The sequence below is a fragment of the Melanostigma gelatinosum genome, assembly GCF_949748355.1.
Source record: "Melanostigma gelatinosum genome assembly, chromosome: 21".
NCBI lineage: Eukaryota > Metazoa > Chordata > Actinopteri > Perciformes > Zoarcidae > Melanostigma > Melanostigma gelatinosum.
Window position 1 is genome coordinate 19,567,295 of NC_136654.1, and position 60,948 is coordinate 19,628,242.

Consider the following 60,948-nt stretch of genomic DNA (forward strand, 5'->3'; position numbering starts at 1 on the left):
GATTTTCCTTTCAATACATTTCTGATATTGCATAATCACGTGCTTCTGTTTTTTTTGCAGGGAGATTGTGTATTTTCAGAGCAATGGCCGTTTGTTTACGTGATAACGGGCTGAACAATGACGCGGCCCTGCTGTCCTGCTGACAGGGCCGTCAGATCAGAAAACACATTTGTAGATCGCATCGACAATTGATGTATTTTGTTGTGTAATTTGGAGAACTTGTTGCTATGGCAGCAGGATGGCGCATGTAGGATTGACTCAAAGTAAACTACATTGCCAATTTTGCAGTGAAGGAACATGTTTTCCAGGGCAGTGTTGTGGCCCATTCATGTGTTTTTGGACAACAATGTCGCTCGATGGCAAGGAGGAATAAGCTATAATAAAAATCAATTCATGTCAGTCTATAAGAGGAAAACATCACACGACTCATCCTTCAACTACATGATGAAGATAGAAAAGCACAGCGGCGGTCCCGGCAGCCACGTTTCAACAGTGACATGGTTTGAAAAATGAAACCCAGTCAGCGAATGGGCAGCCATCACAGTAAAACATCAGAACGAATGAGGAAGTGCATCAGCATCCACCAGGACGAATAAATCAACACGTTCCCCTGAATTAATCTCTCTCAAATTGGAATTTTACTACAGATGAGCTTGGACATCTCCATGGTAACAGGAATTCCACCGCCATTCCCAAGTGGATTCACAACCGGCATGTAAGGACTGACAGTGTGACACGCTGTGCATGCTGCATACACCTGCACAGACATGCATAAGGTACACACACACACACACACACACTCACGAATATAGACACACACATATTCCATCTTACGCCAAACCATACCGGACATTTTAGTCATTTTTAACGCTGGAAAATAAAATGTTAGATTTTCTTCTCTTCTGTTCTACATTAAAAAAAAAACAGTTACAAAGACTGACAGCTCAAGTTTTGCAGAGTCGTGCCTCTTCAGGTACACACAGACACACACTTCCAGACACACAAAGAAACAGTCCACTTTGAGTCTGCCGTTTTCTTGGTCTTTCCAGTTGGCGGCGGCCAGACGCGGCAGAGTTGGCACAGCCAGAGTCGAAGTGCCAGGGGGAATGGAGCGCCACATGGCACGTTCATGGCAGGGCCAGCTGGGGGGGAGGGAGACAGTGAGGGTTTGTGTGTGTGTGTGTGTGTGTGTGTGTATATATATATAAATATATATGTGTGTGTGTGTTGGATAGGGGGGTGGTGGAGGGGTGCGTTTGCATCTTAAATTCCACAACATCTGTTCGATAGGCAGCACCATATATACCACCGAAGCTGGTATGTTTACAGGCAGCCACTGTAATTGGGGGTTGGTGTGTGCGTTTATGTGCACGTGTGTGAGCATGTGTGCCGTCTGTGCATGTATAGGTGTTGTAGAAGAGAGGAGACAAGGGTGAAGGGGGTGGAGTTCACCGGAACAACTGGGTTACGAGTAATTTCAGCATCATCCTCATACAATCTTGATGGTTGTGAACTAGCTGTGTACTGGTGCGTGGGGAGTCATCACTCTGTTCTCCAATGCTGGAAGTCCACAGACTGACACTGAGTGGGCATGAAGCACTCGGGCACAAGCGTCTCACCTCAACTCGATGAGAAACTCAAGTCTGAATCAGGCTCTTCCTTGACACATGGAGACGCAGGCACGCTCATACAAACACGCAAACACACGCTCATGCAGCTATAGTCCCCCTCCTCGTCATCCCTGCTGGCACTTTGGGGAAAAGTACCCCCCTCCCATCCCCATTTATCTGCCCCCACTCCACCTCCCCCCACCCGTGGCAGCCGACGTCCCTCGCAGCGTGGCATACCATCTGTTGCCCCCCCCCCCAACCACTCCATTCCACCCTTCTCCCCCAAACCTCCTCCGCCTTCCTGCGCCATCCTTCCATCCTGCACATCTCTAGGCCGACTCTGGGCACCAACAAACAGGAGGATTTTAAGATTCATATGCAGACTTTTAATGAAATTAGGCATGCTTAAACAACACTTCAATGCACTATGTTCTACAGGCAATCAGTTTAAGAGGAGACAAGAGGATGTCAAATGTGTACATATTGTAAAGCCCTCTGAGGCAAATTTGTAATTTCTGATTTTGGGCTATACAAAAATAAATTGAATTGAATTGAATCAGTTCATGATTGCATCAGGACAGGAAAGTGCCAATAAAAATAAAGTGTGCATACTACATAAGTGCACCATTCAACAACATAAACCTACACGAACGTGACGCTACATGCAAACTACAGATGAAGTTGTGCAGCGGGAGAGGACACATAAGGTCTGCTGATAGCTCTCATGAATGTTTAATCTGCGAAGCTCTAAAAGGGATGAAGTCTGTAAAACCTCCTCCAACACCTCCAGGCTAAAAGTGAGGCCATGCCAAAAGCCTAATTAAATGTTTTTTAAACCTTCCCCCTTGGAGAGGACAGAGAGTAGTTTCACCCCAAAGTGTAGCTGTGCCACAGAGAGGTTGGTGAATACGGACTCTGTATCTAACCTGCTTCATAAAGGGCAGTTTGTGGTATTCTTGTGTACCTGTGTATGCTAAGTGCGTTAACGCTATTTGAAAACTCCCCTTGCTTGCAACATGCACAGGCATGTTCCTTATGGCAATTTTAAATTAGGAGCAAAATAAAAGCTAGTATTTCCTTTTTTTTTCTTTGCTGGATGCAAAACATCCAAACTCCTTATTATTAACATCTTATAATAACGAGTTATTTTTTAATGGAATGTAATGAACACAATATGTTGAAAGCATGAACTTCAAACTTCTTAATGATTTGTTATGTCATAATCCATATAAAAGATCAAATTGAGGAAAAACTTTTCCAGGATTTTAGCAGTTAATTCACCACAGTAAAACTTCAAAACAGGAAATCCATTTCTGAATATTGAGTGCTGCCACTTGGTGGTAATTTCCATAGACCCATGGCCTGTACAATATGCCAACAAAAATTGAAGTCTGCGGAAAGATGCTGGCAATCAGGCTCAGGGTCATTCCAGTTGATTCAACTGATTAAAGCAACAAATTAAAATTGATATGCTGCATTTGCCAAATTAAAAAGTGGAGGGACTCCTGACCTTAGTTAACAATCTTCCCTATTTCCGACACATGGTTTGAAAAGACACGTGGGAGCTTGAAATATGGACTGGATGCGTTGACTTTCAAATGTGCATGTTTGGGAGTAAAATTTATTTTGCCACTGAGCTGATATTGGCCTTTCAACAGATGTTGCCCGGTCAGTGCAATCCACCTGCATTATAATGCAGATTATTTGATATTCACAGCTTAATAATTAAAAATTGTACAAATCAATTCAACTTTTGAAGTCACTTTTAATAAGTGAAGTTGGTTATTCACTGCCAATCTACATCTCATTGGTTTTCAATGCAGTGCAGTTTGTTTTTTGAATCTTTCCAGCAACAATATAAATCCTGGGAAACATTAAATCCTTGCCAGGTTTTTAGCATAAAATGGTCAAATAAAAAACACAGATAATGCCGGCACAACATTTTGGCTACTGGCAATTTGTGTCTAAAAATAATGGTGTTGGTCTTCAAAAACTCATATCGGATGAGCCCCTTGTGTGTTTGGGTGGGGGACAAGTGTGGACAACAGAATGTATCTAAACAGAGGAAGATGGATAGACAGTGAAAGGGCCACTGCTGTTTGTCCATCCATCTCAGGTGTACGTGGAAGAGCTCAACAATGACAGCTCATCCATCAGCCACAGGGGTACTACTGAGCCTCCTGGAACAGAACCAAAAACCCTCTTTATCCATCATGCATCTCTTCCCTTCTCTTCCATTCTCTCCTCTTCTCTCCTCTTCTCTAGTTTCGTATTTGTGTCTACATGTTTAGCAGAATATTTGATTTGCCTGGGTATAGTTTTGGTTTTGCTTGCGTGTCTGAGCGTGTGTTCGGTTGCTGACAAGTGGCCAAAGCTCAGCTCTCACGTGTGTGGGCGGGGGGGGAAAAGATTGGATATGGAAATAGAGGAGAGGCCCAGGAAATAGTGCTGGTACGGGGAAACAAAAAGGCGACAACCCAAGGGAACGAAAAAGACAAAAGTGAAGGGTCAAGGAGTGAAACCGCAAAGGAGAATGAGAGTGTATGAGGAAGTGAGAGAGCGTGAGCAAGGTAAGCAGCGACACAGCAGCTGTCGACCTAATTCCTTCTTAACGCAGTGCTTGTGCTCTGATTAAGAAAGCGATCTGGCCTTTAATTTCCTCCCGACACCGGCTAATGCTCTGTATCTCAATCGCCTTTCCAAGCTCTTCCTCTCACAACTGCTACACATCAGCCCGCAGCCTGCGTTTAGCCAATCAGCATGGTCTACTAAGATGTGTCAGAGACACATCACAAAATAAGAACTTCACGTGAAACAAAAATGATCGTATACGCCTATTTCCAAAATTGTATTCGGCGAGAGCAGAAAATACTTCTAAATGAATGAGCGTGGACTGAAGTCAAAACTGCCGTCTTGCGTCAAAGCTCAGGGAAATGCAAATGGTGCTTCAGCCCCAAGAATGATGTTGTCACGGTGAGGAAAATAATAGAGGAAATGAGAACCAAATTAAAGGGCAAAATATTGTTACACCACGACAAATTTTAACACAAAAAGTGTCAAAGCCACAGCCGTGTTGGCATGACAGATAACATCTCAACCGTCTCATGGAGGGAGGACTTTTAATGTGCTCCATGCAAAACACAATAAGTGAGTGAGTATCATTTTTCACTTTGGCATTAATGAAACAAAGCATAACGTAAGAAAGACCTTTGAATTTTAAAGTCATCACTTGGTTAACATGTGAAACCGTTAGCTGGTACCCTCTGAAAGTCCCTGTAGAGTTACACAGTCACACTGAATCATAGTGTGGGTGGGCACTGAGAAAATAATTAAGACTGGACTCTGGACTCCAGGACCTTGAGATTTTCAAATGCTTGCAAAATGTATGCCGTGATACAACATGCTTGCACCACATTTTACTTTTTGACCCCATGTGTACATCTACAGGACATGACACCACACATTCCCCCGACAAACTCAGCAAGGTTAACGTTGTGCATTAAGTAACCAACTAAGTATACAACGTTCTTAGAGGGGCCAGCATGTGACATCAAACTCAAACAGACTTGACATGCCACAGCAGAAGAGGAAACGCTCAACACACGACAGAAGGTCACTCAGCTTGGTGAGCCAAAATCCAAAGAGGTGTTAAACTTGTGTTTCGCACCACTGGAACGTTGTTTCAAATGCAGGAAAACCGATTTACGGCTGGAAACAAGTTGGTTTGTATGGGCGGCCCTAATAAACAAATATGACAATTACATAACAATAGGAGTTTCAATGCTACTTCAATAATGCATTGTATTGCTTCATCACAGGGAGGTCTGTTAATACAGAAGAAGAAACTTGTAGTCCAGCAAGCCAATCGCTAATGCGAAACAGTACTTTCTCAATTCATGTTCCTGCACATTTTTGCGTCCTCAGATGAATGCTGAGGACAGAAGACAGAAAAGACGCCCCCAAGGAAGCATCAGATCATGACTTGGCCAACAACGAAAAATTGAAAGCCTGCAAATTAACCTGGAGAAATAACACATCATGTCCAAGTCTACAGCATGGGCTTGATTTTGGAATGTTGAATTTTTGTAGTATGTCTTTTGTGGTGCACGTTTCTTTTCGTCTGTACAGCATATTATGTGATATCACAGATTCATTTCTCCCATGTGTTAATATGTGAACTCAGCTGTTTTAGATTGGTTTGGAATAAAAAAAGACCTGTAGACATGATAATGATAAATGTCTGAAATATCTGATGCTGTAAGGATCAACATGAACAAGTCATTTTAAGAAGTAGCCTACTTTTTGTGTGTATGAAGCATCCTTTCAGTACAATATTTTAAGACGTACACAAAGAGTTCAATTGTAAAGAAATTGTAGAAAGTCATTTGAAATACACATGTTTAATTCACAAAGCAACATTGGAAACATTTGTAATGCATCTTTTGATAAACAAGGTAAAATTGTTGTGATTATGGAGTAGCCTAATAAAGGGAATAAAGTGTAATATAATTGTCTCACTAGTAATGATTTCTATCTACATAAAACAAAAGTTGGTTTATTGTACTAAGACTCATATTGCAAACTGGAACAGAAGAGGTATTGACAGCTTACAGGTTATTGATTCTGACATTTTCCTTTTGTTTTCCTTTTTGGCAGAATAAACATCCGGCTATATATATATATAGACCGAGGATTTATCTGAGTCCAGAGACAAATATAAGAGTGTAAACGGTAAACATGACGTGTGTGTGTGTGTGTGTGTTTAGTACACACTCACGCAAACACACGTGGCATTCGGACCGCCATGTGGAGTGTATGCGAGAGGTGGCGTTGCTAGGAGCACCAGGTTGTGTGCAGACAGTGGTAACAGAGTAGAGACGGCAGCAGCCTGGCGGTGGAGAAGAAAGGAGTGGAGCAATGCCAAGAAGATTCCCCCTGAGAGACTGTAGGAAGGGGAGAAAGAGACAGACAGACAGAGAGGGAGAGAAACATGGAGAGGGCACGCTGATATGATCGGGGGTTCTGCACGGAAACAATTTACCAAGACAAACATCTGATGGGGGATATTTCTGTATTCTGACTTGGATTCAACTCTAAAATGGTCTTTCAAAAAAGCCCACTTATTTCAGCTGGTAGGAATGAGAATATGGTGACATGGATGCAAGGAAATGGTGATGGTTGAACAGCAGGAGGGAGGAAACGGCTTACAAGGTTGACTGGAGGGATGAGAGAGAGAAAGAGAGAGATGGAGTCAATCTGTTGGGGCTCGTGTTTGCCGTCCCTCCTCATGTCACCCATCCGTCAGATTGTTAGCCTATTTCCAACCATCCCACGTCACTTCCTCACCTCTGCGTGTTACCCCGCTGCGCCTCTCCCTTGTTTTCTATTTGTTGTCTTCTTTTCCAATTTCCCTCTTCCTTCTTCCTCCTGTGCTCTTCCTTCCCTTATTCTGTCTTTAAATGGGAAGTCGTGTGAACAGGCTATGCAAATGAGATGGTTATTACCCCACTGCTCATCAAGCCGCGCAGAGGAGACATTAATAGGCTGATGAATATGCATGTGAATTTGTTAATTAAGTTAATTATTCTGCTGAAAATGCATTCGTCTTCCAAGGACATCTTCCCCAGGATTTCAACCTGCTCCACTCATTAGTCATGCGATATTTCATACACAGAGTGAGAAAAGAGAGAGGGAGGTAGACAATGGGAGGGAGAATGAAGGGGAGAGGAGACAATGCTGTTTTTGTAAAGTGGGTGGCATGAACAGTTGGCGTTGTAAAAGTATGGGGTAAAAATAATGTATCTTAATGGCATCAGTGCTCACAATGGGATGTGCAATAACTACCCATATTAGCACACCACATCCTGGTTTCCAGATATGGCACATTATTCCCTAAGAGCTGGAGTTTATACTTTCAGAGTTTTCAGCATCTTTTTTTGTGGTTCCTTACCTCACTGGTTACTTCTCCCTAATTGCTTATTAAAACCCTCTTAAATGAACTTTTTGTGCCAACTTTCCAACACATTAATTAATTGTTGTAGCCAATTAAGTGCCGTTGTGCAAATGAGCCTCATCACAAATGGTCCTATAGGGCCGACCCCTCCTTTTTCTCTCGCTCTGTCTCTTGCACTTCCCTCCCTCTATCACCCTCCCAGCTAGTCTTCCCAGCTGCCCATGCACGTCAAGGCACTCGGTGCCAAAGAAGCAGAAACTGTGTCCCGGTAATGCTTCACTGTTTTCTGGACCGTTTCCAGCCTTCAGGCTCACTGATCTCAAACTTGTATGAAAGGTGAAAAGAAAAAGGCTCAGTCTATTCCTTTTGTTTGGCACATTTATACAAGAGGCGCCGAAATAAAACCAACCACGAAACCATATCAAATCTGTTATTTACATTGTCTGGTTATTTCCTCTGGTATCCATGAATTCTGAAGGAGGCATGCATGCATCAAATAGCCTGTTCTTATTTATTCACATCAGGTAAAATGTGAGCTCACCTCTAGAGATGGTGGAAAAGGAGGGTAGTCAACTTCAAAGCACTCAATAAGGTTGCCAAGCTGTTCACACGTCTCCATCCCCTTGTGTTAAAACTGGAAACATGCAGAAGGAAATCAAATACATGTGTTTATAGAGATGTTAGACAGCCATCTCCCTCAACACTATTTGATTTTGATAATATAAGGAAGTTAGAAACAAAGGATGATCAGTTTGGTTTGTCGTATACTTGAGTATGTGTGTGTATCTATGCACAGTATGTAGGTGTGTATATGTACATTATCCACCGCATAGTGTTTATATCTAGGAGTAGTTGTACAGCAGGGTTTTTTGTGTTGTGCGGTATCAGCCATATTAGTTTTGCCATTTTTATCAGGATATAATTATGTAAAATATGTGCATTATAGGAAAATCGTAACATGCAAAGGCTCCAAATAACAATCAGCGTAATCACAGAATTCATAGAGCATATGGCGCAAATTTTAAACGACAGATCGGCCTTATTTTGTTGAACTCTTTCCAAAGGAAAGAGAGCACTTAGAAGGTCGAGGTAACAGAGTGGGCAACATACCCTTTTTTTGGTCAATGTCACAATTCCTAAATAGCTGTTTTTATGAGAAGCTGGGGCATTTTTCAGCCTTTAGTTTAAATAATATTAACATTTCTACATCATGATGTTAGCAACATGAAGTGACACCTCTTTCAGAATGGGGGCTGAACTTTCTTTTCTTTCCCCACCATGTCTGGCTCTGCCCACTCCACTGCCATTCGGACGTGGCACTGATACACCCACCAGGAGGATTAGGGAAGGTTTAGCAACTGTGCCAGCCTTGCTCCCTGTGCCACCCCTTCCCTCGGCACAGAGGGGGGTCCCGCTTGGCATGGCAAGGTGAACTAGCCTCTGATTGATGGGCATGGTTTCAGCACACTACTGTGCTCCCCAAGGCCTGTGCCTCCCTTTCCTTTCTCCTACTGCTGTCTTGGCAGCGGTGCCCACCTCCTCTTCCATGCCAGGCAGCCAGCTAAAGCTCCTGGTGGGCACATCAATTACATAGCGGCACCTCCCCTCTTTTCTTATGTCTATCTGCGGGTCTGTCTACTGTCTCAGATGATGCCAATCTGGTCCCTGTCCATCATCACTGCTGTCTATAGCTATCTGCTATGTGTGTGTGTGTGTTTTTTATACTCATGTTCACAAATATATCTTTGCATATGCACAAATGTGCATGTATTCATGAACACACTCCTGCTCCCTCTCTTAGGCAGGTCATAATGGTTGGTGGGAAAATCCTCCCCAGAGAGCACTCATTGCCACAGGCTCAGCTGTACAATAGGCTCAGGTGTGTGCATGTATGTGCATGTGGTTGCCTGTGCATGGCTGCTTTTTGCTGTTTTAAATTTCTTTATCTGCTGATTAATTATCCATTGCTTCGTGTGACTGCCTTATAGATGAGGTTATAAAAAGTAGAAAATGCAGGAAAAAAGCAATCATGTTAAGTCTCTGCATTATTCTGTTTCTGAAGTCGATTAACATGAATATTTCAACCTTCCTTTGGATTTTGGCGGGTAGTTGCTCTTGGCAAATCATGAATCATTTCCTCGTGGCGATCGTACGCCATCTGGAGTCTTCATCAGATCATTGCCTTTTATTTTAAGCGGGCAGTCACGTGAAGGGGATTTGATTTGGTTTTGAAGGAATAAAGGCAAAAGCACGTGTCTTTTTAAATTATATTGATGAATAATCTGAAATAATTGTTGGAACCTTACACTGTATGGCGAAAACACTTAACATTGCCAATTAAGAACTTGCCCCTATGTTTTATTTAAGTGAACATAGGGGCATAGAAAACTATGTTTTCTTTGAGGAAAGACATAGGGGCAAGATAGCAACATAGATAAATAATAAAAAACATATGATTCTGAATCTAACGACAAAGTCAACCGCTGGGACTGAAATTTAAAGTGAAAAAACAAAACAAGAAAGAGAAAAGCCTTTCACACTCACCCGCTTACGAGTGTTGTACTGTACGGAAGCCCGGATGAGGACGCTTAGAAACCGAAGTGAGTAAACTGAAACTGGTAGTGGGGCACAATGGCGGCGGGGCCTGGTGTGTCTATGCAGAGCGGTAGCCCTGCGAGAGAACCTTCTATCTCGGTTCAGCAAGGAGGGAATCAGATCCATGGCGATCGGATCAAATCTGAAGACGTAACAGGTAAGAACGTGACCCGTCCTTTACTTCTACCCGGCGGACTGATTTATGTTATCAGGGTGATCTGGTGACTCAAGCTAACGGAGGCTAACAGCTAACTTAGCCGGCTATTTAACGTTAACGTTGCTTCTTTATATATAGTTTTGGACATAGGGGTGAAGTTACAGCTCTTTGAGAAATTAAAAAAGATATTCATAGTGAAACACTAGTTTATGACACTGGACAAGGTGTCATGTTTGGTAAAGTAACGTTAGCAGTTAGCTTCATGGAGTGAGCAATTAGCTGGCTAACACCAACTTTATACATACACTAACGTTAGGGACTAACAGAGGTCTCATAAAGTAATCTATTGACAAGTCCTTGTTTTGACTCGCAGTGCTGAACGATAATGCAAACGTCACCACACCTAAGCTACCCAATATGAACTATCAAGCTGCAGTAGCCCGTTATGACAGGCAATAACAACAACACATTGGGCTCTTTTTCGTTGACGCCATCATCGTCTTTTTGACCGGACTGACATGCGCAAGTGTCCTGATGGTGTGATCGTTTTTCGGGATGTCATGTGACTCGATTGATATGTTGCGTTTTGTTGTTCGGGTTGTACCAATGACAAGTCCCATTAATGTGAATTGCATCTTTTGTGGCAGGGAAACGCTGGAGCCTTTGTTTTGGTTAGGCCCTCGTGCAAAACAAATTAGCAGTAAAACGATTTATTTGCTTGTCATAGATCGTCTTAATTTACTTTACTTACTACCTAAAAATGTGTAGTTAGAATTAATTTAACAGGCATTCACGCTCACAGTTCCATTGTTACTTTGACCAAATTCTATTATCATGAATTATAATAAATAAACAGCATACACTTAGTTGCCAGTTACAACAAGCTGAAACTAACACAGTCTAATCTAATGCAACAGTCCTGCAATAAATCCTACATTCATGAAGGATTTATTGTTCAACATACCCAATAAACTGGCTACTGAGTGTATTGTTTGCAGTTGAATATACCAACAAAAACAAAGGGCTATGGATGAAGAATGGCGTCACTTAGTTATAATTATGTCGTTAAAGTCTAATTGGATCTTAGATGCTCGCAAGATGTTTGAAACTTGTTATGAATGTCAAATGCAATGATTCATTCTTTCCATGACGTGATGTCTGTGTTGCGTTTTGCTTTGCATTTGTTAAAACGCAAAGTGAAATGAACAGTCAGAGGAATCTGCATTTAGCCCTGCATGCAGATCATCCCCCATATTTAGTTTAATTAGTTTTCTAAAAAAAGGACAGAGGAGATGTAATGAGTGTGATGGGGCTGTGAATACCTTCTAAAATGTAGCACTATCAATGTGTATAACTTGCGATTTTGTTTAACAGCTCTCTTGCATATTTCATCTTTTTCAGAGTCAGAGAAGCAGAGTCGGATGGCTGCTTTGCTGGAGAAGCTTCATGCCAAACACAATGCTTCACGGCCATGGCAGGAGACCTGCAAGGTTGTGCGTCAGGCCATGGTGAGATGGAGGCAGATCTTTTTTCTGAGATAAAATAATTAGCTTGAATTCACAAAGCACCCGTTTAAACTAGGTATCAATGTTGAAGATTATCTTGAGGTCTGGAACCAGTTGTTATACACCCCTCAGATCCTAAGAAAGCTTGCTTCTTGTATTCTTCCATCATGCAAACATGTCATTCCCACACATTTTGATTCAAACATTAGTGAGAGTCATTATCTCTCATGTCAGAGTTCAATCACATTGAAATGAATGGGTTTAACCTGTGTTTTAATAGGGAAAAGGTAGGTCACAAAACGGGTTTTTTTTGTCATTCCTTAAGTGGGGAACACTTTCCCTGCACTAAAAACAGTGAATCATTTATGTTCCTTTTTATGTGATGAATTGCTTTTCAATTAGTATTTTTTTTACACATGCACATATATACCAGTAGTATCCACAAGAGAGACTCACTACCAACCTGCTCAACATACATTTGTAGCAATTAATCACCTAATTGCACAAAAAGGTTTTTCCTTTATTAACTTCCCTACTGGGCCTGTGAAACTACAGTGGCATTTAAATCCCTGACCTATAATGCTGACTAAGCCAGTGAAAAGCCAACTTGAACATCGGATCTTGTTGATGAAGCACCTTTCTCTTTTCTCTGAGCTGTATTATCTAATACCTGTGTTTAACTTCCCGCTGTGTCCCAGGAGAAACGCGGCGTGATGAATGCTACAGGTCACCAGCTGCTGCTCACCTGCTTGGAGACGCTGCAGCAAGCGCTGAAAGGTGAGACTGTCGACTCAAAGGACAGGAAGACGAGGGAGAGCTGGGCAACGTTTTCCATTAGAATGTGTCACTTTCCATCAGTAGTCAAGGAAACGCAGGCGTTTGCAGACTGAAATTAACTGTTGAAAGCATGCGGGCACATTGTGTCTGTAGACAGCAGGGACATAAGGCAACAATTTTATGACATAATCGCTTTTTATGATTTGAAGAGTTCCCTGTTCTTCCTTTCCTTCTTCTTCAGTTTCATCTCTGCCCTCGATGACAGATCGTCTAGAATCCATCGCTCGGCAAAACATGTGAGTTCTTTCCCCTTTTGCCAAGTAAAGGACATTTAGGCTGATTGTAGATTGTTGTTACTGTTTTCCTTATAATTGCCCATTGTAGGCTCAGTCAGCAAGAATGATTACTAAAGCGATTTTAAAAATTTACTTGAGTTAAAACTAGTAACTCCGTCTCTCTCTCTGTTGATTTTGTCTTCTCTGAACAGGCTTGGCTCTCACCTCAGCCCATCAGGGACAGAGTGTTACATCACATCAGACATGTTTTACGTGGAGGTGCAGCTGGACACCAATGGCCAGCTAGTGGATGTCAAGGTGGCTCATCAGGGAGAAAACCCTACGGTCAGTTTACTATAACTTCCATATGGCTCCATGAAGCTCAGCCAAAAAGGAGTCAAGTTTGTCTATGTTTACGGTAGTATAAAATCTATACTTGGGTGTTACAATTTAATTCCATTCATGCACCTTAGTGAAGACATTATCCTCAAAAGAGTATTATATTTTTCTTGATTTGTCGATCACAGAGTTGTCCTGAGCTGATTCAGCATCTGAGGTGAGTAGAAACCACACACTGCGCTGTCGGGTTTCTTATTTCTGTTTTTCTTGGAGTGATGCAGGCACCTGTGAGAACTACTTGTATTTTTCTGAAAGCTGTCTAAACCACCTCCTCCTCTCCTGCATCTCATCAGGGAGAAGAACTTTGAAGAGTTTTCCAAACATCTGAAGGGACTTGTCGAACTATACAAGCTCCCTGGGGACAAGTAAGTAGACTTTTAGGCTATAAGGATTTCTGGTTGAAGCCAACCTAAACTATAATTAATGGCACTTGTTTTATAAGAGACATATCTTCTATGATTATTATTGTTTTCATGTCGGTTGTATCTAATTCTCTTGATTTATTTCTGTGCCCCAGTAAACTGAAAACCAAGATGTATATAGCGCTGCAGTCTTTGGAGCTAGATCTCACCAAGATGATGCACATGTTTAGGTAAGCACACAAAATGGCTTTTTGTTACCTTGTACATCATCTTCAGCATATTTGGACTTCCGGTGTTTAGCGTATTCAATCTACAGTATATATTCAATATCAATATGTTGTTCAAGCTGCACTGTGATCATTGAAAGAGTCCTGCAGGGGGAGGAGTGTTTAAGGGCACAATTGCTAATTGGCAATAGGCAGTAGAATGTAATCTGTGTAATAAATCACGTATTCACCTGCTTAACGAGTAGTAAAGTAATTTTGAGCAAAAAGATTTGAGCATCTTTTTTTGTAATGCAATAACTTTTGATTGATGCATCTTCTAGGTTAGCTACCAATGCTAATGGGGTGGAGACTGTTCTTCATGGAGGCGTCGGCTTGCTAACAGCCAGGAGTGGTGGCCATCTTGTATCTCTTCAGTGTTACCTTTCCCCTTATGACATATTTGAGGAGGAGCCAAGCCCACAGCTCAACTCACCAGACGGCAATGGTAAGTGCACAGATGTACACAAGACACCAGCCAATAGCCACATGATTTGCTTAAGAGCCATAACTATCCTTGTGGGACCTCTGTTGATTGTCTCCTTGTCTGGACTCTTGGATAATCTTTGTAGTTCCACGCTCTCTGGGTGTCAGTGTTTCTGTGACAATTGAGGGAACCTCAGCTGTCTACAAGCTTCCAATTGCCCCACTCATCACTGGATCCCACCCAGTTGACAACAAGGGGTAAGAATGTGTACCGCCCGTTATCAGGGAACTTGTGAAATCCTGCAACAAGCAACCTCTAAATGTTTATAAGAATGAATGGCATGCAATGTATTAAACATGCATAAATTCACTAATCTTTGACATAATGAGGCAATCATCTTGGGTTTTTTTTAGTGCCCCAATGTAGACCTAGTAGAGAACAGAGCAAGACAGCTGATGCATTTATCTTTGGTGTATTTTAGGACGCCTTCCTTTTCCACTGTGACCAACTCTAACTGTGTGGACCTGCCGGCTTGTTTTTTCCTCAAGATGAACCGCCCCATGCCTTTCTCACTGTCCTTTATTCAGAGGCTTGGAAATGCTACTTGTGCGTATTTTGAAGTCCTAAATATGCACTTTAAGCACAATGCTCGTTTTGGTTGGTAATTTGGACTTCAACCTCCATTTTTTTCACAGCAATCCCAGTGTTTGAGAGCTCCCCCAGCCTCTCGCCTCTCTACCAGTTAGTTGTCCAGAGCCAACGGCAGCTACAGGAGGAGGGCAGCTCCACGCCACCGCCCTCATACAACATGCACTTCTACTCGGTGAGCAGACACGAGCAATACCGCCACACACACACCAGTAATATGATCTCTTTTTCCTTGACAGATAGTTGTTCTGTGGTTACAGAAATATTGTAAGATGCCTCTGCTTGTTGTTTGTGATTATGGTCACCCATGGGAATTGAAGCGGTAAATCTAGTTTGTTCTGATCGACATCATCTCTACTTGTAAGAAAACTGCTTTCTTTGCTTTTTAACAGGTGTTGCCAGACCAGCAGCACTGTTACTTCCTGAATGGTGATGCCCCGGTGCAAGAAGGTCGTGCTCTTCAAGGAGCACTGGTGTCCAAGATCCCTTTCCGCCACCCAGCACAAGTGCCACTCTTGTTGGATATCATCCGGCACCAGGCAGCCTATAACACCTTGGTTGGCAGCTGTGTGAAACGAACTTCCATCAAAGAAGGTAAGTATTTGCCCCCCTGATGTACTGTATTTGGTCAATCAACAACATGTACTGTTTTCTGTGTCTGATGTGTCAAAACACATTTAATGAGTGAAGCATTCTTGCTGTTGTTTCCTCAGACAATGCAGGCCTGCTGCAGTTTGAAGTATGTCCTCTTACCGACTCAAGTTTCAGCGTCTCTTTCCAGCATCCGGTCAATGAGTCATTAGTTTGTGGTGAGCATCACTTTAACAAAATCTCTAATCCAACATAATGTTGATATTACTTTAACAATATCCTTGGTTGAAATGAATCTGTTATGTCAGTTTTTTGCTGATCTGAATCCTGTGTCCTATCTGACCTCCTTCCTCTAGTTGTGATGGAGGTGATTGACTCCAGACAAGTATCCTGCAAGTTGTACAAGGGACTGTCAGATGCTCTGATCTGCACTGATGAATTCATCACCAAAGTGGTCCAGCGGTGAGTTTGTAACTTCCTCCTGAATGCATAAATGTTGATAGTATAAATCTATTTTTCTTATGGTAATTGTTGCCTTCCCTCTTGCAGATGCATGTCCATCCCTGTAACCATGCGGGCCATTCGAAGGAAAGCAGAGACCATCCAGGCAGACACTCCAGCCCTTTCACTAATTGCACAAACTGTCGAGATCATGGTGAAGAATAACCTGCCACCCTCCGGTAGTCCCAGCTACAACATGGCAACAGGCGATGGAACTAACCCTATGGGACTGCCTGGGCTCGCAGGGGACAACACACCCACTGGAGCGGGACCCCCTGGGGGACCTAATTTTGGAGGTCCAATTAATTCTCTTTTTGGGGTTTCCCGAACAGAGAGGCAAGCCCAAGGAGGAGAGTGCCTAACCCAAGGAGGGGGGGCTGGCCAGTCGCAGCAACAACAGCAGCCTGGTCAATGCCATGTAGATGACTTCAACAAAGTCACACAGAATCCCATACTGACAAGTCTATTACAGATAACTGGAAGTGTGGGCTCTAGCCCCAGCTCCCAGAATGCACCACCACCCCACCAAACTCCACCCCAAACATCCTCCCCTGCCAGCAACACCAAGAATCATCCTATGTTGATGAACTTGTTGAAAGACAACCCCACACAAGATTTCGCCGCTTTGTATGGTTCTAGTCCATTAGAGAGGCAGAATTCTTCATCTGGCTCCCCGCGGACTGAAAGCATGAGTGGAACATGCCCTGGAAGTAGCACGAAAGGGAAGAAGAAGCGCCCACGAGGGACAGAAAAGGGTGGCGTGATGCCCGGAACTGCCGCAGGAGGTGGAGTTGGCGGTTTAGGCATGAAATCACAACAGGGATCTTCGATGCCGCAGCATCACCAGCACCATCAAGTCTCGCACGAGGATGACTTCCACCGTGAGCTCCTCTCTATGGATGTGGACGCATCTCAAAACTCTATCTTTGATGTTAACCTGACCGGTGATGGCCTAGACACGCCCCACAGCATCACTCCGGCACCTAGCCAATGTGGAACTCCGCCCTCTGGTCCCAGCATGCCTTATTCGCAGTCTCACGTCCAGTCTCAGCAACAGCAACCACCAGGTGCTGTACCGCCTCGTATGGTCCGCCTCTCTAGCTCTGATAGCATTGGGCCTGATATCACAGAAATCTTGTCAGATTTGCCCGAGCAGACAGGCAAAGGCAGCAGTGGGAGCCATGGGCAGCACCCGATGGGCAATGGTGGGGAGGATGGAGGCCCCCTAGGTACCCCCATCCGTGACTCCTCCAGCTCAGGTCAGGGCAGCGCAGTGTTTGACTCCGCAGACATCTTTAACACCAACAGCAATGAGAATCCTTTTACTGATGCTGCTGACCTGATTGCAGAGGCAGCTGCAACTGCTGCCACACCCACCAGCGATTCCTCTTCCACCAACTTCTTCCCAGATGCTGCTGACTTCAACCCTGACCTCTTGACCTCAGGCCATGGCTTCCCCCAGAACTACTTTGATGACAGCTCTCCAAGCGCAGATGGAGACATGGACCTGGTCAAGGGTTTTGGGGGAAGTAGCCAGCAGAATACCCCATCAGGAACACCTCAGAATCCAACTCCACATGGGCAGAGCACCCCAGAGCCATCAATGAAGGACGCTTTTGATATGGGGATTGTTTTCGGAGGCAACAGTGGTGGTGGTAAACCGCTTCTGGGGCAAGCGCTGGATTTGGGAGACACACATGGCGGAGGGTCCCAGAGCCCCCTTATTATGGGCCTCGCTGCGGCATGTGCTGACTTTAAAAGTGCAGAACCCAAAATGAAACCGCAACAGGGACTCATGCGACCAAAAGATGAAAATGGGGGTAGTGGAGGGAGCAGCTCTGGGATGGGAATGGGGAACAGTTCAACGGAGGGCAAACAAGTCAAACGTAGCAGGACCCCATCAAGTGAGGGAAAGTCTAAAGAAAAGCCTCCCAAACGGAAAAAGATGGACCCAGATGGGAAGTCCCCCTCACACAGTTCAGGCGGACGCCCATACACGCCTCCTAGTGGTGGTTCAGGCTCTGGGGGAAGTATAAGTGGAGGAGGCTCCAAGTCTCCTGGTAGTTCTGGACGCTCGCAAACTCCTCCCGGTGGTGCCACACCTCCAATTCCCAAAATCACTATTCAGATCGCCAAAGGGACCATAACTGGGGGGAAAACATCATCCCATAGTGGATACACCTCCAGCAGCTCAGCCACAAGCAGCACAGGTGGAGCAGGGGGAACCAGCAGCAGCAAAAGTCATCATTCTCACACATCCTCATCTGGAAAGATCAAGTCCAAAGAAGGCTCCTCGACACAAGGCAACAGCTCCAAGCCAGGAACCACAGGAATGGGAAGTGGAGGTGGGTCATCCCAGTCTAAAGGCTCCTCTCAAGGAATGGGTGTTGGCAAACCAGGATCCTCCCCAATCACCAAACATGGGCTGTCTGGGCCTGGAGGTAGTGGTGGTGGAATTGGAAGTGGTAGTAAAATGAAGCCTCAGGGGGGTAAGCCTCCTGGGTCTCTTATGAATCCCAACATAAAGCCCAACATCTCCCCTTCTCACTCCCGCTCCAGTAGCTCTGGTGACAAATTGTCCTCCCCTATGAAAATGCAGCAGTCCCAGGTTCCAGGAACACCTCCTTCTTCCAAGGCCAAATCGCCAATGGGCTCAGGAGGTGGTAGTTCTGGAGGGTCTAAGTCTTCTGGGGGAGGCATAAGCTCCCAGAAGCCAATGGGTGGGAGTTCTTCTGGTTCCACATCCTCCTCGTCATCCTCGAGCTCATCCTCTGGTTCCATGGCCTTTTCAGGAGGCTCCCAATCTCAGTATGGGGGTGGGGGTGGTGGAGGGGGAGGAGGGGCAGGCGGAGGAAGTGGAAGTGTAGGCAGTGGTGGAGGGGGAGGAGGTGGAGGAAGTAGTGGTGGAGGGGCTGGTCAGAACAACGCAAACAACCCCAACGCCAAAGGGAAGTCTCCCAGTCGAAACAAGAAACCCTCTCTTACGGCAGTCATAGACAAACTGAAGAGTGTAGGTGGAGGGGGAGTGGGGGAGGATGGTTGTGAGGTAGGGCCCCCAGCAGGGGGAACTGGTTCGGGATCTGCTCCTGGTGGTGGTCATGGAGGTCATGGAAATGTTCCCAGCAGTGGACCTTCAAACCTGGGCCCTTCCAAGCATGGCTCGTCGTCCCAAAGTGGGGAGTATAAGCGGGAAAAGTCTGATAAAGAGGCAAAAGCAAAAGTGTCTGTTTCTGGTGGGAATAGTGGGGATAAAAAGCTGATGGACCCAAAAACAGGAGGGGGGAGTGCAACCAGCTTAGCCAAAATCATCATTAGCAAACCTGATGGTGGCTCACCAAGCATCAAGGCCAAAGTGACCCTTCAGAAAGCAGGGGAAGGGTCTAGTGACTCCATGCGTCCACAAATTTCCAGTCTCAAAGCTTCCCCCCTCTTTAGTGGCTCTACTCCCAAACACGACCGCTCCTCGCCGAGCCACAGTCGCTCGCCAGGATACACCCCGCTCAACCACGACAGCGAGAGCGAGTCAGGCAGCAGCTCGGTGGCCGAGAAGTCCCACCAGAACAGCCCCAGCTCAGACGACGACCAGACCATTCGCCCGCTTCCCCACCAGGACTACATGAGCTCCATCCCTCTCAGCTCAGGGGAGAAGCACAAGAAGCACAAGAAGGAGAAGAAGAAGCAGAAAGAGAGGGAACGGGAGAGGGACAGAGACCGAGAACGGGACAGGGACAAAGAGAAGAAGAAGTCCTCTATGTCCATGGGGCCGTCCTCTCATCCAATAAAAGCAGACAGTTGGTCCCGGTCACCCATCGCAGCTTCAGATTCATCTTTGTCCATGCTGGCTTCAGAGCGTCCATCCCGGCCCAGTCCGATGTATATGAGAAATGAAGATGACGACCTCATGGACTCGGCCCTCACTGGCAACCTTTAATTTTTTTTCTCACGTTTTTTAACACATGCCTTTTAACATACAAATTAAACTTCTATTTATTTAACTCAAGCCACACGTTGGAACTGGATACAAGAATACTGTGGCTCTCTGAGTGATCATTGTCCTGTTAAAACTGTATTTTAACGTCATTTTACTGTTTCAGTGTATAATATCTGGCGATTGGGATGCCAGTTTTAGATGAGTGGTTATTCAAATACAAAAATACAGACTTCCTTAAGCTTCATTAAGGAAATGGATTCAAACTGTATATTTTAAGAGGAATGGACATTTATTTTCTTTCCTGTGATGTTTCACATTTAATACATTTTGTCGTGGTTCATAAGTCGTTGTTGCATACAAATGGATTGCCACTAAATAAGTATGACTCCTATTAAAAAACTAAAGTATTGCAAAGCAAGAAGGATACAGTGTTCAGTTGCCTTGTTTTTCAGATACAACTGGGGATTTTTAGATTTTGATATATTTTAAACTGATGTCTAAGTTAGTGTAGGTAAAGAAGACTGCAACTGATGATGAAGATGGAGGAAAAGAGTCAAGCTGGTTATTTTTTACCTGTAGAAGTTTTGGAAGCTTGAAATAAACTTTCACTTCTTGTCACATGTCTGTGTTTTAATTGTATGTGGGATGTAGCCTGTCTGTTGTAGTAACACGTCAGTTTGTCCATATTCATTTGAAATGACAGGAATCGGTAGGTAATACATTTATTCGTTTTGAAATATCTTGATCACCTATATATTTCTTGAATGAATGGGTAAAGATAAAATACGTGTTTACTTGCAGCTCAACCAACAAGCTACACTAGAGGGCAGCAGTGTACCAGGCTGCTCAATCAGAGTTGGCAACATAACGTGGTGCTCTGTAATGAGTTTCACAGTCCCAGAGGGAATGCGTAGAGGTTAAATGAAATTTCACGCCCTTTATTCACATGTATTACAGAGGACGATTTGTGAAGTCACGCTGCCAAGTAGAGGGACAAAACAGAAGCTCTGAAAATGCCAAAGATGCACAAAACAAATCACTTGGGATGGTCACAAAGAATGACGTCAAATAAAACAAAAGATTAATTATTAAACTATCTCAATGCATCATCCAGAGGACAGACAGTAAAAGGTAAACTAAATAACTTAATGGGTTACAAATGCTGATACAAATCGGATTGTACTGTTTTTGCAATTGTTAAACACAATTTCTTTCGTTTTTGTTGAAACTACACACAAACACCAAAATCATAAAATATCTGACATTAAAGATATTCAAAACTATATAAACTTTTTAAAATTGTATTTTTGCATCACAACTATACACACAAACATTAAACAGTTATTCCCACACGTCAACTGCACACTGATGTGCTAAGTATAAAACACTATTATCTCTCTGTTATAGAGTCTTTGGCAATTTAATTAGTTGCATCCTGTAAATATAGACTATAAAGACAAATGCAGTCGGGAAACAACCATTGTTTTTATTCTCTACTCAACAGTACCAGACAGTTACTTAAAGTGCAACAAAATAAATAATGTAAAGTGAACAGTATGAAATTTAACACAAATTTACAGTCCCTTTTGATATTGAGATGTAGAGATGTTAGCTTCTTGTAAATAAGCAGAATTAAGATACACAATGTACTTATTATGAAGCATTGGTCATGAAACTTGTGACCTTTTACAATAAAGTGATGTCTATTTGTTACTCCTCACCGGTTGCATCTACCTGTAGTGAACAGCTTATTATTAGTTTTTACCATGCATTATATGGATAATTCTGGTGGTAAACTTATCCAGTAATTCACACGAATATAAGCAACTATTGGAGGAAATGGCTAAATCAACACTGATACATATTTTCTTTATTATGTTAATCATTTTGGGACCCTTCAGATTTCTCAACCCCCAGGTTTAGAATGACTGGAAATCCAATGCAAGCATGTGATATAGTAGTAAATCAATATAACATATTCCTGCATAGGCAAAAACAGGTCTAACCTTTGACCCCCTTCATGTCCCAGGTGACACCATGTGAAACCAAACAAGACTCTTCGGCTCCCAGTCAGCTGATCTTCTGACCCATCGCCTCACTTTTCTCCAGATCTGCTGACTGGGCTGTTGTTTTTTTCCAGAGGCCCTGCTAAACTGCTGAGGTGACACAAATGAATGGAATCTCTGTATATTGAAAATAATATTTCATTACGGAGTGTTCAAAAAAAAAAAAAACGTGGAGCTCAGCTCAAATGGCACAAGTGCACCATCAACTGTTACAGGCAACAGCTTGCTTGGTTCCGCTGCTGAGTCGTTTGTTGACTTCCCATTTTTGTCGGATTCCCGAAGCACCCAACTGAAGAGGCCCTTAGGGAGGTCCTCTCACCCTTTGTACTGTACTGTATGTACTCGCTTGCCCCAAAGATGGATGCTGAAAATAAATACTACATAACATCACTGCAGGAGGTTGCCTAGGGGTGTGCCATATCAACATTAAAGTAAACATTAACAGATCTGTTATTTTATTTAATCCATATAGACAACGTGCATAACATCAATCAAACTACTTTTAATAACAGGCTACTGCCAGTGGCTGTGAGAGAGGTGATTTGGCATGCAGATATGAGCCCACTTCCACATTTCCAAAAAACTCTTTCACACTTACTGCCAGTGTGCCATTGGTTGAGCTGCCGTGTGTCAATGATGGCACACTTGCCTGAGGCTGCCTTCCCCTGATTGAGTCTATCCTTGGAACAAATCACACGTTCTCCTGCTATTGAGCTGCAGCACAGTCTGCTTCTCAACTGTCTCTGCTTTTAAAAAACTCATTTTCTTTCTGCTTATTCATTTTTCGTTTCACAAAATTACCTTTATTACCTTTATGCGGGCACATCAATTCTGACTCCGGTTTTTTTACATCTCTCTCAAAGTACTTAAGCAAAAATAGAAATATCAGCTCAGGACAAGGACAACAAAGCTGAACTAATCAAGGTAAAGAATAAACAGGGCTGCTATGTATTGGTTTTCTTGACATTGCCTTCACTTCCTCATTATTTGTTGAAATGATGTTGATCATCGTATCAACCAATTTTTTTCCGAAACTATCTTTTTAGTATCTTTTTTTGTTTATTTTATTTTCAAACCCTAAATATTTAAGAGGTAATTCTTCCATTTTCTAAAAATGTATACACATTACCTCAAAGCTTTGAAACCAAATAATAACGAAATATTCAGTTTATTTATCATTATTTTAATGCATGGTAATTATATGTTCCATTGTTTGCCATTTCCTGATGTTATAGTGATGTTATAGTGATGTCTATTAGACCACAGAGGTCTAACATTAGACCTCTTTTGAAAAAGTCCTGCCAACACCAATCACATATATAGAAAATATGAAAACTCATTGTGTTTCAGTATTACAACGTTTTCCTACAGTGAATCTACGGTATGTATGTCATACCACTACATTCTCGGTTTCTCCTAACCTCCAACATTAGAGTTTGCAATAAACAGAAAGCCCTCTACAGATGTTCCTGCTGGCGGACAAACCGCAGGTCTACACTGCTGAATGAAATGATGCAACACAGAAACTCACAGGAAGATCTAAATTCCAAACCGAATCAATAATTCACATGAGGGTTTGGACTTGTCAGCTCCATTCAGTCACATTAGCAGAATAGTGTTAGCTGAAAAGGCCTTGGAGCGGAAAAGGTATGCAAGACGAATGGAGGCGCTCCCAACATTTCTCAATGCATTTGCTCCCACTGCAAACACTGGAAAGAGATGGCTTGACTGAAAGCCACAGAACATCTCTTGGTTATTAAAACGTTTTGATTTTAAAGGCAATAGGACTTTCTCACAGAAGGAAAAGCACATGTGGAAATAATAAGATTAGTGACAGTTGAGTTCCATTTACCTGCTTCAGTTTCAGGGTCTTGGTATTGTGCATGCTGGCAGAATGGAGCCATCGTTCATGTTATTTGTATCACCTGTGCTTTTCCTACTATGACCGGTTGAAAGACCTATTCAGTACAAGCATTGTCCCATGTTTTTTTTTTAACTTCTACTCTCAAATACTACCAAGCACTTCGTTACGATCAATGTATTCACTTCTGGCAAGCCTTTCCAACCAATTTGTCAAATGTCAGGGAAATAAAAGAAAGCCTGAGACTGCAAGCTCCTCTCCTCGTTCCTCCCTTCGGTAGCTCCTTGACTCTCGATTCGCTGTCAACCTTTTCAAACTGCTGAGCCGCGCTTTTCTTCAGCACGGCTAATTTCTCTATTGTGGACCCTGCCACTCAAACTTCATGCCTGGCTTTACGTTCACTCTTCCTGCTTGGAATATATCCACATCATTCCTTTTCACTCCCCCCCCCCCCCTCATCCTTTCATCCCGTGCATTCTCTTTCATCGTTTCTCAAACACAACCCTGCAGGTCTCTGGGATGTTGCTGAGCAGTTTCAGATTTGCTCGGCTGACATAGGCTACACTGCTTTTAAAGAACATATCTTTTACAAAATTCCTCCATTCTTAAGCCCCGGTATTTTCATGGATAGTCACTTTTCTTGTAAATACTCTGGCTAAAAATGATTTAAAGTCCTGAAAACATTCAACATTAGACTGCCAAAGTGTATCCTGCTGTATAATTCTGCCTGTATAATACAGCCATGCTAGCATCATTGCTCTATACGCAGTTTTTATTTTGGCAGCTATTTTAGTGTTAGTCTTTACACGAAAATTAGATTTAGTCACATTTTAATAATTTTCTTACTGTGAGGATAGATTTAGTCTAGTTTTAGTCGCCGAAAAGTCATCACATTTTAGTCAACTTTATCTAACAATTTCTGCTTTTTAGCTTCCTCTACTATATCCTATACTATCTCCATTGCCAGCTCCAGTTTTGCCCCACAGGCAACTAACTATTCATTTATTTTTTTTCTGTTTCATGTTAAAAAACAAGTTGGTAAAGATAAGATGCTGCTATGCTCATCTTTAACTTGATAGTGTGTGTTACAATCTAATCACTTTTCCCATCATGGTGTGCAAATGTATTATATTTCAGGCATGTGATGGGCAACAGATGTAGACAGTGAGTTCAGCAAATTGCCATCTCCCCTTCAGCACATAAGGAAGGTTTGCAGATTGTGTCTGTTGATGAGCCGTATAGCATTGAAATAACCTCCCAGCTTATCCTGTCGATAAGCAAGCAAGGGGAGGCAGTCATTTGCCAGTTAGTTAAGCTTTATAGCTGCTCACAAGGAGGGAAATGGGGGAGAGAAGTGGTGAAAAGAAGAGGAAGTACGAATAAAGGCAAAGGGAGGAGGGAGGAGAGAGAGCATAAATGTATTTTCAGCCTGAGAGTGCTACATCTAAGCTAAGGATATTATTACAGCAAGAAACTGCAGCTATGCCCTCTGAAGTAAGGCAGCAGCTTACGGCATGATGGCAAGCAACATTTTTTTATCTTTGCTGTCTGAACAAAATTAGTTTTCAACTGAATATCAATTTCCTGGTACCGGTACTCAACATTAATAGAAAAGCAATGGTGTCACTGTCCTCGCTAATTTGTGCTTTTGTGTGCCTGTTCATGTAGATCAGCATCAAGCACTGAATAACAATTGTTCAGACAAGAAATAGAATGAACTGAGACTGAAATTTAATACAACACACATTTTCATTTACAAGTTCCTGCAACTGAACCATGAACATTATGGATTCATTTCTTGATGTAGAATTTATTCCTCGGACGGGAATGATCGTAACAGTATATAGAGTATCAAAATCACATTTTAACTTCACCTTCTTTGTGGGATCAGTTCATGGTTTTGTGGCTTTGCAGATCTGTTTAATGCTGTGCTGAGGCAAGTTTCCATAACAGTATCAAGTTTTAGAGTTATGCTGAGGCAATCTGAAGTAAGTGGCTGTAAAACTGTGTCGCTTGCGAAACATCAGCAAAACTGAAGGAAGTGAAGGTACACCTAAGTTCACGGCTGTGGTGTGTCGACACTGGGCATTTCACTGTAGTTGTTAGTTGGCTGCTGCTTTTATTGCATTGTTAATGGGAAATATTGCAAATGTTTTTTTGTGGGCTTTTTTCTACTTTGCAGGACTATGGTACGTTTTCAGCACCACGGAGAGATCCACACCCCTTACTTACTGTAAGCTGTTATGACAATATACAATAAATTGAATAAGTCATAGCCATTATAAAGGTTTTCTTGTAAGATTACCACTCACAATCCAAGTCAGATGAAGAAAAGATAATTGTTTATTACTAACAGATGATATGTGATGATAAAGTCTTGAGTCTTCGGCGCTTGGACTCTACAGGGAGATTTACAGGCGAGGGGCGTCTGCTCTGAGCAGCAGCAAGATAAATCCCCCCGTGGAGTCCAGACACTGGGTGGTTGATGAGGCTGATAGAATGATGAGTTGATGAAGCGGATGAATCTGCGGAGACTGGGCGGCGATGGGGAGGTGGAGGGGCGCGTAACAGTGACATGAACATACTGAAGGTAGAGAGACAATCATATTCAAAAAGAGACTGCAGTAGGATGATGGGCTAACGATGTAATTGTTTCGTCGTGCTATTGGATAGATGAGACCAGCTGATATCATGATTGACAGCCCTGAACAAGTACATCAAGGAAATAATGAGTGAGCATGCGCGAAGAGTGATTAGCAGATTATGAGAAATGAGCTACGGGCTTAGGCATGCAAGAGTATAGTCTTTCTGACTGAACTTACGCCGGAGCTTCATATTAACAAACAAAACCAATTGAAATGTTGAGCTTGAAGCTTTCTCCCTGCCTTCGGAAATAGCACATCTCATCACAAGGCCCACTTCCTTGGCTTTTCCACAGCTTCCAGATATATCTCATGGCCTTCACCAGTGAAAATAATTTGCTGAAACTGCTCAAATTTGCTCAAACTGATAAGCAAACTACTTCTGCTTTTTATAAAATAAGGTTTTTAGCCCTGTCAGAAAGTTTTATTCACCACTTCTCATTTCCTCCCCGGAAGAGCTGCTTGATGAATCCCTGGCATGAGTAGCACAAGGTCGTGAGGAGATGCCATCATTCTTCACTCATTTCTAAGGAGGAAATTAGTTGCAGTGAGTAGTTTAAACTGACTGGCTACAGTATCTGTGCTAGAGTCATTTGGCCTGTGTCCTCCACTCGTTTCTCCTGTCAGTCGCTGTTTTTCTGCACGCCGATGTGTCTGTAAGGTTATCTGTAGCACTCATTAAAAAGAAATGAAAGTATATTGTCCTTATAATCCCTGTGGGGCCGGAGGCGTGAGTCAGCAAATGGCAGTGCCAACTCTCCTTTTGCAATGTCCAACACAAACCCCAATGTCATTCTGGCCACCCGCCCATCCTCTCTGCCTACCGCGCCCTCTTCTCCATCCCTCGGCCTCTCTCTCTGACAGATTCACTGCTGCTGATGATCCATCTTTTTCCGACGTCTGTCTGGAGAAATATCACCGTTGTACTCCTCCAGACACTCACAGAGATGTCCTGAGAGTGTGCGGCTCCATCGTCGGTTAATAGAGACTTGACGATGTCTATTATATTACTCCTAAGAGGATTTTAGTTGTACCGTAACACTTGTGTAATATCTTAAAACGTAGTGCTATTATGGTAAATTGATTTAATGGACATATTAATGTTCACCATTCTTTCCGGCACGAATCATTTCTGTGAGTCACAACCTCTGTATTTTGTTGTAATCCTTTAGATCCCATTTAAGTGTGCCTTTTAATAATGTCTTGTATTTCTTGATAATCTTAATGCCCTTTGTGTCTGTAGTTTTAAGATAAATATGTTTCTTTTCTAAATTGTGTTTCTTATCACCAGGCAGCCAGTGGCTTACATTCAGTTCACTACAATATGGGAAAAATTTGATTATGATCAAAGTTTGCTAATGGTTTGCAAAAATGAGAGCGAGAGCGAGGGAGAGAGAGAGATAGAGAGAGAGAGGGAGAGAGAGAGAGAGAGGGAGAGAGAGAGTGATTGTGAATCAGAAAAACATGTTCAGTGGCATGTAGCGTATGTTTGTTTGAGCTCATAGCATTGACCAAAACTATGACAAGCAGCCACACGCACTGTCAGACACTGACGGTCTGTGAACAGACGCCACTTGGTACAGCAGATCTGCCTCTGGAGCCAAATATAACTGTCACGTTTGTTGAGCAAATTATTTAGAAGTTGGCTCGACGAGTGAATCTGGCAAATCTGCAAAATCTTTATCTGCAATGGAAAAAAGCACATTTCCTGCAGATAGAAGCAGTCTATCGAATAATTTGACCCGTATATATTTATATACATTATACACAGTTCACCAGATAAGGGAAACACATGTTCTCTTTGTGAACCACATGCTACTCATCTTTGATTGCTCACTGAGTGTGTAATGACCCATGTTATTGTGTGAGGCAGCACGTAATATGTTTCTCCCTGTAATCAGGTCAGAATCATTTTGATATGATCAGGTTAAGGGTCAGACAATTTCATTTCTTGTTCTTATTAAGTTACAATCATTTTCTTTTCTTATAATGAGGTTAATGTCTCAGTTTTGATCGCTTCACCTGCCACTGCGTCTCACTGTTTACTTCTGCCTCATAACACAAACACACACACACACACACACACACACACACACACATAAGACTGAATCTTATGGTTTATCTCACAGACACCAGCATCTGTTGTTCACATCTAACACTCACACATTGTATTCCATTCCTGCGTAGTCACAGCATTTTTGTTGTTACCGCAGGTACATGTGTTGTTTCTCGTGGTCTTACGATGCATATTCTGGTTCGTAAATATTACATCATTTCTCCTGTTTGTAGTGAGATCAGATGTTGATTTCTTTATGTGGCTGGTTAGCAAAATAAAACGTGATTCATTTGAACGAAATCAGGATTTCACACCTCAAGACCGTCCTCTGTTTGGTCTATCTTTCTCTTTCTGTACTCTTGTTTCTCTTGCACCAAACTCTTATTTTCCTGACACCCTACAAACGTTGCTCGCTCAGTTGTTTTTTGATAGCTCACACTTCTTTATATTTCATGATTCACAGCTAACCTGGTGGACAAAATCTCACAGCAGCTGTTCAATGGATTTTCTTTCTTTTAATGAAAAGAGACACATGAATATCCATATTTTAAAAAGGCAACATAGATCCACCACACAAACGCAGAAAAAAAAAACTGGGCCATGTATTCCACAGGGAGCGGGCTCACCGTGAAAAACTCTTCAAAGTGATAAATAAAAAAACAAGGCAGCTTCGCACATGAGCAAACGTTTGCTTGTTACATCATGAAAGAGATTTGTCTCCCATCAGGAAATAGTCGGTTAACATTTGACCCAGATACAGCTGCATGTTGATGGCATCAAAGACTTTAAATTAAGCTGTCTCACTTCAATAGAAAAAGATCTTTAGAATAACACACTTTTTTCACCGAGTGGGCTTACAGCTTCAAGCAAGGCTGAGTGACTTGAAGCTTTTTTGTTGTTGCTAAAAAAGAAGGATGAGCAGTTATTCTTTATTTTACACTCTGAATATTCAGCTTCTCACCAATCTAAAATTCACGTTGCCCTTGAAACCTATACTCTCCAACAAAACTACAACTCCGAGTACATATAGTCCAGCAGCACACATTGTCTTTGTTCATATTTCCATCATAAACCAGCTACAACCACAGAATTGCATGCAGATTTGTCCAGATTCCAGTCATAAAGTTCAAATCATGATGGCTCTGACTGTTCTGAGCCTCAGTTGGGAGGCAAGAGATTTGCATCGTAAACCTTGCTGCTCCCCACAAGATAACGTGTGGCGAGTGTCCGCAGTGACATACCCGGATTTTGCAGCTCACACTCTCCGAGATCTTGAAAATCTGTAGCTTTTGGCCAAACTCAGGATTATAATCACAACCTGAATCATGCAGTGTGTCTCAGACTTTAGTGACATGAGGAAAATGCGGGTGCTGAGAGTGTCTGGCAGACGTGGCCAAGAAGGAAAGGAATCTGCTGGAATGTGGTTGCTAAATCACATGCTTAGTTTGAACTCTAAAAGAGCTCCGCATCGATTTAGCTGTTGTCTTTCCCTCAGAGAACTATAACATATTTAGTTTGACAAGGTCAGCTGCTGACGAATGCATTCATTTCAACTAAGTGTTATTAATTCTGTGGAGTAATTTTGTCCCAATGAAATCTGTTGGCACCATGCGGGGAAGCTCCCTGAGCCCTGGGTTAGATGTGTGCAAACTTCATTTACTTCCTTTTGAAGTTGGGGATAAGATGATAGAGAGATCGTTTGCATTAGCAAGGTCATTCCCAAGTATAATGTTCTTATCATGGCCAAGATGTCCCTGTCAGTAGAGCGTCTGTGCATATAATGAGGAAGAATAAAGCTTTTGGATTGTGCTGAAGCATGAGAACAACTCACCAAAGTTACTCAAAGGATGTTATGGTTTGTTTTATATAATAGTTTAATGATAATGGTCAAACATGCCTGTGCGCATCATCAATGTTTATGCACTTACAGCATAGATTTTACAAAAAAAAACCCCAAATCTAAGCAGTCAGCATCACCGGCATGCTTCCTCGAATTTTTATTGTGTCGAAGGATCTGTATTGAATAGTGGCCAAGCAGCACCACATGGGAACCTGTCAGACTCCAGATAAACCACAAACCAAGCAGAGCCGAACAAAAGCCTCCCAAAGCAATAACTAAAATCTCTGGCCACCCTGCGCTGAGAAACAGCTGACATCAGCTGTCTCACCAGACCGCCTGCCGCGATATGGCTCCTTTTCCTCTGGAGATAGATGAGATACAAAGTTGGCAGACATGACGAGTGATAACGAGCAAACAAGAGGGAGAGTGTATTGACGGATTTAAAGGGTGCAGAGCGGAGAAGAAGAGAGGATACATGGGAGAGAGGTAATACCAATTGAAGTGGATGGGGAGATAGCGTCACAATATATCATGTGCCTTCCAGAGATGGGGCCTTAATCTCCTTTGCTCTCTCCTTACAGCTCAACTTTACACAAACACAGTACAAATACACACAAATTCAGGTTGCTGTACTGTAGATGGTGTGCAGTGAATTGTGTACTTTAGGTGACAGATATGTTAATGCAGTCAGACACCTGGTCACCCGTTTTTTTTGTTCAAAATGTGTTCAAATTGTAACTTTTTCTTAATACTGCCCTTCAAAGAGAGTCAGATGTGGTGACAAATGTGTGTTTGTGTTTGTGTGTGTGTGTGTGTGTGTGTGTGTGTGTGTAAAAGAGACAGAGAGAGAGTGAGTGGATGGAGAGTATAGTGTATCGTAACTAGAGCGAAAAAAAGGTTCCCCTGAGCAGTAAATAAAAGATGATGCTACAAAATGGACACCAGCTAGAGCTCCGACATGACAAGAGAGAAAAAGATATGACTGTTTTTATGATTTTATCTGTATTCTATGTGTTTTGCCGTGAAAGATTGATGCTGTTTTTGATGTTTTTCAGGGGTCAACAGTTATGAAACTTGCAGACATGAGACATAAATAGGCATTGGACATTAAAGAACCACAGATAATCTTTAAAACATTCGTTGGTTTCTGCCTAACTGATGAACTTTGCCTATATATGCAGGAAGGTCACACCCTCATCAGTTCAGTTTAACAATTGAGTTTTAAAGCTGATACTAACTATAGCTCTGTCTCTGACACACACACACACACACACACACACACACACACACACACACACACACACACACACACACAATTACACTGAGAAGCCCTTGAGAGGTCTTTATCAGCAATTTCACACATTTATGATAAAATAATGGGGTCTTTCATTTGCGTAATTACCTGCCGCACCACAACACAATATCATCTCAGTGATGGAGAATGGCGGGGGCTTGTCAACCTGCTCAAGGCCAGCCATGATTGTTGCAGACAACTGCTACTAACAAGAACTGCGACATGGTGTACAGACCCACTCTGCCTCTGAAAGAATACCTCGCTCAACAGAAAAAGAAAGATGTGTTTGCATAGATAGATAGATAGACAGATAGATATATAGATGGATAGAGAGAGAGAGAGACAGAGATAGAGAGAGAGAGAGAGAGAGAGAGAGAGAGAGAGAGAGAGATAGACAGAGATAGAGACAGAGAGACAGAGAGAGAGACAGAGAGACAGAGAGAGAGAGATAGATAGATAGATAGATAGATAGATAGATAGATAGATAGATAGATAGATAGATAGATAGATAGATAGATAGATAGATAGATAGATAGATAGATAGATAGATAGATAGATAGATAGATAGATAGATAGATAGATAGATAGATAGATAGATAGATAGATAGATAGATAGATAGATAGATAGATAGATAGATAGATAGATAAATAGATAGATAGATAGATAGATAGATAGATAGATAGATAGATAGATAGATAGATAGATAGATAGATAGATAGATAGATAGACAGATAGACAGATAGATATATAGATGGATAGAGAGAGAGAGACAGAGAGACAGAGAGAGAGAGACAGAGAGAGAGAGACAGAGAGAGAGAGACAGAGAGAGAGACAGAGAGAGAGAGAGACAGAGAGAGATAGATACAGAGAGAGAGACAGAGAGAGAGACAGAGAGAGAGACAGAGAGAGAGACAGAGAGAGAGAGAGAGAGAGAGAGAGAGAGAGAGACAGAGAGAGATAGATAGATAGATAGATAGGTTATTATCATGCACACATGCCTGTGCTTGGGTGAGAAGCAGGACAAATTAGTAGTCAGCGCCATTTCTTTCTTCTAAGTTGTTTCTATATTTAGCTCATACTCGTGGAGTACAGCGCATACTGTACACAAATAAATTCACAGTGTCTCGATTAAATATAAACATACTCTGGTGAGTATTGAACCGCAGTTTTATGAAATGAAGACTGATGAATAGGCAGGCAGGCAGAGAGGAGCTGTCCTTGGTGCTGAATCAGCCACCCGCGCTTGGCTGCTGGAGCTCTCTGCAGGCTGTTGTGTCTGTCTGGTCGCCTGTGGCTCTCAACACTTGTGTTACACATCAACATTGTTAACTTGTTGAATTTTACAGTGTGCTTTTACCTACTTCAGATACATTTCGGCACCAACATGGAAGCTAAAAACGAGCATTAGGAGCTATTTCCTATTTGATTTACTGCTCTATTCACAATAGATTTGGATTGTATTTCATTTAGCGAGTTGTTTGTTTTGTTGTTTTGTTTGTTAAGCAGACCTTTTATCTCAGGTTTCTATAGGTATGCAGGCACAGGACCAGCATGGACCTGTGAGGGTGTATTGTTTTTATTTTTTTAGTTTCTAGTTCTTTGCTCTATTGTTTGCATGCTTGTCAGTAATGAATAAACCAAAAAAATGGATGTACTTGCTTGCGGAAAATTCATCATTACCTTTTTGAGTCCATGTTGGTTTGAGTTTGATGAATATGAATGTGAGTCATTTCATTATATGCTGTAAAGTAAACAACGGTGTTTACAAAGGCTGTATCACAAAAGGTAAATACGTAGAATCTTGTGCCACTTACTTCTCCGAACGTCACCATCCTTGAGCCAATCAGGACACGCCGCACCGTTCCCACCGGCCGATTTTGAGACGTCTCCACCAATCAAAACGAGCCAAGCGCTACGTCACGGCGAAATCAAAGTTGTTGTAAGAGCGCGTGTGTGTGCGCGAGTGGGGAGGAAAACTGCATGGCCGGTGCATGGGAGAGGCTCGAGACAGCGAGGAGAAGTGGACAAACCTACCGGCAGCGGCGACTGGATATTTCCTGACACCAATGAAATCATTATCGGTCTGTTCTGCACCAATTTAGAATAAGAAGCACCTTTTCGACGGGATATCGGTTTTTTTTTACCGATGAAAGATGATGACTTGACACTTAACTCGCGCTACCTCTTTCGGACTGCAGCGATGTTTAAACCTCTGCGTGCATAGCCCCCCTGTCACCGTGGACTTATCCATCTGTTTCGGTTTTGCTGTTGAAGGAGAAACGATATGACGGAAATCAGCGAAAAGGAGAACGAACCACAGAACCTTCACCGACCACCACATGCTACCGTGCCCAGCCAACCTGAATCAAAGGTAACAACACACCTCATGGCGATTTATTTTTTCTTTCTCATTTTAAAACAAAGCACATGATTGTTTTTTTTTTTAAAGCTAAAGCACGTTTGTCTCAAAAGTTACTGCTCTGTCTTTAAATTCAAAATGATTCGTATGGGACATTTTGACGAAGGTGGTTTCTGTCTTTACGAGGCAAATTCTGCTGTGGTTGCATAACAGCTCTAAGCCGCTGTAACAGCCGCTGTAATTCTTGTGATTTACCTGACCTCGCAGAGTTAGCAGACGTTACTTTACATACAGGTGCGTGTGTGTTTGTGTGTAATGGATGCATACAAATATTAAGGACAAGAAAATACAGTGTTTTCTTGAATCGCAATGATGTCATGAACACAGGTTAAGGGAATGAGATGCAGGTGGAGACAGTTCAGAATGATGCTTGGAAGCGATCCATGATATTGTGTACCTGCAGTAAACATTGGAGGTACAGCTCCCAAGCAGATGACTTATGAGCTTGTACCTTTGGGGGCATCTTTTCTCCTGCACAACCCAAAAAAAACATCACAGGTACCAGGATGGCAAACATGATGGCGGCATTGGCAGATGAACCTGCGTTTGGGTCTGTTGGTCCTGCATGAACTTGACATTCTCTGTCACCTCTACGTTGTTTTCTGTGCTTTCGCTGCTAGAATACAATCCGCCACCAGATTAGCTTCATCTTGAGTTAATCGTGCACTCATTAGCCCAGATCACAAGCCATACATCTGCTGCTAATATATGGTCAGAGATGGGGAAGAAAGCCTTCTCGTTTTTCGCTCCAGCCACTTGGAAATACAATTGATGAATCTTTGGCATAATTCAGGACTATTGAAATTCTTTGGTAAAAAACTTCCATGTCACTCCTCTCCCTCTCTGTTCTTAGCCTACTTTTAGTCTTGTTGTAGTATCCTTACCTGTTCTTGCTATTGTTCTTTCTGTTTGTAGTTGCAGCTTCTTCATACTCCTGGATGTTGACTATAAGAAGGTGCCCCAAGATTAGGAAGTGAAGTATATGACCCCCCCCCCCCCCCTTAAGGCATTTATCATGTTATCAGGTGTGCATATTACCATACACATTTGAATTAGCACAAACCATGGCCCCCAGGGCAGTATAGTATATATACTTTTGTATTTCTTTCAAAAAAAAAGATGGACTCATTTTTGCTGTTGGATCTTTCTTGACCAAAAGTGGGGACAATACATTCTCACATACTGACTTGACCTTAATCTCCTGCATCACATTTATCTTTTAACCGCGTCAAATGAGCTTCAAGAACGGCCCTAATTGCAGCAGCAATCGCAGCAACAAATCACATTATGGTTTGTTGGGTCATCACCACAGGGACCTGAACCAAGCCTGGCTGGGCGGGCCTCTTGCCTGTTTCTATTTGACTACAGACAAACACAATGGATGGTGGGCGACGAGGTGCCGCGTGGATTTACGAGCCAATCAGCTAGCAGATGTTTGCTGTGTCTCGCTGGGGGCCGGGTCATAATTCACACACATGGTCGTCCGGGCAAAACGGACCGGGGAGGAAGCAATCCTCCGAGCTGCGTCAGTCGTGTAGCTCCGTGTTTGCCAAGCCCCTGCTGGCAGCCGCGACCGCTCCACATCCCGCAGAAGAAGAAGAAGATTAAATGTGTGTTACAACATGCGGGGTCTCTTTTCAGAGTAGTCTGCTCGTGGGCATCTCTAGAGCCTCACTTGTTTCTTTCTGTCACTCTCAATCCTCTCATTCGTGCGTATGTTGCTGTATTCATTTCATAACTATTTCAGCACTTTGCTTTCCCTCTTTTGCGTCCATGTCCATGTCTCTTTCTCTGCAGTCTTTTTCATCTCTTCATCAGCTCGCTCTCTCTCTCCCGGCAGTCCCTCGGCTCTCAGAGTGTTTATTACAGCGATAAGTGGGCCTACCGTCTTTCTATAGTGCTTCTAATAGATGCTGTGACAGAGAATGAATAGTTATTCCACCTCCTACGGGCAAGGTGATGGGTACTGTCATTATTATCCCTCTCTAATCACTTGGAGAGCGTGCCATTCAAGCGTTTTGCTTTTAGCGGTACAGTAAGGTACGATAAAGTAGATGACGAACTTGGAAAGGCAAAGCAATGGTTCAAGGAATACTTCACTCACAAAATGATCATTTGTATATGAGTCACTCTGTGTTTCCTTGAATTCGAGCCTCCACAGTGAACAAGGAGTCAAAGAACAGAGATAAGTGTTGATGAATGGAAGTAAATGGGGGGGGGGGGGGTCTGCGTTAAACAGCAGGCCTTCATCAAGATATCTCAGGATCAGAAACTGTTTATTGCCAAGTATGTTACACACACACACACACACACAAGGAATTTGGCTTGGTGATTAGTGCGCGACAATAGAAATAGACATAACTCAAAAAAAGAAAATGTACAAACTCTCACACAACTATGTATGCATTTAAATAGTACGATGTTAGTGAAGATGTTTGTGTTTTGGAAGTAGTGAGCCGACTGCATCAGTGAGACTTAGATTATACTGCACGAGTTGTGTGTGAGTTTTGAAACAGATGTTTTGGTATACTGTCACTGTCTTCTCATCAAGACTCTTCTTCATTTTTTTTTCATTCTTCGTTCACCATGGAGGCAGAAAAACAAACCTTCCCTCAAGAATCCAAGGTAACATTTTAACCTGGCACACAACCCATTGACCGGCAAATTGTCATTATTGTTTGTATGGATTCGAACATATAATGTGTTAATTATTGAGCTTTGGAGGTGATAGCAAGCAGATTTTGTCATCTTTGGACAGAGTCAGGCTAGCTGTTTACCCCTGATTCCAGTCTTTATGCTAAGCTAAGCTAGCCTGCTGGAGCTTCATATTTACCTTACTAACATAATGGTGACATTGATCGTCTGATCTACCTCTCGTCATGAAAACAAGTATTTCCCAAAATGTGGGACTGTTCCTTTTAAACTCCACGTCGTTTATTAGTGGAGGAAATGAGAGCCGTGCACAGAATCGGCCGCGACATAAAGTTTAATATTCACAGACAGTCGGTGTTAACGCTGATAATGCACGGTGGTGCTGTGCCTCGGTCCGCAGGGCCTTCACACAGCCCATCGCCTTCTCAGCCAACACAAAGACATTTTCACGAGGTAAAATGATGGCAACTGCTCTCTGACTTTGCCCTTCACAATGACTTTCTCAGAGCTCTCCTCTTTCTGCTCATTTGTCTCCTCTCTTCTTCTAGTGGATTTCATTCTCTCCATTTCGAGTATGTATTTCCTTCCTCTGTTCTATTGACCGTGTCCCATTTAAATGAAACCCAACACCTCGTCTTTTTCCACCTGTGCTTCACCTCTTCTCATCTTTCTCTCTTTATGTCTCCCATTCCTCCTTGCTCTCCTACAGTGTCTTCTTTCTCCATAGCTCTGAGTGTGTGGCTGGCGATGGTTTCCAGGGTGCTTGAGAGGATAACGGTGGTTTAACTATAGGCTCGCCAGCCTGAGGTCCTGCCAGGAATGAGAGAGAAAGAGGAGAAGGGTGAAGTACAAGTGTGAGGAGATACAAATCTATAAAAGAGAAGAGAATGATGAATACTTCTCCTTTTATTCTCAAAATTACTTTACATAAATGTGCAAACATGAAAACAGTCAAATTTCAATTTGTTATTTCTTCCATTCATGACGCGCATCATTAAACACAAACGTGTAGCAATACATTGGAGAATGATCCCGTTTTATTGAATTAGTTTTGGACAGGTTTTGACAGGTTTTGACATTTCATTTCCTCTTGGTTAACTTCTGAGTTCAGAAGGTATCTAACCGTCTTTAATGAGCTTTTCTGATGCGTCCGTGCCGTTCACATGATTGTACAGTGTGGATGACATTTCTGAACGGAGCGTATTCGGCCTCCTCGTGTTTGTCTCTTCCGTATCGCTGCTGGCAGGAGGACACATCCCTCACTTCTGACAGATCATGATATGTTTGTGTTTCTCCTGCCAGAATGATTGACTCGTGCCGCTGACCTTTTGAAGCAAACTATAGTCTGCACAGAGAACAGATGAAGGGTTACAGAGAGACAATGAAGCAGAGAGGTGCTCGTGTATCCAGTGATGACCCGGCACTGCTTGGATTAATGACGAAGTCATTAAATTACCGTCCTTGATTGAGTTCTAAAATGCTGCTGATCCTGCAGAATCCCATGTGCAGTGTGGGGGTAAGAGCGGAGTCACTTGGGAATAAATAAGGCCTTTATCTCGTCCTTTGTTTAGCGCTAGTCCTTTGTTTAATGCTGACCTTAGGTTGATGCTTAGAGTTTCTATTGTCTCCTGAAAGGCAAAGCTGTTCAATGAAATTGAGCAGATAAATAAACTTTTTTTTAATGATATTCCTGACCTCCAGCTCCAAATGGCCGACTCACGTTGAGGAAAAACTGTGAAAACTACACATGTATACAGCTTTAAGACTTCTTTAATATTTAAAGGCTTCAATAATCAGTCAACAAGAGCTTGTGTTGCTTAGCAACTATGATGTCACTTTATCATCAACTCTTCAAGAGCGTACGACAAGTAAGTTACTGGCTTGAAATAACATTGAATTATTTCAGTTTCAAATTTTTTAATAATCTATCCCAGAATTTTCCTTTTACATCTGTCCCTCATTCATCTGAATTGAGGAGGTTGTGCTTTTAAATGAATATGATGATCTTGTCCTGATTTAGATGTAAATGAATCAGTCACTTGCATTGCTGTATGGTAGCTATAGGGCTGAGAAGGCAGCTCAAATTTAAAAACCGACATCAGTGATCGATCCTTTAGAAACGTCAGCGCAGTCCGATAGTGAGTAATCAAAGGGTAACCGCATTGTTGTGAAATTCACAATGAGGACTGTTCCTCAACCATTGTGTTGGAATCAAAGAGCCGTTGTGGCAGTAATGCTAACTGCAAAAGCTCCTCGTGCAGTTTAGCCCTTTAAACGCAAGCTTCTTGATGCTGCACGCTCGGCCCGGCAGCTTGTGAGCTGGCGAGGTCTTCGCGAGCAAGAGGCTCATGCATCACCAGGAAACAGCCCTCCAAACTATGGACAGGTATTTAGGAGCCCCACAAACGCCTGTGCATGTGACAATGAGAAGAGGATGGGAGAATAATTTACCTCCATTTACATCTTTTCTTTTTTTACTTCAGACAGTATAATAGATCACAGAGACACCTCTGAGGCTGTATCGGTTCATTTTAGGTTCCCCTTCCCCATCTGCTAAATCCTTCAAAATGAAAGCCTTATTTTACCTTGTCCTCCCCCGTCTGTGAGTTTGTAATTGCCTCGATATATATTCTCTCTTGAGTAATAAAGTTTTGATGTGACTCGAGTAATTTGGAAGGTAATGCAGTGCATATCAAAGGAGCCATATGTCTCATTAGAGCAACCTCTGAAGCGCTTTAAAACTGTTATACAAGATTAACGTCATTACAGCTGAATGTGATTTTTCAATACTTGACAAAGATACTTCTCATATACATGCTGTTTTGTATGGTGGAATTCCCCCCCCCCACCCCCAAAAAAAGAATCCCTCGTAGAGGTTGATTTAAATATACGGTCAGTTTTGCACAGTTCTAGGAAGTTTTCAATTTATTCCAAACCCTCCATTGCAGCTCGTGCCGTGAGGCATTTAAAGGCCACATTAGTTGGTGCTCTTCCACCTCAAAGCGTGCTGCTGGAACAATGCTGCCTAATGTGGCCTCCGTTAATTTAAAGCTCAGGCCTACTGCAGGAAGAATGCCAAACTTAATCACTTTCCTGTGTGCACAGTAATACTTCAATATACATTTTTTAACATCATGCGCAGCTAGAGCTGTCCTGTGAAAAACGCTGCAGTGGGCATTTATGTGCAAGAGTTGGCAGACATTGGGGAGCAATTTGCTCAACCGTCTTCCAACTGCAGATAATAGTTAAACGAGTGCTTTTCCTCAGAGACGGGTGGGAACTGGTGCAGTAGCCTATATTTAAATACTGTCGTCGAAACTGCTCAGTAAGGTAGTAATAAACCTAACCAACATTTAGAAACAACAATGTACATATTGTACTCATATTGTAGGAGTAATGAATTCTGGATGACGCAATGTATTTAAATCTGCTCGTGTTTTATCAATTGATAGACTGCTACAGCTCTCAACAATGCAGTATGCTGCTGTGTAATGGTTGTGCTTATTAAGGCACAGTGGCAGCTTTGGCTCTGCTCATAGATGTCACTGGTATCGATGCTAAAACAAGCATTCTTATTCAAACCAGGCTTTTATATATATATATAAGTGTATATATCATGTAATGAGTGCCAGAGGACATGCGCCCACTGTTTGGCAGCTGAAACTACTGGCAGATATTAAATGACAGGACTGCTATTGTTTTATGTCTTTAATTTTATTTCTGTAAAGACAACTGTGATGACAGTCCAACAATACACCATGGATACGTTTGATACTCTGTATCATAGCCGGATTAATTATGAATAAAAGACATTGTGTTTAGAAAGTTGAATCTTCTTTCCAAAACACTGCAGTCAAATGGTTAAGATGTGTTTTTGAGACATAACCTCAAAGCAATGTTACCAAAGTAGTTGACATCAAGATTTGTTATCGGGGAGATTTTTCTCGTTATGTTGTTTTTCCTCAGTTGCCTCACTGCTTCACCTCTGTGTTGTTGAAAAAAAAGCATGGGAGCTGGAACGGCGTCGTAGTGGCAGCAAGATGACTTTTCCGCCTTTCACAGGCATCTTGTGTGGACACCCCCCCCCCCCCCCACTGCTTAATCATTAATACATCCAGGCATTCCACACAACAGCCTATTTATAGAAACCTTCACCAAACATCCCTATGCTCTGTGCTCATTTTCAATCGGTCGAAGAACAAGGCTGAGGCGTCTGCTCAGTCTCCACTGTACCATTTGTGTGTCAGAGGGGTGATGGAGAAAGGCCCTGGTGCTTTTGGCTTTCAAAGACAAGGGGTGGGGGCGGGTGGTGGTGGTGGTGGAGTATTTTCAGTCCATCTCTTCTCTCACTCGGCTTTTTTTTCCTTCAGTTTTATCTATTTTTTGCCTCCCATTCTTTGACTGCCCTCATACTTTTATTCTTCACTTCCTCCTCTCCCTCAAACACCGGTCTGCTCGAGTACGCCCTGCTACTTTCACTCTGATGAGCTAATTGCCGTCAGTAGTTCAGAGTGTGATGGGTCTCCAGTTCTGTGATCCATAAATAGACTTTTCAAAACCTTACAGAGAGACACAAGAGGGCCATGCAGAAATATCGAGATTTGCGTTCATTAGAGCTCTGCTTTTGATTTCTGTTCTGTTTTCAGCCGAGGATGTTATGGATATAAGAGAAAAAACACCAGAAGCGGTACTAGCATACATTATAACACAAAGCCATTCATAGAATAAGAGTAACCATGTAATGACAGGAGATAATCAAGATAGCGGTGCGTGTGATGCCCTGCAGCAAACTCAGGGCTAGGGCTGGGCGATATGGCCTAAAAAAAAAATCTCCGATTTTTTTACAAAAAATCCGATTCACGATTTAAATCGATTTTTTTCCCCCAAAATTTTTTGCAGATGACAGAAGCTGTTGAAAACAATTTTTTCTTTTATTTTGTGATGATTTTCCCAAGTAGGTTGATAAAAATAAAGTGCAAACAAAACCTGAACATTGTAGAAAGGTGCCTGTAGTATACAAAAAGTATTTGGTCACTCTTTTGTTTGCCTGAATCATTTAAATATAAAATTAAATTAAACATAACATTAAATGGCATTAAATAGTAGCCTTCCATTGTAAACAACTGTGCAAATGTAACTTTTTACAGTAAGCTTTTCTAACTGAATACACTGATACAAACACAGCATGAAATAAAATGTATATGACCCTTTAACATTCACATTTTCAAAAGTGCAACATCTGATCTAACATCAACATAACATATTTTGCACAGTAAATAAGTGCATGTAAACAAAATCAAGTGCATTCACAACATAACCAACAGTATTAAACAGTAGTGCATGTTTTTTCTAAATATTTTTTGCCAGGAAGACAAGCCTGTCTACTACCTCTGGCTTCAGGCATGCACGGTGGCATGTAACAATGCCCCCCCCCACACACTGAAAAGCCTCTCAGAGGGGGCACTTGTAGCTGGCACAGAGAGGTATTTCTTTGCTAAAGTACTTAGCCTTGGAAAGTTAAGTTGGTGACGCTTCCACCAGTCAAGTGGATCGGTGTCTGGGTCAACCTGCTGGACCACAGGTCAGTTGTTGCGGAGTAGAATGACATCCCCTCCAGCTCCGCAGAGATCCTTTGGCGTGTACTATTGTACAGCCGAGGCAAGGCAACGTCAGAAAAATGTTTACGGCTTGGTAGCACGTATCTGGGGTCCAAAGCTTTGAGACGGTGAATAAACCCCGGCTTTTCCACGGTGTATATGGGCACCATATCTTTTGCGATATACATCGCGACTGCATCCGTGATGGCTTTCCACCGGGCACTCTTCTTCTCATGCGGAGTACAGTTGGTGAATGTCTCCAAAATGCTGGGTTGTTTTTGTGAGGTGGCGGCGGCAGCAGTGAAGCTGCTGGCCGCCATTGTTTTAGTTTGTAAACAATGCGCGCGCACTCTACTACGGGAAAAAGGGGTGGGGGCGATTTTCTCGATTTTCAATAAAACACATCGCCTTAAAGCACACATTCGAATTAATCGATTAAATCGATTTATCGCCCAGCCCTACTCAGGGCGCTATGATACTTCTCTAAACAAGCTTGTCTGCATGTGTTAAAGACCACAGGTTAAACCCTGATTTTATGATCAGATCCCTCTAACCGATTATAGGCTCTTTACCACACTGAAGCGTGCATGTACTGGCTTAACCAATCAGAATCAGCCTACCAAACTCCTCTAGGATCGATTTTAAACTATACTGCACGTTATGATGTCGTATAATAAACCACAGTAGACAGTTTGGAGCTGAAGAAGAACTGACCTTTGTCCTGAATGTGACACCACCACTGTACATGGCCCAAAGTAAGCACAAATGAAGTATGTGGACACCCGAACGTTAGAACATGTTTTTGTGATTGTTGGACATTAACAGCCCCTACTTCTGTGAGAAGAGTTTGTCCGCTGGGATTCGCTCCCATTCAGCCACAGAAGCATCGGTGATGTTGCCCACTGATGTCGGGCAATAAGGCCTGGCTCATAGATGGTGTTTCAGCTGTTGGAGGGGGTTCATGTCATGGCTCTATGAAGGCCTCAACTTGTGCATCAGGGTGTTGTCATTTCAAACTTTCACCAACAAGTTAGAAACACACATTAGTTCAGAATATTATATCGTGTAGTAGCGTAGTATTTACCTTAATTTGAAGTACGGTGCTGATCAAAACCTTCAACAATATGCCCAGACCAAAAGTACACAAATGAACAAGGATGTCCACATACTTCTGGCCATTCAGTGTAGTTCAGCTTGGCCTGATCTCAAACTGTGAAGGTGCCCACAGTGGCAAATACATAGCTTCTTTGTACATTTTGATCATAAAACTCTTTTCTTTGACGGTATCTTAGATTGACCTTTTATAGGAGAGGGTAAATGGGGTGGTGTAGATATAGATCCACTGATGAACTGTATAAAGCTGCACACTTGTATTTTATTTGTTCAAGAATTATTTATTACTCTTTTCAGTGCAGGTAGTTACGATATTGATTGTAATGGAAGTTAAATTGAGCAGCACTGGTACAAGTCTAATATTTATGATTAGTCAACGCTCTAAAACTACTTAAATACATCTGGCATTGAACAAGCTTGTTCTTTTAATCTTCGGATGAGTCCTCTGTGTTTCTTCAATCTCAGTAAGAGCTCACGGAGGTATATTTAGCGATTGATTATCAGTCATGTGTTGCCTAGCCTGTGCTTCAAGAAACATTCCCCCCTGAAACTGGAGCAAAGACCGGCCTTCACCACAGAGAAGATGAACAAAGTCAGACAAGTTAACAATCTAATAGAGAGGAACATCCATTACCGAATAGGCCACCAGTCGAGCCAAGAAAAAGGCCATTAAGGAAAGCGTGGACTCAGCTCCCTGTAGAAAACATTTACGAGAGGCTCTCGCTAATGGGTCAACAGAGAGGACTCTTTCATCACTCAAACTAATTGGCATCTGTGAATCTGTAGCTTAAGGAAGAAAAAGAGGAGCGTGCTCAATGCCATCGATCCGATGTTCTGCGAAGGAGTGAGGCGGCTTTTACGATTGCTTTCAAAGGTACGATTGGGCAATGAGGGTGCTACCTTTTGTAGACGAGGAAACATCAGGACAAGCAAAAACATGTTAACGCCACACAAAAAAAAACAAATCCCTAATTAAATAAAACTGTGTTTAACTTTGAAGTCCGAGGCAGTTCAGCCCAGTCGCTGACACAGACTGCTAACGAGCTCCGTGAGGATGGCGGAGGGGCTCTTCACGGACTTATTATACATCCTTGCCCTCATCCTCCAGGCAACTGTCTTGATGTACGAGTCCACAGCAGGTATTTCTTCCATATGTTGGATCCCATCGCTCCCAAGTCCCCGTAATTGTTTGTCATTATCAGTTCCACTTTACTGTAGCCAAAAGCAATGTGATGGCAAGCATGCGAGAAATCGAGGCCGGCAGAGTCAAAGAAAATGGGTTTACGTAGGATCCGTTTGTTGACGGCGAGTAGCCGATTGATAAAATAGTTTTTAGAGACTTTCAGATTCTGTTTGAGTGCTTACTGAGGTTTTCTCTTACGTCCTTCAGTGGATGTATTTTGCTGTTTTGAGTTAATGTGTCCTCCTTTCCTGTTTTCTTATTGTTTTCTTCCAGTTACAGCGGTTGAAGCGCTCCCTGTCCTTCAAGTCAGTCATGCGCAGCAAGAGCATGGACAACTTCTTCCAGCGCAGTAACGGCGACTCCCGCCCTCCCTCGGCCCTGATCACCTTACCTCCACCCCCGCCATCTCCTCTCGCCATCTCCGCGTCCCCCCTGGCCTACGAGCGCTCTCCGTCACATTCGCCGTCTACCAGTCCCAACCCCTCACTGTCGTCACCTTCTATCACTCCCTCAAAATCGAAGCCGAAGTCTCAGGCCCAGCCGGTCAAGACCCACTGTTTCCAGGAGCACGTCTTCCGTCGGCCCGCCAGCTGCCAGCGATGCAAACACATGATCCAAGGTAGGTCAGTTGCGCCGGTTACTTATAATTGTGTTCAGAGAGGTGGAGGTCTGACCAAAAGGAGCCATAAGCTGGTCAGTGGATTCTGCTGAATGCTAGGTAATTCATTTTTAGGCAAGCATATTCATTTTTAACCAGAGTTTAGTCAAACTACTATACCTGGCTTATTTATTGTGCTCCTCACCAATGTGAAAAGATATAAAGTTAAAATAGACTTGGAGGGAGCATCAGCTTTAAAGGGAGCTGCAGATATTTCGTGTTTATTCGCTGAAATTCTGTCTACTGGGAATTCTGCTCAATTCTTTACCCAAAATAATGGAAGAAGTTTTGTTTGTGGTTCTAAGGTGAGTGAAGATCGTTACTTTGGGTCCATTTCTTCAGCATACAATTGTCCCAATGGAAATTATTGAAAGCAAGCTCTGTGGTCCAATCATGCTTCCACGCCTCCCCGGAGAGTTGTATCTCCTTCTCTTACAATCGGTCTGCTGACAAGCCGTTCATGAAAACCAAGTCTGTTGAACAGGTCTGATGTCTCCCCAGAACTCTAAATGCTTAATTACTGGTTAAAAGCTGTCATTAGAGCACATTGAGCTCCACAGTTCAACACTAGGGCTTACTGTACATTCAGTGTTGTAGCTCATATGCTTTAGATGAGACTTATTATTGAACAAATTAATTTAACATACTGTACTTTACTGTGTAACGTACAGAGCAGCCCACTAGAAACATTTGCATGCAGAACATGAAGCATGTGAGTGTCAAAAACTGATAGTTAGACAGTCTGTGAGGCAAAAATCTGTTTTTTTGCTAAAATAAACTCTGAACAATTAAAATTCAGCTACAAAGCATCTCTGGATAGTCTTTTTAATGGTTTGAAGCTCCTACAATCCTTCCTTTACAACATAAAGACTGGAAAACAGTCACAAAGCTAAAACAAAATGTGGTTTGTGAATACCATTGATGAAAAACTGGCAGAAAATGCAGCATTTCACTCACTAATTATACAAAATATAAAAACACTGTGGACAGGTAACGCAACAAATGATCAACGTTATTGCTTCCCACCTCCATTGCGATCACCATCACCGCACCTGATATTGCGTTTTGCAGTGGTCTTACTTGGTTACTGATGATATAAATATTGACAGCTGTCTTCAGCGTACTCCGATGTGTTGAAGTGAATTGTCTTGTCTCCACAGGGAACTCCAAGCAGGGGCTGCGTTGTAAAGCCTGCAAGCTGGCGACCCACCTCTGGTGCTCGTCGGAGCTCTCCCAGCAGCCCTGTAAGGGCAAGGTAAGAACACCTCAGACAGACTTTTCATTAAGTCTCACTGCCACGCACTATGCACCTCTGTGAGGCCAATAGTTCCACTTTACAGCGCACATCAAATACATCGTAACACTCAAGTGTCTGGCAGCGATGGGACACCCAGAGATGTGGTCTTCTCGCGTTAACAGGGGGGTGAAACTCTGAGATCCAAAATCTTGCAAAAGTTGCTCGACGCGCTACCTGCTCATTGAGACAGCGGGGAAAATATGTGTAACATATTGTTATTATTCGTCTTGATCACATTGTAATCATCTTAATGATTAACCTCAAGTGCATCACATGTACTTCACTGATCATTCTTTTTTTTTTCTCATGATTGTGATGTTCTTCGTTGATTCTTATGATTCTAATGTTTTGTTATTGTAGTTTCACTGTATTTCCTCATTCCCCTGACACCTGTCCCTGACTTGTGAAAGGGAATGCCACCCTTGAAGGGACAACTCTCATTAGCATAACACTCTTAATCAGTTTGTCAGGGCAGCTGTGTATTAATTAATGATATTAAATTCAATGTACCCTTGTTGCTTTGCTCACAATTGGTACACTTATCTCCCAGTAGCCAGGCTTACCACGGGCAAAACATTGTTTTACAAAGTTAAATACATTTTTATATTCGGTGTATTTGTTTGTCAAATGTGCTGGGAATGCACGAGTTCACTGTAGGCAAGAGACTAACCCAGAATGCATTGTGTCAGCAGAATTAAACTGTCTGCTGGCATGGCCTTCAGTGCATGTAATATGCTGAGCCTCAAAGCCCCCGTCTTGTGAGAAGAGGATAAAGCCAACCAGCAGAGACAAAAAAAATGCAGAGGTTATAAATGGAATGTGGGTGCAGGGCTTTCAACGGTAGCCTAACACACTGTTTAATGTGAGAAAGGGCAGCAGGGGGCTCATATTATCTCCCAACTATAAATGCCATAAAAGGAACAACTGCTGAGGAGGATGACACTGATGAAGTTTCAGTGGCCAGGTCCCGTCATTTTTTTTCCCCCACTCAGCCTTTTTGTCCTTCCTGCCGCATGTGCTGCTCATCTCACATAGCGCCATCGAATCTTCCTCTCTCTTGACTGGGTGCTACATTTCCTTCCTCCCCTCTCAACTCTGTTGGAAAATTAATATCTCTCTGTACCAGCTGGTCTGGCTAATTCAGTGTGAAATGCAGTGTGTTTGGGAACGCACACAATCCCTCGAGGATATGACACGGCCAGCTCTCGCCAAGCCTTCGGCGGTGTCCTTTTCGATCACTGCACACTCATCAAAGCAAGGATTCGGCATTTTACCGACACTGGATGGAGGGCGAAGCCCCTTCTTATGCTCCTACGTAACTTGGGGTCCGGGGTCCACTGACTTCTCAACCAGAGTGCGTCATCCAAAGCTTTTGTATGCAAAAAGATTGCTTCTGAAATTTTACCTAGATCGTGAAGTGCTGTGATTTTTTTGCAGTGCAAAAGTCAATCATAAACATAACAAGAAGTTTATTTGAGCTCCATCCTGATCAGCTACTTCATTAACATAATGCTTGTAATAATAAGCCAATATAAAACATATAGTATTAAAAACACTGTGAATGGCACCATGTTACATAATGTGTACTTTCAGTTTTGATGACTTGTTAGGCAGCCACAACTTGCACAAGCTAGAGTAAATTAGTGTAATTAAAAATGAAAAGGGGAATATCGATGACTGCAGTTCCTCTGGCTCGCTCTCAACCCATTTGCTGAGTGCACCCATATATGACCGATTGCTTTAAAAAATGTCCAGAATCAAGCATTTGAAAAAGGCTTTGGAATCCTGACAACATTCTGCTAATCAATGTTAATTAAACTTAAAGATGTCTGAGCCTTTGATTAAAGAAATAGGCCTGCTGAGCACTGCACAAAATAATTGCTTCTGCAGGAAAAGCTTTACACTCGCGTCCATCTTCACCCGAATTTGTGTCGGTCTCCTTCAGAGTCCAGTCCTGCTCTTGGTGGATGTCAACTGACCAAAGAGTGAGATTTCAGCTGGTCTGCTCTCTTAAAAGCAGTCCACTCATGCTGCACAGTCACCATGGCTGTATGTTGATATGTCAGTGTAGGGGAAGTGTTCGACTATTGCATGTGAAAGGGATGTTTCGAGGTTGCTAATGCTGAGGAAATAGTTCCTCTCCCTCCCCTTTCCAGCATATCGTTTTGTTTCAAACTGGAGCACTGGCAGAGGAGGTGAGGCCGATTGCTGCTCATCATATCGGTGAAGAATTTTGACCGAGAAGTCTTTTATTTTGTTTCTGTGCTTTGTTTCCTGAAGCACTTTGTGATTAAAAGGAGGACGACAAAAACAATATTTAGCACTCCTCTGTGTCTTTACACGAGAGCTGCAATGATCGGTTGACTGACAAACATTACTTGATATTATTTGATCATAATTGCTGCCATTCTCATGTTCACGTAAATTGAATATTTCTGTGTTTGAGACTCGGCAAGCATTTTAATGATGCCATATTGTACTTAAACTTGTACATTTTTCACTTTTTAAAAATAATTAAATCAAGAAATCAAAGTAATCTGCCTATTAATTAATGATAAAAAGCATCCTTTGCAGCCATACTGTACAGCTATTTATGTGAGCAACTGTGTGCTTTCTAAATGGCTAAGAATGGTAGATATCATAATAACTTTGTTGGTCATTTTGAAGTTGTAAGTCTGTATTACAATTGCGTCATTAGTTAGAAATAGATACACTCTTATGAAATCACACTGTTCAGTGTGGAGGTGAAGTTTGTGTTCTGTGACAAAGGAGATGAAGAAGAGATTCTGGGCAAATTCTCGTCTGTCAGTCCTGAACAGCTGTCACCCCTCATTTCTCTGATGGCATGTTGTTCTCAGCAGGTATCACTTACAGTAAAACGGATGAAAGGAGATACGGAGATTAGATAAAGCCGAGATACTATCTTTATGAACTGCTTCTATTTGGAGAACACAGAACGGATTCATCACAGCGTCTGTCAAACACAGGACTTTGTAATTGTGTCTCTTAGACTGATGAGTCCATGTACTGCAGCTCAACATATTTTCTTGCTGAAGAAAGAAACACAATTGGATCTCGGAGACGTTCAGTACCACATGGATGAATAGGCTCGAAGGCAGAGAGGAAAAAGGCTCAGTCATTCTCTATTAGGCATGCAACCGTGTTGGGGGACATTTTTGCAGAAGCTCCACGTTAAAACTAATGGTGAGAGTATTATTGACACCATCCACGGTAAGTGATGCAGTCATAGATCATATGAGCTGATCGACCCTACATGTGTCAAGATGAAGATTATGTTAACGGCTTATTACTGTCAGGTTTATGTTTTCTGTTGTTTGTGGCCATGCCGCAAAACATTTACTTCAACAGTGATTTACTGTCAATGCCAGGTGTGACATTTATTTAAGTTCTTTTTTTTTTATTGCTGTTGTTTGAGATACTTATCCACAGTCGGTGTATTATCTGGAGTAGACGGCGGTTTTGTTCGATAGCCAACAGCAGAGAGACGTCAGGAAGAGAGGGAGGAGCCGAAGTTTAACCCTGACCTCAATCTCCTCCTAACCTTAAAAAGCAATGCATGCCTAACCTTCACTGTACGTAAATCATATGATAGTATACGTGCACAGATATTACAGCGGAATAACTGAAACATGTTGGCTGTGAAAGTATTGAAGATATGTAAACAAAGAGAGGTCTTGTTGCTCTCCCCTGCTTACCTCTGGTGCACAGATTTTTCACGTGTATATGTACAGTACTTCTGTATTTATTTCGATTTCGACTTCTTTTTTTAAATTTAGGTTTGTGATGGTTTACAGATTCAAAAAAACTGTGGAAAACTGTCAGATATAAAATACATCAGCATTCATAGGTGATTTCAGTTGATACTTGCACATCTTCATCCCACATACTGTCGGCCCGCCTCTCTCACACAGGTTTGTCTCACAGCTGAATATTACATCCGTCCTCTGTCTTTTTTTCTTCTCTCTCTCTCGCTCTCTCTCCTCTCTCCTCTCTCTCTCTCTCCTCTCTCTTCCGGCTTGTCAGACAGGAGCTTTCAAGAGAAACTTCAACTCTCCTCTGTTAACCAATGACATGCTGGAAGTGGTCAGAGAGGCTCCTGCTGCCCAAGGTGAGTGATGGAAACGCCGGCTGTCTGATTCCTCACAAGACAAATAACTAAAATCTCAGGATGACTAATCACCGTGTCTGTGGCCTTCGATCCTAGGTGGCCTCTGTATGTGCATAGGGTTGTGTGTGTGTGTGTGTGTCAGTATAGAGGCCGCTATAAAACGACATGTGTTGCTCTGTGTCTGTGTGTAGAGGCGGATAATGGCATTGTCGACCCTGTGTATGAGGCACTGCGCTATGGGACGTCGCTGGCTCAGTTGAGTCGCTCCAGCTTCAGCAGTATCTCAGAGTCGCCCTGTCACGAGGTATAAAAACACACACAAAACCCCAGTCCATATAAATTCATGTTGACATTAATCATACCAACAATATTGCTGACTTTGCTGGCTGCAACTCTTTCTTTATGACAGGAGGAAAAACTGCAAGACAAACTAGAAAACCAGCCAATAGCTGAAGAGGATCACATCCCAGGAAGTAAGTGAATCATTTTCCTTTGAATTTTCTATCTGATAATTGACTGTTTTGCAGCTTAAATAACCACTAGAAAAGACCTGAAAGGAACAGTTTGAAATTTTGGGAAATAAGCTTTTTTGCCCTTTTCCCGAGAGGTACATGAGAAGATTGATACCACTGTCATGTCCACTTCAGATATAAAGCTACTGGGAGCAGCTCGTTAGCTTAGCTTAACAGAAAGACCGCTAGCCTCACTGTAATTAACACATTGTATCTCATTTGTATATCGTACAAAAACAATTCAACAAATGAGATAATATGTGTTAATTGGTGAACTTTAGAGGTTGATTTTGTTACCTTGGCACAGAGCCAGGCTGGCTGTTTTCTCCTGTTTCCAGGTAATGTGCTAAGCTAAGCTAACCGCCTGCGGGCTTCAGCTTCTTGTTTACCGTAGAGATATGGCAGTGGTGGTGGTGATCTTCTTATTTACCTCTCGTCAAAAAAACAATTCCCAAAATTTTGAACTATTCCTTTAAAATGTCATCGCGTCTGCAATGGTCCTGTAAACGGATGCTTCGTCATCAATAGACTGTTCAAATCTTGCTAAAGGATTTTTTATGATTATTTCTGTGCTGAGAGTATCTGTAAATCTACAGAAAACCTTTTGGAAGTGTACATTTTATTTAAAATGTGAAGTACAACTATTGAGATTCCACAATGTGTTTGTGGCTAGTTGTCAGAATGACGTGTGTGTGTGTGTGAGTGTGTGTGTGTGTCCATCTTTAGTCCCAGGAGAAGGAATAATCTCCGTTTGTACTGCTGCCACGTTTCAGTAAATGACCTTGACTTCTGCCTTCGTTGTGTTTGCCGCAAAGAGAACAAGACCTCTCTGTGTATCCCTCCCTCTTTCTTTCTTTTGCACTCTTGCCCTCTTTTTAGAATCCTTCTTCCTTTCACGCATATTGTCTTTCCTTCCCCTTTTCCTTTTCCCTCTCTGTCTCTCCAGTGCTCACCCCTCCTGAAAGTGAGAAGGCTGATTCAGAAGACAGGGTCAGCCTGAAGGTGTGTAGTCAGCACTCTTCTCTTCTTTCAGCCTCTTTTAACCCCCTTCAAACTCTTCATCCTTTTCACTCAGTTTCAGACTTTCACATAAGAAAGCATGCAGATAACAATCTTCTCTCTCTCTCTCTCTCTCTGTCTGTCTGTCTGTGTGTGTGTGTGTGTGTGTGTGTGTGTGTGTGTGTGTGTCCTTTGATACTCCCTCTTTTCATCAGACTCCAAAGAAAGTAGAGGTCCACTCCATCCACACATACGTGGCTCTCTACAAGTTTCTGCCTCAGGAGAAGAATGACTTGGAACTACAGTCAGTCCAATTTCTTTGCATACTGTACTGATTGTGTACATGAGAGACATCAGATGAAAAAGGAGGCAGGGTGTACCTGGCCAGCATTTACTGACATTCACACACCATCTGCCTCCTCAGCGGGAGTATTGTAGGGGGGTTGCATGGTTTGTATTGGGGGGGGGGAGAGTGTGCCAGGAGCCCGGGAAGGACAAACCACTGCGTTGAGTGTGTGACATGAAAGGAAAAAAGATTCTTTGTATGTTAGTAGGTGCAGGAAACTGCTGAGTGTGGTATGACACCCACCACTAATCTGGAGGATGCGTCTGTGCAAGAGGACCGTGCACGAGGTGTTTTGCCACGTGCACGGTCATGATGGCATTTACAGTACTATGCATAACACATGAACAATGAGTTAGGCGTATCAGTGTTGAGTCCTACCTGACTAGAGTAGCCTCATCTTCTAATTTATATGTGAGACTCAAATTCAAAACATGATGTAAAAACTGTCAAAATGCTCCTCAGGGTTGCTCACTGTGGCACGGTACCTGACACGTATTGTCATGTGACTAACATGTTTCTGTTTAAGGAACATTTTAGCTGTAGATCTCGCTTTTATGCTGAGGTTTAGAAGATTGACACTCTCATGCCTGTTCACTCAGGAAGCTAGAGGCAGCAGCCGCTTAGTTTAGCTTAGCATCAAAGACTGTAAATTGCCTCCAGTCGCTATGCTAAACTGATGTTTGCTGGCTGTAGCTTCCTATTTAGCATACCAACATCAACTCGGCAAGAAAGCATGTTTTCCACCAACGTGGTGATGAATGCTTAAAAGGTTCTATACAGGTCTTGGCTACAAGCCCTTTTGTTTGACGGTGTTTTCCCTCCAGGCCTGGCGACAGAGTTCAAGTCACAGATGACTCCAACGAGGACTGGTGGAAGGTGAGAACAAAAACATTTCTATTCAAATCCGCTGTAGTGAATAAAATATTCTCACGACAAATCTCTGCGTTACCTTTGAATCGATACGACAGTAACACACGCGCGTGGACTTCAGTTAGACGGTGTAAGTTCTGTCATTCAAAGCCGAGTTGTTCAGAGACAGTAAGACTAGAGAGATGGTGGATATGCTGGAAGGACGGCAGGTGTGGGTGTTGGCAGCGCTGCTTATCGTGAAGAGGAAAAGAGGAAGAAGACCGATTGCAGTCAGTTTTTAATGAGGCATCTGAAGATTCTTACCTTCGCCTACCGGAGGACGGACAGCTCTGTCACCAGGGGAAAATACAAAATACAAGGACATCCACTTTAGTCAATAAATAAATGATAAGCAGTGTAACCATATTTCTATCGATTATATTACTGGTATAAAAAGCCTGGCGACCTGTCCAGGGTGTACCCGGCCTTCGCCCAATATCAGCTGGGATCTCCTCCAAATTAATGTAAAAATAGCAGATATTTAAAGTAAACTTGGATGAATTAACTTTATTATTATAGTATTGAGAGTAATTTCCACCCATGCAAACTCATTAAATTACACTTAATCCCACTCCTGCCATTATCAATGTAAACATGCCTCTGCTAGATGTGGAGGAACCGACATCAGGAAACGAGCAAAACAGCTAACTTGGCAACCGGAGGCTTTGCACGCCTGAGTGCCTGAAGAGAATAGACGGGGATTAGGGCTCCGCACATGCAGATGCTTTTTGGTGTAGTACTGACGTGACTAATTAGAGAACAAAAACTATCTTTTTATTTCTGGTTGTCAGCTAATTGTGATGTTTTTTTTTTTAATTCTGTGTTACTGTGATAAAAATGCGATGCATATTTTGGCAACTGGCCAAGTAAACAGAAACGGGAATAAAAAAAAATCTAATTGCGTGAATGCTCATCCAAAGACTAGTAGAAGCTGCCTGTGTTGGGTTTGCTGTTTGAGACGTAAACAGGCAGACGATTGAAATACGGTCGTTCCTGTTTGTCAACGAGGTGGCAAATTGTGGCCTTTTTACAAGACCATAGTCAGCGTCATGCATTTCTGTACCGCAAGCAATTAAGAACCTTTTTTTTTACCCATTTTAGCCGAAACAGAAAATATCTATTTATAACCGTGTCCGTGTTTGGGCGTGTTTACCAGGGGAAGAGCAGAGACAAGGTGGGATTGTTCCCGGCCAACTTTGTGCAGCGGGTCCGCCCCGGTGAGCGTGTGTGGAAGGTCACAGATGGTTTCCACGGCAACCGAGACAAAGGCCAGATGACTGTGAAAGAGGCCCAGGTGAGCACACAATTTTCCTCTCTCACACACACACACACACACACACACACACACACACTGGATGCATTTTTTGTATTATTTATGCATCTTCATGCAGAAAACTGCTGAGATTACAGAGGACAGCATGTTATGGCTTCCAATGCAGCTCACTTTTCGCCTCAGTCCACAAACTCTCTCACATTACTGAATGTCACTTGCTCCTCCTCCTGCTCCATGCCCCCCCTCCCTCCCCCCCTCCCTCACCCACTCTCCCTCTGTAGATCTGTGTGGGGAAGAACGAGGAGATTGACTGTTTCCTCCGGCTGAGCAGCGGGAAGAAGAGAGGCTTGATCCCTGTGAAGAATCTGCTAGAAATATGATGGCAGCGCATTTCTCGTTGACCCTCAGTTCGAAAAAAAAGGTTTCCTATGACGGAGGTATACTCAGGAGTGTTTGCCCGACGCCTCACCTGACCGCCAAACACGCACTCCCACCCCTCCAAAAAGTGTCAGTGACTCTGCAGCTTGAGTGGATGACGAGCCACAAATTAGCTTTTTATTGCAGAAGCGTTTGGGACTTAAAGGAGGGGGCGGCTCCTTCAGAGCTACTTCTCTTGTAGCACAACTTTACTTTGTGTGGTTTTAATCACACTCACAACAGAAATGTAGCATCGTGTTGAAGAGGATTGTGTGCGGGATGTCTGGCTACCTCGCGAGCCATTTCCATTGGTCGTCCCTCTGCGATAAAGAGGAGAGGACTACCTTACTTTGATGTCAAGGCGTGTCCCAGCCTTGTGAGCGAACTGTCTTCATTTCACTGTTTGTGTAGAGAAAACGAGACGTACGAGATTGTGAAAGATTGTGGCTTGTTTCATAACCTTTAAGAGATTTGGTTCAGTCGATTCAACCGAGGGTATACGTTATGATGATCCATTTTTGTGTGAGCAGACTCCAGCTCACATCGTGCACATGTCTGCCATCGTCATATGGGTTTATGATTTGCATATGAGTCACTCCTGCTCCGAATAGAAAATGATTCAGGTATTGCATTGTGTGTATGTAAAGATCTAAAAAATAGTCTTCTATGCTGCATCTTGATCCAAGGAAAATCATAACACACTCACACACACACACACTGGGATTTTCTATATTTCAAACTGCTCTCCAGTGATTACATTACTGTACATTTGTGCTTTTTACAGCTCCGATGTGACGAATGCGTTGCGTGCACCTCTGGGGGCTTTTATTTTCTCAGTACGCCCTTCAATGGCAGTTTAGCTACACACCGATTTTTGTAGCGCACTCTGTCCCATGTAACTCTACAATCAACCACTAGAATCTGCTTCCTGTCATTACAATGTCGGCGTTGTTTATCTGTGTCTAAAGTCCTGTTCTATTAGCCGTCACATTATTTTTGGTACGACAACTTGAGGATGGTGTGATATCTCGACTTTCTGATGCTTTCCTCGCAGAGCAGAGCAATGAAATACATTCAGGCTGATGGATAAAATAAACCAAACTCTGTGTTAATTGTCAAAAAAAAGTGGTGACGGCTTTTCAAAGGTAGAGTCTCTCTCGGAATGTCGTGTTTACATCTTCAGCTGTCTAAAATGTGCTGAATTCTTGCTGGCTGGCTAATGTTTCTCCCAGCACATGCGATTACTTTGAAGTAACTCTGAAGGACTGTTATTGTTTCTGTTATTTAAGGTCCAAAAGACAAAATCACCACACACCATGTGATTTATTGCTCATTGTAAACCATAAGGCAGTGACAAACTGCCTTTGTTGCAGCAATAACTGTAAATACAGATATGACAGTATTTGTAAATAGCCTTATGAAAATACTATATATATATAATATATATATATATATGCTCTGAATAGCCCTCTTACCAAGAGGTTTGCAGCTATCCATGAGCCAACTAAGGGCATTAATCTCAGTTATAAATTACAGGAGATCATTATTTATTGTCCCACTTACCAATGTATGCATCCCTTTGCTCAATTACCATTCAGCCCTGTCAGCACAAATCTTCTCAAATACTATGCACAACAGTTCTAGTCACTCGCTTTATTTTGTACTCCGCTTATTTCTTGCGTAGCCACAAACGTGTGTCTGTATATACCTGTGCTTTTGCAGCAATTTGAATTTGGACTCCAGCTTTTACAAAGTGTCCATCTTGGATCAGTCGGCACCGTGCTGATCCTAAACATTACCTTCACTGGCTAGAACCAAGATTGGCTCAGGATCAGTATTACCCAGGTGAATTCCCTGTCTCATCTTAATGCACACTACCAGGCTAGTTCTTTGCATGGCTAGCTGCCCCTTGATCCTCACATCTCTCAATAAAGTCAGACAAACTGTCAGATTGTGTGCTCTTTTATTTGATAAATAATTCACTCTGTTCTGTTCTTTGTGTTGCTCTGTCAAACTGCAGTTTTCTGGTATCATTCCCATCTATATTCTGAAGATTTTTTTTATTGAGGGGTTTGTTCATTTTATGTATGGCTGTGCTGACAGTATTTTCTGATGTATGGAGTGAAACAAAGACATATCTAAAATCACTTCTTAAAAAATGTTGAATAATAATAATCAAGTGAAGTACTTGAGTAAATACTTAGTGGCTTTCCACCACCGTATAAAACACATTGCTAAGTACACTCTGCTGTGGGCCCATACTGGGAGACTGGAGTAGTACAATTTTATTTTTTTTACTCTGCACTGGCCTTGATTGACACTAATCACACTTCATGAGTTGATGTGATAAATTGCAGCAGGTTGCAGCAGCTCATATTTCACTGTGTTTAATCAGTTTGTTGAAGACCTCGCAGTGAAGGCCACTCGTTTCCTGCAGCAGGTATTGTTTACCATGTTCACAATTTTAGTTTGACATGCTAGCATTTGCTATAATGATATGAGTATCATAAGTACGTATGAATTTGGTCCTGTGTGTTGGGAAACATTTTGACCTGATGTGGTAATCGGTGTCTCTGCCAAATTTCATGGCAATTCATTCAATAGCTGTTGAGATATTTCAGCCCAAAGAGGTGGACTGACATTGGCAGCCATAGAGCTGCTAACATGACTAAAACACGATAAAGAAAAAACATTTAAATGGTCCTTTTTTTTCGTCCTTGCACTTTTTCCTGTTATACACAAAAAAAAGCACAAATTTACAGCTGAACGTCTGCACTTTCACCTCATACTCAATGTATTATTTCCCACCTAGATTCATAATTTGAATCCCAACAGAAAATGTCTCCCTTCATGGCCACAGAAATACACAGATCTTTCATGTGACATGACAGTGCAGAGCCTGAGAGGACTCCTTGTTCTTAATGACCATAAATAATGTGATTAACTCCCAATAAAATTAATTGGCAACGGAGAAGCTGCTGGCAGGCCATAGACTAAGCTGGCAAAGAGTGTGTGTGTGTGTGTCCCTGCTGTGGTGTGAGGAACATTTCTCAAATCATGACCCAGTTCTGTTATCAAATTGGATCAAATGTGATTTTCATCTCTGTAGAGAGAGAGAGGAAGAGAGAGGGAGACATGTGTGCAACTGGCAGAGCATCTATCTTCTCTTAAGTTTCATAAAATTGCTGACTTTGGTCCTCAAGATGGCATGTTGTACCACTGAGCTCTCTTTTTGTCTCTCTGTTTCATAACTATGAGCAGAGGAGGTTGAAATCCTCTCAAATTCTCTGTTTCTTTCTCTTAACAGCAGTAATAAGCAGAGAATGTAAGGCTGAGTGTCTGTCTCTCCCTCAGCAAATCATTTTCACTCTTGCGAGTATCAAAGAGGCTGGTCCGGAGTAAAACGGCTCATTAAATGTCTGAGTTGTTGCACTGTCATCTCCTGCCTATACTCTTCACGCCCAGTTATTTGCACTCTTAGAGCTGGGCTTCAGCTGCATCACAGACTCGCAGTCGGGGTGATGATTGCAGCACAAGGGCGTCGACGAGGAGCAGGAATATAGCAACAATGCAAATTCAAATGCAAAATCTGTGCCAAAAATAGCACTTGATTATATAGGCAGGCAGAAGGATCAGCAAAGCACTGTCAGAGAGAAATACAGCTTTCTGCTGCTTGGCAGACGTGAAGAAGAAAAAAACCCACCTTACAGACCCCAGCATCAAACACACACAAATAAAAAAGAATCCCTCACTTCCTCTTACTGTCTGTTTAATTCAGTGTATGTGAGAGGATATTACACACAAATCTATACAAGGGTAGGAGACGGTAAATCCAACATGCACTTTCATTTTTCCTCTTTTTTCACCAGCTAGTCGTAAACTTTATCTGTCTGCAATTTGGTCTGAGTGGGTACGCTTTGTGGTGTTTAGAGCTTTGCTGAGCTGAGCCGTGACACTGAAACCAACCAGTCAGATTCTGCCTCACTGTCTCTCCCTAGATGCCCTCAGACTTGCCCTACAGTCATAACCTTCCCTGCACACCTGCTCACCTGTTTCCACCTCCCCTCATCAGCCCTCCAGTGTATAACCGGCCTATTCCTGTTCCCTTCCATTTCATCGAAGCTGCTTTGTTGTCTTATGCTTTTGCTTTTGAGCTTCTGTTACCTGAACCTACACCTGCCTATACCTGTGCCTGTAGCCTACCTGCTGAAATAAATGGGAAAGAAAAACAAGTCATTCGACTGATGGTTGCAAGTCAATTTCCAAACCAGAGGAAATATTATTTATTAAATATTATTATTATTTCTTAAATCAGACGACTTGGGTGACTCAGGCTATCAGCCTTTGATGACCACGCCTGAATCCTGGTGTTATTTTTCTCATGTTGTCACCATCCTCAGGTTCCAGTCGTGTTTACATTCTTCCACACTGCCAGTCAACTGGACCATTAAAAAAATGAAGAAGGGACACGGAGATGGCATGTTTAATGCATGGTCTCATCGCCTGCCTCTGAGGCTTACCTCCGCGTCCTCAGTATGCTGCTTGCACAACCACGGTGACAGCAATGAGCGCCATGCAGCAGAGTCCAGAGGTAGAAGATGGTTCGCCGAGTTCCATGGCTTTCGAGTCTGAATGGTGAAAAGTCAGCGTATACAGTATATCCTCCGAGTTGATCTTAGAGGAGTAAATAGGCCCCGGGATTGAAACATGAAAGCTGCAAGCATGCTACACTGGGAATTTCAGATTTGATGAATTGCATATGCTTCGTTGCTTCTATAGATAGAGTATTTTAGGGGAGGCCCTGGGCGATTCACTGTTTATTCTCACACACAGTAAAAAGAGATCAAGAGAGTATTATTCATGACGATGGCTGAGCTTCAAACCACTGTCCCCTGAACAGTTTCCAAAATCATCTTTCCATCTTAAAAGCATTGTCTTATAGATAAAACATTGATGAAAAGAGTGGCATTGTAGAATACACTGAAGAGCTCTGCAGGATGAAACAACCTTAACTGGGTAAAAGTATGCATATGTATATTAATGAGTACATCAGAAAGAAATGTTTGACACTTTCAGAAAAGAACGTTTTGATCTATTTAAAATAACACAAAGAAACAAAGTAGTTTTGTAAAATTCTTATTCTATTTCGCCCATGAATTGTAATTTGTAATTGCGTATCTTTTTTTAAATGTGTTTGTGTGTTGCTGCCGAATTAACTCCTTAGCAAACACAATCAGACGGTTCCTGCACTAGATCCAGCATTACTGTAATTATTGGCGAAATCTGAGGGTGTTTTTGATGTGTTTCACAGCCGGTATCCAGTCCCAGAAATCAAACTAATTTGAAAGATGACCCTTTAAATCAAGTGATTGATGGAATTGCTGCTTTGTCATCCTACAAGGTCATCTTTGAAGTGGTTTTCCACCAGTGCTTGGATCAATGTTATTTTGGTTTGATTGCTCCTGAGCAGCAATCATAACATCAAGCGCCTCTTTTACTCACATAAGTACAACAGAAGCTAACAGTATTTATCCCACAAATTACAGCCTCCAACCTTGAAGTGACCCTCTCCGGCTCATGTGGTGAACATGCTGAACAAAACGTGTCGGTATCATAAATCCCACAGGCTTTTTGTTGAGCACCACTCGAGTGTTTTCCCCTCCGGTGGACATGGCCACACCTGAGGCAGG

General features: G+C 42.5%; 2 protein-coding genes across 2 annotated transcripts; both read left to right on the top strand.

Moving 5' to 3' along the window:
* Positions 1 to 10,178: 10,178 nt before the first annotated feature.
* Positions 10,179 to 20,609, top strand: med1 (mediator complex subunit 1). Its single transcript, XM_079293332.1, has 16 exons — positions 10,179 to 10,315; positions 11,717 to 11,823; positions 12,519 to 12,597; positions 12,839 to 12,893; positions 13,085 to 13,217; positions 13,400 to 13,428; positions 13,565 to 13,636; positions 13,789 to 13,863; positions 14,181 to 14,344; positions 14,469 to 14,580; positions 14,805 to 14,929; positions 15,019 to 15,146; positions 15,364 to 15,565; positions 15,685 to 15,780; positions 15,919 to 16,024; positions 16,112 to 20,609. Exons 1-16 carry the CDS (start codon positions 10,195 to 10,197, stop codon positions 19,992 to 19,994), a joined length of 5,487 nt encoding a protein of 1,828 aa, XP_079149458.1. The 5' UTR covers positions 10,179 to 10,194; the 3' UTR covers positions 19,995 to 20,609.
* A 13,429-nt stretch (positions 20,610 to 34,038) lies between these two features.
* LOC306795009 (SH3 and cysteine-rich domain-containing protein 2-like) lies at positions 34,039 to 55,221 on the top strand (the record flags this gene model as incomplete). The annotated part of the gene is made up of 11 exons (XM_079293330.1): positions 34,039 to 34,125; positions 44,992 to 45,337; positions 46,537 to 46,631; positions 50,718 to 50,802; positions 50,994 to 51,106; positions 51,212 to 51,275; positions 52,261 to 52,316; positions 52,529 to 52,617; positions 53,484 to 53,535; positions 54,725 to 54,862; positions 55,123 to 55,221. The coding sequence occupies 11 exons, from the start codon at positions 34,039 to 34,041 to the stop codon at positions 55,219 to 55,221; spliced, it is 1,224 nt and encodes a 407-aa protein (XP_079149456.1).
* Positions 55,222 to 60,948: the final 5,727 nt, after the last annotated feature.

Coding starts and splice junctions, on each gene's coding strand:
- med1 (XM_079293332.1), top strand. CDS start 10,195: ATGGCGGCGGGGCCTGGTGTGTCTATGCAGAGCGGTAGCCCTGCGAGA. Junction 14,930..15,018: donor GAGGCTTGGAAATGCTACTT/GTGCGTATTTTG, acceptor TTTTTTTCACAG/CAATCCCAGTGTTTGAGAGC. Junction 15,147..15,363: donor ACAACATGCACTTCTACTCG/GTGAGCAGACAC, acceptor GCTTTTTAACAG/GTGTTGCCAGACCAGCAGCA.